Here is a 60,948-nt window from a genome sequence, read left to right on the forward strand (position 1 = left end):
AGAATCATAGGGGTCCCAGAAGATGAAGAGAGAGAAAGGGGGAGAAGGTTTATGTGAGCAAATCATAGTGGAAAACTTTCCTAACCTGGGGAAAGATACAAACATCAAAATCCAGGAAGCACAGAGAACTCCCATTACATTGAACAAAAACCAAACATCAACAAGGCATATCATAGTCAAACTCACAAATACACAGACAAGGAAAGAATCATGAAAGCAGCAAGGGGTAAAAAAAGACCTTAACCTACAAGGGAAGACAGATCAGGTTCACAGTAGACTTATCCACAGAAACTTAACAGGTCAGAAAGGAGTAGCAGGATATATTCAATGTGCTAAATCGGAAAAATATGTGGCCAAAAATTATTTATCCAGCAAGACTGTCATTCAAAATAGAAGGAGAGATAAAGAGTTTCCAGACAAACAAAAACTAAAGGAGTTCATGACCACTAAACCAGCCTTGCAAAAAATTTTAAGGGGGACTCTCTGAGGTGAGAAACAATGAAACAAAAGAAAAAAAGACCAAGAGCAACAAAGATTAGAAAGAAGCAGAGAACATCACCAGAAACTCCAACTCTGCAGGCAACACAATAGCAATAAACTCATATCTTTCAGTACTTGGTCTAAATGTCAATGGACTAAACACACCAGTCAAAAGACATAGGGTAACAGAATGAATAAGAAAACAAGATCCACCAATATCCTGTTTACAAGAGACCCATTTTAGACCTAAAGGAACCTTCAGATGGAAAGAAAGGAGATGGAGAATAAGCTATCATGCTAATGGTCACCAAAAGAAAGCTGGAGTAGCCATACTTACATCAGACAATCTAGACTTTAAAATAAAGTCTGTAACAAGAGATGAAGAAGGGCATTATATCATAAATAAGGGTTCTATCTATAAGGAAGACCCAACAATTTTAAACACTTATGCCCCCGGTGTGAAACACCCAAATATATAAATCAATTAATCACAAACATAAAGAAACTCATTGATTATAATACCATACTAGTAGGGGACTTCAACACCCCACTTACAACAATGGACAGATCACCTAAGCAGAAAATTAACAAGGAAACAATGGCTTTGAATGACACACTGGACCAGATGGACTTAACAGACCTATTCAGAACATCTCATCCTACAGCAGTGGAATACACAATCTTCTTCAGTGCACATGGAACATTCTCCAGAATAGATCACATACTGGTACACAAATCAGCCCTCAACAACTACAAAAAGAATGAGGCCATACCATGTATATTTTTAGACCACAATGCTATGAAACTCGAAATCAACCACAAGAACAAATTTGGAAAGACAACAAATACTTGGAGACTAAAGAACATCTTACTAAAGAATGAATGGGTTAACCAAGAAATTAAAGAGGAAATTAAAAAGTACATGGAAGCCAATGAAAATGATAACACCACAATCCAAAACCTCTGGGACACAGCAAGGGCTGTCATAAGAAGAAGTATATAGCAATCCAGGACTTCCTATAGAAGGAAGAAAGGTCTCAGATACACAACCTAACCTTACACCTTAAAGAGATGGAAAAAGAACAGCAAATAAAACCCAAAAACAGCAGAAGACAGCAAATAATAGACTAGAGCAGAAATCAATGCAATTGAAAAAACAAAACAAAATAAACAAACAAAAAAACAGCAGAACAGATCAATGAAACCAGAAGCTGGTTCTTTGAAAGAATTAACAAAATTGATAAGCCCCTAGCCAGTTTGATCAAAAAGAAAAAGGAAAGGACCCACATAAATAAAATCAAGAATGAAAGGGGAGAGATCACAATCAACACAGCAGAAATACAAACAATAATAAGAGGATATTATGAGCAATTATACACCAATAAAATGGGCAATCTGGAAATGGAGATTCCAGTTCCATGGAATGGAAGAAATGGACAAATTGCTAGAAACATATACACTATCAAAAATGAAACAGAAAGAAATAGAAAATTTGAGCAGACCCATAACCAGTAAAGAAATCGAATTAGTAATCAAAAATCTTCCCAAAAAACAAGAGTCCAGGGCCAAATGGCTTACCAGGGGAATTCTACTAAACACATAAAGAAGAGTTAACACCTATTCTTTTGAAGGTGTTCCAAAAAGTAGAAATGGAAGGAAAACTTCCAAACTCATTCTATGAGGCTAGCATTACCTTGATTCCAAAACCCACTAAAAAGGAGAAATACAAACCAATTCCCCTGATGAACATGGATGCAAAAATTCTCAGCAAGATATGACCAACCGGATCCAACAATACATTAAAAAAATGATTCACCACGACCACATGGGATGCAGGGCTGGTTCAATATCTGTAAAAAAAAACAATGTAATACATCACATCAATAAAAGAAAGGACAAGAACCACATGATCTTCTCAATAGATGCAGAGAAAGCATTAGACAAAGTACAGCCTCCTTTCTTGATAAAAACCCTCAAGAAAGTAAAGATAGATCATAAAAGCCATATATGAAAGACGAACCACTAATATCATCCTCAGTGGGGAAAAACTCAGTTTTCCCCCTAAGGTCAGCAATATGACAGGGATGCTCACTCTCACCACTGTTATTCATCATAGTATTGGAAGTTCTAGCCTCAGCAATCAGACAACACAAAGGAGTAAAAGGCATCCAAGTAGACAAGGAGGAAGTCAAACGTTCACTCTTCACAGACATGATGATCTATATGGAAAACCCAAAAGATTCCACCAAAAAACTGCTACAAGTGATCCATGAATTCAGCGGTCACAGGATATAAAATCAATGCACAGAAATCGGTTGCATTTCTATACCAATAATGAAGTAACAGAAAGAGAAATCAAGGAATCTATCCCATTTACAATTGTGCCAAAACCCATAAAATACCTAAGAATAAAAGTAACCAAAAAGGTGAAAAATCTATACAGTGAAAACTATAGAAGGTTTATGAAAGGAATTGAAGAAGACACAAAAAAAATGGAAAAATATTCCATGCTCATGGGATTGGAAGAACAAGTATTGTTAAAATGTCAATACTACCCAAAGAAATCTACATATTCAATGCAATTCCTATCAAAATAACACCAACATTCTTCAAAGAGCTAGAACAAACAATCCTAAAATTTGTATGGAACCAGAAAAGACCCTGTATAGCCAGAGCAATCCTAAAAGAAAACCAAAGCTGGAGGCATCACAATCCTTCAAGATGTATTACAAAGCTGTAATCATCAAGACAGTATAGTACTGGCACAAAAACAGACACTTAGATCAATGCTACAGAAAAGAGAACCCAGAAATGGACCCACCAACATATGGCCAACTAGTCTTCGACAAGGCAAGAAAGAATATCCAATGGAATAAAGACATTCTATTCAGCAAATGGTGTTGGGTGGACGGTGACATGCAGAAGAATGAACCTGGACCACTTTCTTACACCATACACAAAAATAAACTCAAAATGGATGAGAGACCTAAACACAAGACAGAAAGCCATCAAAATCCTCAAGGAGAAAGCAGTCAAAAACCTCTTTGACCTTGGCCACAATAACTTCTTGCTCAACATGTCTCTGGGGGCAAGGGAAACAAAAGCAAAAATGAACTATTGGGATCTCATCAAGATAAAAAGCTTCTGTACAGTGAAGGAAACAATCAGCAAAACTAAAAGGCAACCAATGGAACGGGAGAAGATATTTGCAAATGACATATCAGATAAAGGATTAATATCCAAAATCTATAAAGAACTTACCAAACTCAACACCCAACAAACAAATAATCCAGTGAAGAAACGGGCAAAAGACATGAATAGACACTTCTCCAAAGAAGGCATCCAGATGGCTAACAGACTCATGAAAATATGCTCAACATCACTCATCATCAGGGAAATACAACTCAAAACCACAATGAGATATCACCTCACACCAGTCAGAATGGCCAAAATTAACAACTCAGGCAACACCAGATATCGGTGAGGATGTGGAGAAAAGATCTCTTTTGCACTGCTTGTGAGAATGCAAACTGGTACAGCCACCCTGGAAAACAGTATGGATGTTCCTCAAAAAATTAAAAATAGAACTACCTTAAACCTAGCAATTGCACTACTAGGATTTATCCAAAGGATACAGGTATGCTGAAGAGGCATGTGCACCCCAATGTTTATAGCAATACTATCAACAATGGCCAAAGTATGGAAAGAGCCCAAATGTCCATTGACAGATGAAGGGATAAAGAAGATATGGTGTATATATATATATATATATATATACCTACCATGGTATATATGGTGTGTGTGTGTGTGTGTGTGTGTGTATATATATATATATATATATATATATAATTGGGGTATTATTCAGCAATAAAAAAGAATGAAATCTTTCCATTTGCAACAACGTGGATGGAACCAGAGGGTATTATGCTAAGGGAAATTAGTCAGAGAAAGACAAATATAGTATGACTTCACTCATATGAGGACTTTAAGAGACAAAACAGATGAACATAAGGGAAGGGAAACAAAAATAATATAAAAACAGGGAGGAGGACAAAACATAAAAGACTCTTAAATATAGAGAACAAACTGAGGGTTGCTGGAGGGGTTGTGTGTGGGGGATGGGCTAAACGGGTAAGGGGCATTAAGAAAGACACTTATTGGGAGGAGCACTGAATGTTATACGTACGGATGAATCACTAGAATCTACTCCTGCTAACTAACTTGGGTATAAATAAATAAATAAATAGTTACCATGTAACCCACAATTCCACTAGGTATATACCCAAGAAAATTGAAAACATATGCGCATATATAAACTTGTACACAAATGTTCATAGCACCATTATTCATAGTAGCCAAAAAGTTGAAACAACCCAAGTGTTCATCAACTGATGAACTGATAATTAAAATGTGATCTATCCACACACTAGAATACTATTTAACAATAAAAAGGAAACAAGTGCTACAACATGGATGAACCTTGAAAACATTATGCTAGGTGAGAAATAACAAAAAGTCACGTATTATATGATTCCAGTTATATTAAAAGTCCAGAACAGGCAAATCCATGGAGACAGAAAGTAAATTAGTGGCTGCCTGGGGGATGTGAAATGAGGAGTGACGGCTGATGGGTACAGGACTCCCCCTAGGGGGTGATGAAATGTTCTAAAATTATTCTTAAAATTTATGATGGCAATGGTTGCACAACTCTGTGAGTACACTGAAAACAATCTGAATGTAAACTTCAAACAGGAGAATTGTACAGTATGTGAATTAACAAGCCATTATAAAAACATATCAATATCAGCAAAACAAAAAGATGCACATACAAGGATATACATTTTTATAAGTTATTTATAAGATTTTAAAAGTCAAAAATACCTAAATGCAAAGCAAAAGGGGTCATAAAATAAATTATGTTTCGTCATAATGAATAAGTATTAAGTAACAACTGTAAATCACCTTTTGAATACTTATTAACACAAGGAAATCTCATGCTCTAATCTTGAGAAAGAGGAATAGAAAATCTGCATTTAGACATATATATGTGCAAGTGCACACACATACACACACACATACACATACAGAAAATTTATTTTAAAAATCCACAATCAGTGAACAATGGTTAATATTGGGTGGTGGGGTAAATGGTGATTTTTGTTTTCTTCTCTTTCTTCTATAGTTTCTGTATTTCCTACACTACAAAAATGTTTATAATCAGGAATTTGTTTTTTAAAGATTGAGAAAGAAAAATTATTTCCAAAACTGACTTAAAATGTATAAACTATAAGAGCTGAATTATGGAACATGTAGCCAAGCCTTCTAATTTTACTGATGATGTAACCAGAGCCCCAAGAGGCTCATTGTCAGCCATTTGTCTGTGTATGAACCTGAAATAGTCCTTTTCTCTTCTCTGGTCCTTTTCTTTCTCTCTTCATGAACTCCCTACTCACCTACACACACACACACACACACACACACACACACACAAACAGCACAAAAAAAATTGAGAGATAAACCTTAAGGGCATTATGTTAAGACAAATAAGTCAAACAGAGAAAGAGAAATACCATATGATCTTACTCATACATAGATCTAAAAAAAAAAAAAAGAAAGAAAGAAAAAAAAAAAAAAAACACCTGTGCTCATAGATACAGAGAACAGGGAGTGGGCAATATGTGTGAAGGTGGTCAAAAGTACAAACTTCCAGTTAGAAAATAAATAAGTCCTGAGGATGTAATATACAGCATGGTAACTGTAGTTAATGATACCATATCGCACATTTGAAAGTTGCTAAGAGAGTAGATCTTACTACAAGAAAAAAAAATTGTAAATATGTGTGATGATGGATGTTAACTAGATTTATTGTGATCATTTTGTAATATATACATATATCCAACCGTTATGCTGTACACCTGAAACCAATACAATGTTACATGTTAATTATATTTCAATTTTTTAAAAAACTAACAACAACAACAAAAAGATTTGAGGGATTTCTTTTCTCAAACTGGATCCTGTTCTAAAATTCCTACAGGATTAGATAGAAAGACCCACCAGTCTCCCTCCCAGCCCATTAGAGGGCAGTAGCAAGTCAGGCCAGGCTAAGACCTCAGCACAGTGGATAAATGACAGAGAGAATAAACATCATTTCTTGGCATCAGAAGCAGACAAACTTGATTAAAATCATGCTGACCCTGGGATGACCGTCTTCAACTTTCTTTGGCAAGCGTTAGCTTAAGGAGTCTTTTGAAGTGGGGCATTCTTGTTCCTATCCCACACGAGCAAGAAATGGATGATGCCCCAGGGAACTGCCCCAGTCACAGCTCCCAAGTTTTTTCAGAGCAGCAGCCCATAATCACCTCATTTTCCTGCTCCAAGTGTTGTCAGAGGGATTCTCCAGGCTTTGGCATCCTGGGAGGTAGCACAGATGGAAGGCTGGAAGAACACAGAGTGAATCCTTCCATCTAAATGACCAGCTGCCGATGCTGTTCTTTGGAGTTCCAAGCCCTCCAAACAAAAAGAAGAGAATCGGGCAAGAGACAAGAGCCTGGTACTGCTCAGCAGAAACAAAAGTTCAGAAAATTTGGCAAGCCTCCCTCTTCCCAAATGATTCCCAGGCAATGGTAAATTTGGAAAGTGGTCAGTGTTGAAATTGAGGCACATGGGCTTGGCTGCAAAGGCTGATGGCTCCTCTCTCTCCACAACGTGTGAAAGTGAAAAACACATTGTTGGAGGGAATAGTGTCCACCCCTTGCTCTTAAGCTCAGTTAAAGAACCTTATCCCAGGCAGGTAGGACTCTACTATAGTCTGGAAGATGACCCACATTCAAATCCCAGCCCTGCCACTCACTGGTCAGGTAAACCTGTGGGCATTTCTCAACTTTTTTTTTCTTCATTTCCCCACATGTAAAAGGAAAGTAATATTGATAGAAGATTATATTAATAGTTCCTACTTCCTAAGAATAAAGAGGATTTACATAGTCCTTGACTCATTATTAGTACTCAACAAATGACAGCTAGTTTCTAGTGTTAGTGGTTACAGGGATAAAATATAGAGCTTTTTCACTCCCATTTCAATCCAACATACTGAGGCCTTTGCTATGAAGAAATCTTCTCTTAAAGGCCCACAAAAAGCTTGTGAGACAATCAGTCATTCAAACCAACTCAGCACTAATACATTGGATAAACCCACATATTATAAAGCTAAAAACTATATCTAAAATCTGCCTCAGGTTGTATATACTGAAGTGCGTTTCTTTTCTCTTCTAAGCTGCCAGTTGTGGAAGTTCCTCCCCAAAGGCAAATTTGCTAGGATTTGATGTGAAGGCTTAGAAACAATGTCTATACTTTTAGAAGTTGCTGCATCAGTAGTTGAAATGCCAAGTAACTCCCCATCATTGATACATGTTAGGACAAACACTTACTGTAAGATTAATTAGTAAGGCTCATTGTATTTTCTAAAATGGTGACAACAATAGTTCCTGTTACACATGGTACTTCTCCCATCAGGAGGTAGGTTTGTGTTCCCTCCCACTGAATCTGGAAAGGGTTGGAATAATGTCATGTGACTTCAAGGCTAAGTCATATAAGACAGTATGGCTTTCTCTTAGTTTTCTTTTGAATGCTCATTCTTGGAACCCAGTCACCATGCTGTGAGTAAAACCAAGCAGAACATAGAGGAGACATGTGTAGGTTTCCATCTAGCAGCCCAGCTGTGGTCCCAGATAATAACTCCCATCAATTGCCAGACAAATAACTAAGCAATCATTCAGATGTTTCCAGCTTCAGAGGCTGACTCATTTCCAGCCTTTGAGTTTTCCCAGCTGAGCTCCTAGATATCATGGAGCAAACCAAACTATCCCATTGTGCCCTTTCTGACCCACGAAATCTGTGGCACAAGAAAATGGTGGTCATCTTATGCCACTAGGTTGGGGGATCACTTGTTATATGGCAATAATACCTAGAATAGCTAACAAGCATGGTTGTCTCACATTTAAGCAAGTGAGACTTTAATGTCTGTAAGATATCACCTACTTTGCTGAAATCTTGAATTCCACAATGAGATATTTATTCTTTGAGCTTAAAGTATTATCCCTTTTGAAACATAGAGAATAGACAGTAGCCCCAATTCAGGAGCCACCAACTATTAATGGTATGACTTTGAGAAAATCACTTAATATGTGGGTCTTATGTTGCATCTCTTTCCTCCAAATCTAATCTCTGTTCTTCCTCCAACCCCTGATCTGGTATCCCAGATTAACCTCACAAAATACATCAGTGAACTAGCTTCCAGTTAGATGTGACCAATAGCAGGCACCAGCAGGAGACCCAGAGAACAGCAGGGAAGTGAAGTTGAGGTATTTATTCTTGCAAAGGAAAAACACTCCTGTTTCTCCTCTCAACACTCTACTCCCAGTAATTCTGGTCACCAAATATGTGGAGAGGTTCCCACCCCAAGCAATTCTCAGACACCCACTCGGTGTCCTGTAATTTAACTCAATTCTGACACTCTTTACCTGAAGGGAGCATCAGATCCCACGGGTTAAAGGCTGTCCTATAACATTGCCCCCATTTTAGATGCCAATTGCAAATCCAGGTTATCACCTAAGCTTCTGACCAATTTAGTGGCTATAAAATGAAAGTGCCCATGACCCCTCCTCAGGTTCACTCATTTGCTGGAATGGCTCACAGAACTGAGGAAAGTAGTTTACTTACTAGATTGCCAGTTTATTATAAAAGAATACAACTCAGGAACAGCTGGATATAAGAGATACAGAGGGCAAGGTATATGGGAAAAAGCATGGAGCTTCCCTGCCCTCTCCAGGCATGCCACCTTCTTAGCACCTCCACATGTTCACCAACCTTAGAAGCTCTCCAAAACCCATAGTTTATAAAGCCTTAATTATGTAGGCACGATTGATTAAATCATTGGTCATTAGTGATTGAACTCAACCTCCACCCTCTCTCCCCTCCCCAAAGATTGTGGAGTAGGAATGAAAGTTCCAACCTTCTAATCACATGGTCAGTTCCTCTGGCAACCAGCTCCATCCTTAGGGGCTTTCCAAAAGTCACCTCATTAATATAAACTCAAGCATGTTTGAAAAGCGGCTTGTTACAAATAAAAATGACACACTTATTGCTCTTATCACCTGGGAAATTCCAAGGAATAGAGATGAAGATAACATATATTTATTATTAGAAATCACAATATCACAATCCTCTCTCCCTCTCTATGGGGTGGCCACAACTTGTCAGCTTCTCTCAGCCAAGGGTCACATCTCCTCTGAGACAGCGATCCTTACACTGTTCTTTCTCCAGCCCTCTCCTTCTTCCTCTCCCTTCCTCTGACCACCAGCCTCCTCTCTCTGTCTCTCTCATTGGGTCTGTAATTGCTCCCTTCCCAGCCCCTTCAGGCTTTGGGGTAATAAAAGCACCACTCTACTAACTCCGATGACTTCTCTATGGCCTCCCCACACATTTGCAAATAATTCCTCAAATTGATCAATCATGCCTTCAGTTTCAGAACTCTGAGTTTCTGATTCTTCATTGTCAAAAAGAGATTCAACCCACTCAGCTTCCTAGATCAGTCAAGATAATCAACTGAAAGTCTCAGCCAGGGCCAATAACAAAAAGAGAAAGCACACTGAGCATTTCAAACAGAAGGGATTGAGTAGAAGGAATTGGTAACACTAAATTCAGAAGGCTGAAAGGGCAAAAAGAGGATACTAGGTAACTCAGCTATTAGTGGCTGCAGGACTGGTAGAACCAGTGGAGGAGGTGGTGTTTCTAGGAACTGAGTGCTCCAAGGGGGAACCGCTGCCTGGTCAATGCCCAAACGGGGCATTGTGAAGGGTGGTAGTACATCCTTGCAGGCTGCTTCCTGGTTGGTGCTGAGTGTGGCTAACACTGTCCCCTCTGCAGAAGGATGGTAATAAGAGTGTGAATAGGAAGGAGTTTCCCTGGCCCTCCTACCTCCTTTTCTCTCCCAAATTGGCCTCCCATGAGCAGAATCTAATGCAAAACCAGCTGGCATAAGTGTCTTAAGACCAGAGTCTGAAACTTCCTAGCCCAGCATCATAGATCAGAGTATGAAAGGTGGGGCTTAGGACGGAAGACAACAAGTAAATAACCAATACATATGGGCACTGTAAAAACATTCTGTACTGTAGTTATTGTTACCCATAATTGAGAAAATTTAAGTAGGTATCTACACCTCAGAATGAATAACTTTTCCCAGTCTTTTCCCCAGAGCAGGCTTAGTAAAAGCTATGATATTACAGCCCATGATTTCCAACCTTACCAAGGTTTTAAATGTTCTATCTACCCTGTGCTTCCCCCAGAATATCAAAATGTCCCATAAATTCCAACCAAATCTCCCAGACTCCTTTTATAAATAGAGCAGCAATACATAAATTCTTTTTTCACACTACTAATGCCAATGATGGTCTCAGAAAAGATGAGTGCCACCAAGTGTCAGCAGCACCTAGAGCACGGTGATGTCATGGGGGTAACACTCTTGACCAAGGCCAGCCAAAACAGGGTTGCCTGCTGCTGTGCTCCTCCTCCAACTCCCTCAAGAGCTGATGGATAATAGTTCCCCAAAACACCATCTCCATGTGTTGACAAGTAAAGCCCTCAGCCCAGCACCCTTAAAGCTGGAGACTTACAAAAATTTCATTTCTGCAGGTATCAACTCCTGCATTAGAGTAATGGTTTTTAAACTATTTTTATCAATATATGCTTTTCTGTTTTATTTTTGTGAGCACAGCCTGACATAGAACCCCAAATATAAATAAAATAGATAAAGCTGGTTATGCATTAGTTGAAATGGGAGGGTCCCAGAAACTGGCCTGATGCAGCTGTTGCCTGCACAACCTTCCCCTAGAGTTTTCTGGGTCTCTAAAGAGCTCAGGTTGAGTGCTCTAGGACTAGAGCAGTCTTGGTAAAGTTTAGTAACTTCAGACATTCTTTTTTTTCCCTAAGTTTATTTAATTTGAGAGAGACAGAGAAAGTATGAGCAGAGGAGGGACAGAGAGAAAGGGAGAGAATCCAAGCAGACTCCACATGGTCAGGGCACAGAAGCTGACTTGGGGCTCAAACTCATAAAACTGAGAGATCATGACCTGAGCAGAAATCAAGAGTGGGACGTTTAACTGCCTGAGCCACCAAGGTGTCCCCTTCAGACTTTCTTTAACATAGCTATAAAGTAGCTTATAGGTATAATTGTTCTGAATATGCCAAGTATCAAAGGCTTTCTTCTCACCACATTTATGTTATAATCCCATGTAGAAATTCCTCTAGTTTCTCCTATAGACACTCCCATCTTCTCACACAGAAAGCCACAAAACCCCACTGCACAACACATTTTTACACTACAGCTTTTGCAAAGATCTCCAGACTCAAGTAAAATGGAAAAAAAAAGTTGTATTTTCAGTACTGTATTCATGACACAGCATCTCCAGCTTCAGAGGAGTGGCAGGTGCTGGTCTGCTCATAAGTTTTCTGCAGCCAACACGGAACTTGGAGAACAATGCTGGATGGAGCATCAGCCCACTTGGACTATATGGTGTTGGTATTGTGCTTGAGGTAGTCCATGTATTTCTTCTGGAATGTGCTGCTGTACAAAACCCAGGATGGGATCAGGTTCAGGAAGCTCCGCTTAAATAGACAAAAACATGAGTGTTTGGGGGGAAAAAAGAAGAGCAAACAAGTTACAACTAAACATCTCAGTTTATAGTCATTATCTTTAAAAATATTTTTCTTTTTTTTAAGTTTATTTATTTTGAGTGACAGACAGAAAGCATGAGCAGGGAAGGGGTAGAGAGAGGGAGAGAGAAGATCCCAAGCAGGATCCAAGCAATCAGCATGGAGCCCAACACAGCACTCAAACTCACAAATCATGAGATCATGATCTGAGCCAAAATCAAGAGTCAGACACTTAACCCATTGGGCCACCCAGGCGCCCCTAAAAATATCTTTCTGACTACTGAACTTAAGTCTCAAAATCTTTTAAGCATTTGCTAAAATTTAAAAATTTTGTAGCACTTTCTCAGCAAGCAAGATTTTCTCAGAAACCAAAACAATCACTTGTACAATCGGCCCAGAAGAAATTCTAAATTAAGAGAACTCTGTTCAGAACTCACCCCATACCCCTTTCTCCTTCTCTTAGTAAGCACTTCCTCTTCCTGGTGCCCAATCTCCCCAGTGTCTTCAGGTTCTTTTTACCAAGGTTCTACTAAAATGAGATTCCAGAAAACAGTCAGAAATGCTCTTATTACCTTACACAATGCCTGAGGCATAATAGGTGCTAAGCAAATACACAAATGCATAGATGAATTCACGAACAAAAGTCTGACACAGCAAGGTATAAATTACTAACACAGAGCATTTTCTTGGAAAAGGAGTAGGGTGTTTCAAGCCAAGGCATGAATGCTTAGTTGGCTGCATGTCAGGCATAGGCACAAGCATTGGAAGGCTTCTTGCCCTCAAATCATACCCATGTCCTATAAAACTGGTCCAGACCCCCATAAAAAATCATTTTGTCTACATTGTAATCTTGGGCATCCAACATTCCTGCTCCCCACTAAACAACAGGCCTTCAACCAGAGGAAGATGTGAGCTTTTCAGGGAGTGTTCATATTCTTCAGACAGCTCAGATTCTCAGACCATTGCATTAATTGAGATATTTCTAAGCAGGGGACCAAAGACAGCTTCTGGGAACCAAAGTAGAACTCTTCTTCCACCAACCAAGTCAATGAGTGAATGCAACTTCTTCCTCAAGGACTTCATCTTTCTCCCCTTTAGAGCTTTTTAATCTTACAGCAAAATCAAGCCCTTTCATTAGCTCTGCCTTAAACTAAATATTTTGGCTTAGTGAAGTCATCCATAAAGAAAATAAATGATTCCAGGTCCCTAGAAAATGTTCTAAAAGGTCCCTTCTTCCATCTCCATTGCTGTCTACCCCATACCAACCTAGAAGGATGGTATAGATGAAACCAGGAAAAGCATGACATTGAGCTAAAGTGGACTTAAACCCTAGCTTCACCATTACCAGTCAAGTGGCCTTAGGCATCTGATCTAGCTCTGAACTTAAGTTTCTTCAACTGTAAAACAAGATCCAAATGACCTACCTTACTAAATGATTAGGAGGATTAAGTGAGGTAACCTCAAGTACCACACAGACTCTACCTTAGAGATTCCATTCTAATGTCAGTTCCTGCCCTAAAACTCCTTGGGAGTAAAGAGCATGTTGTCTTTGCCTTGCCTTTTTGTAATGGAATGGTTTTTTGTTTACCAGTCGATTCTACTTGATTACTCATAACTTTAGATTCAACAATCTTTCTAAGTCCCGGCAAACACTAAATTGGCTTTAATGATTTGTGTGTTCTCCTTTGCTTTCTCTTTTACTTTGACAGGCACAAGGACTCTTTTGCCTAGTCTGTACTTGGCGTCTGTTTGCCAGAAGAGATCTGATCTGTTACATAAGAAATCAAAAGAGAGGAGCTCCTGTGTGGCTTAGTCAGGTAAACATCCAACTCTTGATGTCAGCTCAGGTCATGATCTCAGTTTGTGAGATCAAGCCCTTCATTGAGCTCTATGCTGAGAGTGCAGAGCCTGCTTGAGATTCTCTCTCTACCTCTCTCTCTCTCTCTCTCTATCTCTATCTCAAAACAAACAAACAAACAAGCAAACATTACCAAAAAAAGAAATCAAAAAAGAAAAGCCAAACATTTTTTTCAACTTTTGACATCTAGAATTGCATTATATAGCAAAACAACATCCCTGAAAGCCAGGCTATTGGCTCAAGAAAACATTTTCTAAATGCTGATGGATTCCATTAAAGACATCAACATCCCAGAGGATGTGTGTCCTTTGATATGTGTGTCCTCTGGGCTTAGGCTGGGTAGAGGGCTGGGGAACCAGGGGATTCAGATAAAGAATACGAAACTGTGTTAAATAAGTAAGGGTGGCACTGAAGGCAAAGGGGGAGATATGGAACATTATCTCAGCATGGTGAGGGAGGTGCTGACATTCGTTTATCCAGCATGAGTCAAGTCCATGTTGATGGTGATGTGGAAGTGAGAGCCAGAGCATGTTTATGAACCAAAGCTGCAGAAGGACTGCAGGGCTATGGCTGGATGAGGGAAGTAGCAGAGATTCAGAGGTCTGCAGTTATCAGCTGGCAGTTCACTGGCCAAGCCAAATGGACAGAAAGGGTCACCAAGCACCAGGTAGATGTGGGACATCAGCCACACACACTTAAGGACCAGCAGGAAATAGTGGAGATTTTTCTTCCCAATATCATCTCAGTGAGAGAGTCAGGAGAAAGGGATGCTCCCAGAAAGACTGAAAACTTTAAATAATAGACAAAAGCACATTTTCTAAATATGTAGTTTAGATTACCAGATCAAACTAAATTTAAACTCATTGTACATTTGTTTATCCACCACGCAGCAAGTGGTAATCTGGAGAAAGACCAGATCAGCAATAGGCAAAATAAATATCTAACGGTCTTTCTGCATGTCCACTTTGTAAAAGTGTGTGTTAAATTGGTGATTCTGCACACTGTTGGGGTTCTACAGTAAAAGTAGCAAGTAGTTCTCTAAGTCAATTCAGTATCTCTTGTAGAGTCTCTGTAAGTCCCAAGAGGTAATTGAATGCTTTGGGAAGATTTAGTGTATTCACCCATGAATCCTTCTAGCACCTGAGAGAGAAAGAGACAGTGGGGAGAAACCGAATTCCCATGGTAGAAAAGCACATGAGGCAGAGGAGAAAGTTGAAATATGAAGGGAAAGTATAGATCTGTCTAAAATGTGTTGGTGATACCAGCAACAGAACTGCCCTGACACTGTGTGTGTTTGTTTTCAGTATCAGCATGCAACAGTCAAATCTACCTGTGTTTCATGTTTGTGGTTGCTTCTAAAAGCAGCCTAGGGACAGTAGGAACTCCTCATACCGTATGCCACTGAATTTTATTCCCACATTTGGTGGAGTCCATGCTGTGCAAGAGCCAGCTTGTTCTTGCCCAAAAGAGCCAATCATGCACACTCTTAAATTCAAGTGCCATGACAACACAATGGTAGCTATAAACTCAGCCATGGGGGAGCTCTTAAACCATGGAAATCAGCAAACACTATAAATAAAGGTTTTGGGGTTTTTTTTTTCCTGGAAAGCCAGTTAGCTAAACATTTCCTAACACAGGGGGCCAGAGAAGACATTAGCAACCCCTTTCACCCCCACCCACGGAAGCTCCCTGTGTCTTGGTCTGCCCTTTCCAAGCACTCAGGAAGCCACCTTACTTTTTGAGGAAAGAAGTGAGGCAGCCAAGGGTGATATTTGCCAATTTTGGGATTATCTATGGTCTGAGCACCCAGGCCTCCAGCTTCTCCTCTTTGCCACATATGCTCTTTAACTGGCTATATTACTACTTAGTAGCATACCCTCTGCAGCACTAAAGGAAACGGTTGACTGTTCCAATAGCAAGGAAGAGCTCTGCTGGGGTTGCCTGCACACCTGCCTCTCTTGCTTTGAGAAAGAATTTATCAGTTACCAAGATTTCATGGATGAGGCAGCCACAGGTTTCGTCTCCAATCATGACATAATTCAGTGATTCTTTAACAAACTCATCAGCAGTCTTGGTTACCATGTTGGTGTTTAGATACTTTGTCATTGGGGTTGAAACAGCATAGGGGGTCAGCACCTACAATGGGAAATAAAGGCCATAACACAGGAGCAATCTGTCCACACCTGAGCAATTAACACTTATTTTAACCACCTCTTCATTTTCCAATTCTGTTCTTCCTGTAAAAAGTCTCGGGATCTTAACTGATAATGGAGCACTGAAAAGGCATAAACTGGCACAGAGCTGTGAATCAGAAAGGCTGGTTTCTGGTTTAACTTTATCACTAACTCAAGCTGAGACCTTAGCCACAACCATGTCAGGTGGTTCGAATGTACATGGGGTGACTGAGGACATGAGTTATCTCTTAGACATGGTGGCCAGATTTCAACAATAAAAATGTAGGACACTCAGTAAAATTTGAAATCCAGACAAACAAGGAAAAAGATTAAAGTATAATATGTCCCAAGTATTACATGACCTACACCTATACCAAAAAAGAAATTACTATTATCTGAAATTCACACTAAACTGGATGTCCTATATTTTATCTGGCAACATTGCCTGAGAAGTTTATTTCTAACACATACAGCCAAAGCTGGAGCAATGCAAAGCTCTCTGGATTCACACTTTCACGCTTCAGTTAGGAGCCAGGAGTGGCACATACCTGATGATCTTTCCTATTGTGGTAAGAAAAATAAACAATCACACATTGTGCCTTGCAAACTCAACACCATGTTTCCACCTGGGATCTCACCACACTGTGTCCTAGCATGAGATTTCATAATGGGGTTTCTTACTTTATTCCCAGACAGAGACCTCGGCATCTTTAGAAAGAAAAAAAAGATCCATGCTTGTTTTCTTGGTTTTATTTTTCCTCACATCACATTTTCTTCACATTGATGAGGGAGCATAAAGCATGTTGAGGGCAAGATACAAGCTAGCGCATGCATGCACACACACACACACACACACACACACACACGCACACCCTGTGGGATATGTGTGATATTCCTCAGGGATGCCAGGCTGCCCAAGAACAAAGGAAAGGAAAGAAAACAAATGGTTAACTGTAGAGATCACAGTTGTACAGGGCATGGGTCTCCATCAGTTTATAAATATCTTAGTAAAGTACAAGAAAAAGGCAATCTTATCAATAGCCTAATCTCCAGAAACCTATAGACTCAGTTTCCTGGAGCCCCAACATCATGCCTCCGTAGTGATGTGGGGAACAAAGGCAAGAAGGAAATGGCAAGTAAAATTAAATTTCCTTATAACCTGCAGCCAATTGACAAATACTTGAGACAAATACAGAGTATAACATTTCTCCAGAAACTCCCAACTGTCCTATGCTAATGCCTTACTACAGGAAAACAACCTTAATTTGACAATAGCCAGGCCTCCAGTATCTTTGAGTCCTCTTTAGCATATCAAAGTCCCTCTGGAGGCCTCCTTTTTGACTTTACCTCCCTCAACTCCATAGTATATAACCAGCTACTCTTCACAACCCCAGTGCAGCTCTTCCTGCCCATGGGTCCTGTCCCATGCTTTAATAAAATCACCTTTATGCACCAAAGACGTCTTCAAGAATTTTTTCTTGGCCATCGGCTCCAAACCCCCCCCCAAAAAAACTTAATCAATATCACACTTGAAATTGTGTTGTTTCATAACTGAATCTAATTATAAGTCGATCAATCCAACTGAATTTGTTCTCATGGAAATTAACAGTCATTAATTTGTATAACAGTTTTCTTCTAAAGATCTCAAAGTGTTACTCTTAGAGAAATATAAGAAGCGTGCATTCTTAAACCCAGTTTCCAGATAGAGAAATAACTGGGTTTGAGAACGCATGCTTCTTATATTTTTTGACCCAGAGCCCTTAATTATCAAAGCAAGATCTTCAGGAACTCCTCCCACTTTTTCTCTGGCATTTCAACTGACAATATCCAAGATGGCAGCTGCTCCATCTGCCTGGGTCCCTGCATGGCTACAATGAGTTAATCCTCTCTGCCAGCTTATAGTGAATGAGAAATAAATCTTTGCAGTTTGAGGCCAATGAGATTTTATGAGTTATTTTTTACTGCAGGAAACTTAGCCTATATGGGGTAGCACTGTTGCAAAAAGAATCTATCTTCAGCTGGGAGTTGGAGAATGGATAGGAGGGAGAAGTATCTGATAGGTGACAATTAAGTCCATCAGGGCAGAGAACAGAACTGTGGTCTAGTGACAGGGTTGTTATAATCATTCACCATGAAAGACAGTGCTATTTGCAAAGTTTGTACCATTAACTCATATCTGCCTATTGAATATGGCATATTGATATGCCTTTATCCTATAAGTGATTAATTTATAGGAACAACCATCTGAGATGTTCTCACCTGGGTATTTTAATTGAAAATCAGTATGTACAGCAATGATTTTACAGATTTAACTGTGAGTGTACCTTTTCATTTCTAATAGTATGTCTTAAAGCTTCTTCCCAAACAATAACAAAAAACCTCTGTAAACTGTTTATTCCAAGTTCCAGAAAGCAGTTAACTCTATTTTGCTGAGCCAAGCACGTATATGTCACTGACACCTCAAGAATCATACTGCACAGTCTGCTGATGGCTGTGACAACCCTCCTCTGTTTAAGGTTGGGACAAGGTCATCTCCACGATGGTTCTGCTGTTGTAGGTGAAAGAGGAAGCCAAGCACTTCTACTCTAACCGCTCAAGAACCAGGGTGGGGATCTTTGTGGCCCATCACAGATGAACAGCTCCCAGAGTACCTGCCACCGCTGCTACTCCCTTACCGCCACTGCTCACCCCAACCGTTGCTACCCCCCCCCCCACTGCCACTAGCCACCCTCCGACCGCGGCTACCTCCCACCACTACCCCCCCCCACTGCCACTACCCACTCTCCGACCGCCACTACACCCCTCGATGGCCACTACCCCCCAACAAATACTACCCCCTTCATAAATGCTACTCACCGCCCAACCGCCGCTACCCCCCAACCACCGCCTCTTTTCAATACAGATCTCTTGCCCGGTTTTCTTTTGCTTCTTCTCCACAATTCCTCCTGCCTAAACCTATCTCCTGCACCTGAGTCAGAGAGTAAAGGCTGGTCAGACAAGACCAAGACACTGTCATGATGCAGTGCTCACTCACCCTGCCCCATTTCCTCCTCCAGCACCTAGGGCAACTACGGTGGCAGCTGCCACTGCGAGGGTCACAGGAACTCACGTGGTGTCATCCAGACCCTCCCACCTGGCCATGCATGTGCCACCTGCCCTGCAGGAAGCAGTACCCCAGCTCCATGGGAATCCACACTTCCTAGCCCCAGTCCCACAGACTCAGAGCTGTTGACCTCACCTGGATAATGATTCCTTTCCTTTTATATTCTGCTTGCAGGGCTTTGGAAAACGTACACACAAAAGCCTGGAGCAAAAAGGAGAAAACACTTAAGGGGAGAGCTTGCTTTGTCCTCAGAGCCAACTTATTCAGATCTTAAAGGGACTGCAGGGAGCTGACCTGCTTTACCTTAAAATGCAGCAGTTTGTCTGATGGGAGTTAGGACTTCTTGGCCTGGGAAGAACTCCCTCAGTGAGCAGGAACATACATTTTGGGATTAATACATGCCTAGGGCCACTGCATATAGATGACCTTACCCAGAGAAGGCTCTCCCTTGTCTCAGTGCCAGGGAACACCCCCTCCTCTGAGGGTTTGGTTTTATGACTAGGGCATGGGCCACCTGGCTAGGCCTCCAGGACAGAAGAAAGACACAGTGCTACTTGCTGGCAGCAAAGGAGCAGGGCTATCAAGCAAGAGGCTGAGTGGGGCCTGGAGTCCCATGGGGACTGCGCTTGTCCAGCTGTGCTGCCTCAGGGCTTCATCAACCCATGGGCATCTGCTGACATGGTTCCCAGATGCCTGCTGATGAGCCCTGTACACAGAAGCCCCCTGTACATTTGCTCTCCAGGCAAATCTGTCCATCAGCTTGCCAGATGATCCAAAGTCCAAAGGAAAATGCCAGCTTGGAGAAACAAGAGCAGAAGGAGAAGGAAACTTGGACTGCATGCTGCTGCTCACCTTGGAAGCTGAATACATGGAGTAGAGTGGCCAGGGAAAGAGGGCCACCCCGGAAGAAATGTTCAAGATGAGCCCTTTCCGCCTAAAAATCAAAGAAGTAAAGTTCTGAATGTTTTGCTGCCTGATCACACACAGCTTGAGAAGAAAGAAAACAAAGGGGCTCCTGTGACCACTGGAAAAGTCCACCCTCTCTAGGCTGCTGTGTGCACTAAGTGTTCTCCCCAGAACCGTGAGTGGCCCTTTCCTATGGTGTAGACCCCAACACCATACAGTGATGTTACCCAACAGTCGTGACATCAAGGGCTTGTGACTCAAAACAGCGGCTCTGCTATGACAAACATCCCCCATCAAAATGCAGAGAACCAACTCCACTCAGACAAGACTCAGGAGAAAGGGGTCTTCTTTCTCAAATGTGACCACATAAGTTCAAGGCCCCTTCTGATTCATAGAGATGACCCAGGATAGGACAGATGTCAAATGCAGAATCCTTTCTTGGGTGGAATTTGACAGTCCATCATCTGTTCACACAGGAACCCATGCACAAGTCTCCAGGGTCCTTACTTAATCCTTTTGAAATTCAGTAACTTTAATCCTTCCCAGTTAGATGGATTCAATTCAGAAAAAAAAAGAAACTGCCAATTAGAATACAAGGCTAAGCCCCTTCTTCTAGGGAAGATAAAACTATCAACCATTTGTGTCTAATGAATACCACCTGAGAAAAGCCAGTTCCCAAAGGGGTGTTGTAATAGGGTAATAAAACCATGGACTAAGTAGAGACACCGATAGGTGGTGATTTTTACTACAAAATTTGAGAAATAACAAAAGATGGCTTTGATCTCAGGCCAACTTCTGAAGTTTCTTTTATGTTCAACATGAGTTAATCTTTTTAAAATTTTTTTTCAACATTATTTATTTTTGAGAGACAGAGTGTGAGCAGGGGAGGGGCAGAGAGAAAGGGAGAACACAGAATCCAAAGTAGGCTGTCAGCACAGAGCCCATCGTGGGGCTTGAACTCACAAACCATGAGATCATGACCTGAGCCGAAGTTGGAAGCTCAACCGACTGAGCCACCCAGGCACCCCAAGTTAATCTTTTTAATACAATGTGTGGGTGAAACCACTGTTCTCTTCCTCCCTCCAGTAGATGCCACATTTGACCTTCAAATAGGCTTATCTATTTGCAAAGCTGGCCTGGTGCAGAATGCTACATTTCCTGCTGCAATCACCATGTCTTTTCATCACAGTTTTTCCGTTGGTTAAAGCTGCAGCCAGATGAACCCTGTCCCCCCACCCTCCCTACCCTGTCCCTAGTCCCCAGGTCAGTTAACTGTCAGGCCAGGGAGGCCATGTTGTTCTGCACTTTTTCAAAAAAAGACTTTACCTTGATTCCATGTGTTTCAGAATTAGCTGTGTCATCTGTAAGAGGAAGGGTAGAATTAAGCCCTCTAACAAAGGAAGTTAGTAGCCAGTGGGTGGGGGCTTAGGGAAGCAGGTGCCAGAGGAAGTAGTAAAAAAGAGCTTTATCTCTCAGGTGGCCTTGAAAATCTGCTGACACTCGTTGGAGATGATTCTGGCAACACTAGAGTCTGAATAAAACCCACAAGAGGCAACCTAGACTAACGGCAAACTGTTAGAGGCTTCTGGTTTCTTCCCCATAAAGCTAGTCTTCCTGAAAAATGAGGGCAGTGAAAAATTATGGAAATTGGCTTCCAGCCATGGGATCAACACTGAAGTTCCCCAGATACTTTTCATTCTGGGAGACAGGCATAAGTAGGTGGGCCATCACAAACTTCACCCATGAGTTAGAAGTAGGAAGGACGTCAGGAAATCTAACAAGTATCTGTGAACGTCTCACATAAAAGGAATGAGATAGAGAAGTACATCTCTTCAATCCCACAGCAGCCAAGTAAGCAGCTCACAGGCGGACTGTGAAATAGCTCCATATACAGATCATGTCTATCTGTCCATTGGAATTACAGCAGTGTGAAGGAATCTGTTCCCTGTCCCAACTTGCCTGGCCCTGGAAGGGGTTTTTCCTACCAGTTCTGCAGCTTAAATGCCCCATTAAAAGAGCTTTTCATATCGTAATTATAAGGCACTCATTTTAAGAGTTAAGGAAGAGGCAGAGGCACCTGGGTGGCTCAGTTGAGTAGGTATCTAACTCTTTATTTCAGTTCAGGTCATAATCTCATCATTGTGAGAGCAAGCCAGCTTTCCACTGGTCATGGAGCCTACTTAAGATTCTCTCCCTCTCCCTCTGCTTCTCTCTCTCTCAGGAAAGAAAGAAAGAAAGAAAGAAAGAAAGAAAGAAAGAAAGAGGAAGGGAGAAAGGAAGGAAGGAAGGAAAGGGAGGGAGGGAGGGGCAAACCCACAGACTGAAATGTTCTCAAAAGTACAACTGAGTGGAATCAAGCATGTCTCTAGAAGAGGCTTGAGAAGAGAGGATCCAAACAGAAGGGGAGGGGCAGAGACATAAAGGAGACTGAAGACCAGAAGACAAATTTTGCCTATTTTTCTGTGTTGTCTGGGGCCCTACAGGAGCTTCTCAGTAGGCTCTATGCCTGCCACCATCCCTATATCATAGGTCAGGACTTTAATCCCAACCCTGAGGGCCTCCAGATAATGTTTTCACTGCTCTGGGGCAGCAGTGGGGGTGGAGTGGCAGTAGACTACTTCCTGAAAGTCTGGGTTTTGAGGGAGACAGGAGAAGCATGAGGACTAGATGATACCCTCATCTTCCCCTTGGCTCTCTCTCCCCTCCCCCTAAAGGGCACTATGGGAGCATGTTGGACAGCACCAGCATTTCTTCAAAGCCTCCCTACTGAAATCACTAGCCTTATTGGATGAATGATCCCAACAGAGAGATAACATTAGACTTTCTGCGTCTCTCTGTCTCAAAGCTCCTGATATTTACTCTCTTACCCCACCTTCCCTTCAGACTCATTCCCACATCCCTGCCCTTGACAGAGAACGCTACTATTTCCAGGTGGCTCCTTTGGGATGACTAAGTGATGCTAGTCATGCTTCCAACCAGTGTGACCAACTGAGGCATGGTGTTCTCAGAAAGCTAATCTGCAATTTGTTTTCTTTGCTATTTAAGGAAGTTAGTGTCTACCAATATATAAAAAATGTTTTAGCAAATCAAAGCATTTGTCTGCTAAAGGAGCCAGAAGGTTGTCAGATATATTTGGGAAACCTTGTGACCAAATGGACCAAGACTGCAAGATCAACGTATAAAATAACATGAAAGATTTTAGTGGTAAAGCTGCAGACAACAGTTGGACATTATAAAACTTACAATTACATCAGCTGGGGTTTCAAAACAACTATTGATTGCTCGGCTTACAAAGGATGTATGTACCAATAAAAACTGAGCACAACTACAAAACTTTTTACAGAAGAACCACCAATGGTGAACATAACTTTTTGTCCATTTTACATTGGTTTGCTCAGCCTCCATCTCCCTCCTTATACTGATAGCAACTTATTTTTCTTTGGGAAAGCAACCCTTCTCTGCCAGGCCATGTTATAAAAATGAGACTGGGCCCTCCTGTCCCTAATGCCGCTCCCCATGCCATGAAACCATGGATCGTACTGATTCACTGCTACAGTTCTACTGGACCTTCCAGAGCAGTCAGAAGGACTGTAATGTGCAGTTGTGAATGTTGTGTACTGGGCAAGGTGCCCAGCTGTGGGGGTGACTGTCAGCTGAAAGCCCAGGGTTCACTCACAAGCCATTAGGAGGGCTCTCCCCATTCAGAGTAAAGGGAAACATTGTGTTCACACAAAAGCATCATCTATCCATGCTTAAGCAGCACCTTTTCCCGAATCATCTGCTCTGAGGGGGTGCCTTTTTCTTATTCACACAAAGGCACAATATAGGACAGCTTTGTGATAGTCATGCCTGCAAATGCTTATGCAGTTGACTCTAATCAAAGAAAATGAGTGCTGAATGGCACCTGACACATCCCTTAGTCCAACATTCTTTCAAGAACAGATGAAGAATCTGAAGTTCAAGGGAGTTAAACCACATGGCCAACACTGTCCAACTAACTAGTAGCTGAGATAGGATCAGAATAAAGAAATCTTGAATTTCAATTCAACAAATATTTGTTGAATGTCAAAAGTCCAGAAAAATCCAAGCCAGGCCTGCTGTCATTTTTCAAACCAAGTGAGATTTCCTCCATTAACAAAGATGAAAATTAGAGGAAGGCACCATTTTTTTTCAAGTTACTCTGGAATCCTGAGAAACTTTCAATGTCTAATATGTTGAAGCCTAATATATCCTGACATGTGACAAAACTTGATGAAAAATGAGATTCAGACACTCTGGAGAATAAATTCATTACTGTATTTTCCTGATGAAAAGAGAGACAATTAAAAAAAACACAGCCTGGTCTCTCAATCAAGTGCAGTTCAGCTTCACAGAATTCTGCTTCTGCAGAAGAAAGCAGTTCTCCTGAGTTGCCAGATTCCAACAGCTACTACATTTTAAGCATTTAGCACAGATATTGACTACATACCTTCACTACTGAGGTGATGTTACAGTGGATGAGACTCTGTAATAAATAAAAACAACCATGAATTAGCTGGATGATTTGAGAAAATCTCTTGAGAGGCAGTCAGTGCTAAAGAACCATAAAATGGGCAAAAGGGTGGGTCTGAGCACTGCCCCTCACTCACTCCGCCTGGAAATGAGGTTCTTGATTGATGGTCACCAAGTATGCTCTAGAACTGGGGAGCACCTGACGTCCACTATGATTCTATAAGAATTGACCTTGAGTAAAAGTTAATTAAGAATTTCCTTCAAAATTTAGAGATTTTCCTTCAAAATACAGTTTTTCAAAGGAAGGTGGTTATTTTCCAGCTAAAGGAAGAGAGTTAGCATATGTGGGTTTAGAAGACAACAGCATAGCAAATAGAAAGGTTCTGGGCTACAGATGCCAGGTAAAGAAACTACTAGAATCACACAAGACAGACAGAAAGGAAAGGAGGGACATACAGAAGCAAGCACAAATGCAGACATAAGTAGAGAAACAAAAACAATAATGGATCATGGTTAATAGAGAGACACAGACTTGTGCCAAAAATAGGGATTTAGATGGGGTTAGATATGTGGCTAAGAGGGGAATTTTGCAAGAACATGCAGCAAAGTCCAAGCAATCTGGCATTATTTTTCCATGCAGTAGACTTGGGGATTAAATAGGACCACAGGCACACAATGACAGCTTGTTCAGAACGGGTATAACTACATGATTTTGAAAGTCAGGACCTGGAGAAAAGTCAGCAAATCATGTCTTCAAGGACTATTAAATGCGTAACAAATTCACTGATGACGTGCAATGGCAGCCATGGGTCTGGGTCAAGGTTGCCGGATGTACAACACCCCCAACCACAGAGTTTTGTGTCACAGACTTTCCTCACGCTGAAAGTTGAAAAAAATCTTATTGCCTGGAAAGACAATGAAAGCCAAAGAGCTGGCCTTCTCCCACTTATAACCACAGCTGTAAATGTGTTAGCCAACACAAAGTCCTCAAAGATTATAAAGCAGAACACAGAGCCCCAAGAGAATGGGACAGTGGGCAGGTAAGTTTTGGTGTGCAGAGAAGGAGGAAGATGTCTATATCCTAGAGATGGTCATGGAAAGTGGTGCCCTTGCCTGTGTGGCAAGTACTTAGGTGAAGAGAAAGGGAGAGCTACAGACATCCACCTGGAATACAGAATTTTGGCCAGACAGTCTCCCTTGTACCCTTTCCCAGGCCCTAGTGACTACCCAGCCAGGAGGCCCAGTCCCCAGTGAGAGGAAACCATCCACAGAAAGAGACCAGACCTACCTGGATTTCATCTGGTGTATCAAGGAAGTGGCTCGGGAGAAAGTTTGGAAGCATTCCGACATTGTTGACTGACAAAGGCAAAACAAAATGATGTCAGAGGAGCTGGTAGCAAGTGTTTATTAAAAGCCTTAAAAATGCTTATATTCAACCCCAGAAGTTTCTTCTCTTGGGAAGTTTCCCTGAGGAAACACATACAGAAAAAAAATTATGTTCAAGGCTGTTCTTTACAACATAATTTGATAACAGTGAGGAAATTGAAGGGGAAAACAATTGTCCAATAGTAGGAAGCACATCATATGGATCATGAGGCAGCCGTATGGCAGAATGCAATGCAGCCATTCAAAACTATGACTGCTTAGAAGTTTAAAGACATGGGGAAGCATTTGTGGTATATGGTTTTTAAAATTGTTACAAAAGAGTATGTAAATTTAATCCCAGCTTTGGAAATATGTGTGTATATGTCTGGAAGGACATGTACCAGAACATTATCTCAGGCTGTGGAGATATTAACCAATTTATGTGCTCATAGATTCTTTCTGGTTTTTCTGTAATAATGTGGTTTACATTTTTTATTAGTAAAAAATGTCTTTATTTTTAAAATTCAGCAGGAAGTTTAGAAATCAAATCTTCCTTCTGTGTACAATATAGAGACTGTGCTCTGTATCAGGTCATAAAATATCTTGTCTATAAGTCACCACAGAAAAAAAATAGTATCTTGTTTTCTGAATAAGAAAGTCAACTCTCAAATAAACATGCTCACTTGCTATTTCATGAATCAATCACAGCAATGTTTGTTTGCTAAACTAATTCTTTAGGCCAACGTTTGTTTGTTTGTTTGTTTGCTTGTTTGTTTGTTTGTTTGTTTGTTTTTGAGAGACAGAGAGAGTGAGAGAGAGACAGCATGAAGGGTGGGGGGAGGAGGGGCAGGGAGAAGGAAGAGAGAGAATACCAAGCAGGCTCCGAGCTGTCAGTGCAGAACCTGACACAGGGCTCAATCCCATGAACAGTGAGATCATGACCTGAAGAAATCAAGAGCTAACACTTAACCAACTGAGCCACCCAGGTGCCCCAAGGCCAATGTTTCTGAGATTCTGTCTTTCTGTCTAATATCAGTTATCAGTGGGGGAAAAAATCATTTTCATATTATAAAATATGGTTGGGAAGGTTGAAGTATCTTAGTTTCATACATCCAAAGCCATACATAAATGTGTTAATCCAATATGCCTCTTGAAAAATTGAATTGTAATATTTTGTTTAATGCTACAACTTAAAAGACAGTCATGGGTTAAGTTCAAGTTTACCACAGAATAATCAAGCATCACTAAGATAATTGTTTTACTAATGTATTATAATATGCTTTGCATTTTGCAATTTACTTACCTAAAATTCCAATTTCTAAGCCTTCAAGTTTTTCTCTAATGTGCTCGTAGATGTTGTCTTTGGTAAAATCTGCTTGTATAATCTTCACGCTACTCCCTGTGGTACACTCTGCATTAGAGACAACAGATATTCTTTAATGAACAGGAGTTCGAATCCCTCCCTTGCTCATGGACTTCTCCAATGCTCCTGGCACTACCTGAGCAGACCTTTAAGAGGATAAAACCATTATCCCAATTAGAAACACGAAAAAGTCCCCAATAAATGCTGGGACGTGCTAAAAGATTTGTGAGTGATGGTTTCTGGTGTTTCTGAGAGTTACTCTGATGACAAGTATATGCTCTAAAATAAATTTAATGCAATGGTTCTCAAAGTGGAGTTAGAAATTCTCAGGCTCCACCCTGCATGCCCTCCCAGTGACCCTGTTCATGCTCAAGGATGAGACCCCTGGTCTATAGGCCATAAGAGGATAGTGATATGTTGCCTCTCCTCAGTGTCAGGTCCCCGTGGCATAGACAGAGCAATCCTCTGCATTTGTCCAACATGGTAGTATTCATAAAGCATTTACACATATAATATCTTATTTTAAACCTCTCTACAACCTTGTAAAGTAGATATTACACCCATTGCTAAGAGGAGAAAACTAGGGCTCAGAGAAGCTAACTCGCCCCAAGACACCCACACTCTGCTCCCTCCAAGTCCATGCTCGCTCTGCTATTCCATGTGGACTTGGCTTTGTGCAGAAGCCTTCAGTGGATATAAAAGCAACAGGTAGAGTTCAGCAACTGCTTCCTGCTCAACTTTGGAGTTAAACGCAATATTTCTGGGACAAGTGATCTTGAGGCATAGTTTGGCAGGTGGGGGATGTTTTCAGGCCAAAGACACTTCTTGCTTTTCAAGGACAATAAAAAGCACATCTTAGCATTATGAGAGAAACACTGAAGGATATCCTAGTTTTGGTCAAAGTTACTTTTGATATCCAGACATGGAACAAAAGCAGAATTCATTGGTTGAAGGGCACTGAGCCTCCATAGTGTGATTGCCCAGCCCCACACTTCCCACCATCCCACACTATTCCAAATCTCCCCCAGAGACACAAGGCCATCCCCTGACAGCCTGTCACAGTCTTCACAAGTCTTCATAATTGAAGACTCATTCTTTTGAGGTAAGGATTTTACAAATTACTAAATTAATAATTATTAAAATAAAATACCTAAAAAGGGATATGATTACTATTAACTAACAACACCTTGCAGTGGATCATAATGATCAAATATTATAGTATAAATGCTGCCTCATAGAGTTGTACAGTGTACAGCTTTTACAACCATACATGGCAGCCCTGGATCAAATATTTTTTAAAAATATGATAACCACCAGCAAGGACTATCCCTCAACTCCCTGCAAGGAGCAGGGCACAGATACAGGGAAATGCCCAAACATAGATTCTGCTTTTGAAGGAAGTAGCAGAAGCAATAAAACAGCTGGGACCTCTGGATGAGCAGAACTAATTCGAGAGATGAAGACACTCCACCAAGGAGAGAGTAGACCTATGTGTGCATGTGTCTGTTCCTATTTCACCCAGCCCACAGAATCCCTGCTGAACTAATGCCACTTATGTCCTGCCCTTAACTTTGTAAAGTCAGCTCCCTGCAGAAGGACCAGTGCATCAGGCATCAGGAGCAGCCTTAGGAATGCTGACGGGGCCTCTACAGACAGAACCTACAGACTTGGTTGGTGGGCTCCACAAACATCTCCCTTATTTCTTTGGGTCACTCACCAATCTCCGCAGCAATGGCCTGTAGTTTTTTCAGTGTCCGGCTGATAAGCACAACATTGAGTCCTTGTCTTGCTAGCTGGGAATGGGGGTGGGAAAACTGAAAATGAGCAAGATGATAAGCAGATAGGGAAGTCGTGTTTTAAAGGTGAATTGGAACATCACCCACTTGGTCACAAGGTGATGTGCTTGCTTCTCCTGGGTTTAAATGTGCAGAATGTGACAAAGATTTCTGGATTATGAGCAAAACAGCCACATGGGGCCAAGCTATATGTGACATAATAATAGTTTATTTTTAGGTGTTTATTATGTGCCAAAAACTATTCTAAGAGCTTTTTTATTTAAAAAAATAAAAGACCCACAGACCCTTTTTTATTAAAAAAAAAAAAAAAACCCTCTGAATGCGCTCTCATCAGAAATGCCTGGGGCCAAATGTGTTTTGGAATTCAGAATTTAGAAGATTTTATAGTATAATTTATATAACAAGTATAGGGCAGTACCCCCTGTTTAAAAACTGTATTTCTGCAGCAACTCTTGAGCTGATTCCTATTCATAAGGACATTTTTCTCGTGGTTCACTTCACTCGGGCAATCACTGCACTTGGGCATGGGCATGGCCTGAGCCCTCTCTCTTGGCTCCCAGCAGGACAAAAAATAGAATAAGGAACCAGAGGGTAAATAGACGCTTCTCTGAGATCAGGGAGGAACTCTTCTTCAGAGTGGATAGTGCCTCAACTCCAAGGCTAAGTGGCAGTGCACAGAAGAGGTCCACATTAACGTGGCACAGGGGACAGGCAAACTCAGTATGCTGGGCGGTCCCAGACAGGTCGAGACTCCTCACACCTAAAACTGCTACTGTGAGAAAAGCTAGAGCTTTCCCTGAAGACAAAGGGAAAAACTAACATTTGTTTAAACCGAGACTGATAACATTTGAGTTAGTGACAAAAGGGCCTGTTAGTTGAAATCTTTCTCTATGGTTTTAATTAAGTTATTTATACCTTTATCTTTTATCTTAATTGTGGTAAAATGCATATAACATAAAATTTATCATCTTAACAAATATATGGAATGTTTCATGAATTTATGTGTCACCCTTGTGCGGGGCCATGCTAATCTTCTCTGTGTCGTTCTAGATTTAGTATATGTCTTGCAGAAGTAAGCACTGTGCCTTTATTTTCATAAGGAATTACAGATTATAGAAAATACATAAGCAGCTGAATTAAAGACTATAATATGTGATCTCCAATAGCCAACAACTCAATCTTCAAGCCAATGATCTCAAAATCACCCAGAGAGATGTCAAACACACACACACACACACACACACACACACACCCAATTCCCACCAAAACCATCCAAATAAAAATTTCAGTGTTTACATCTTTTTCTATTTTAATTTATTAAATTATCTATGCAATACACAAATACAATCTTATTGTAAAAGATGTCTCCAAAACCCCTATACACCCCTAGGCTCCTGCTGCTTACCTTTTTCTCTGCATCTACATACATATATAAGCACATACAGAAATAAACATTCATTTCACACTTTATAAATGGCATTATAAAGATTGTGTTTTTAAGCTGATGATGTGTCTTATTTCTAAGTATCCTATCTATCTCCACATCACTCCAGTTTCATAGTGTCCTGTAGTTCACTTTAGGGTGAGCACTGGAGTTATTTTTAAGTTTTCCCATTACCTATATTACCACAATGAATACCCTTCTATATAACTCTTCATATGTACAAGTGAATCAATTCCTAGAGTAGATAGTCAAGAAGTGGAATTGTATCAAAGGGTGCATGCTTCTAAAATTTTAACAGTGTTGCCAAAATACGGTGCCTTAAAACCATACCACCAAAAATACAACTATAGCTATTTCTTCACATTCTGTCCAGTATTTTATATTAGCAACCTTTTCAACTTTTCCCAATCTAATGGTCAAGAAATTATATCCTTATATTGTTTTAATTTGCATTTTTATAGTTATCAGTGGAGCTGAGCATTTTTTTTTTTTTTTTTGGACATTTGTATGAATTACTGGTGTGTACTCTTTTGCCCATTCTTCTACTGGGTTGTCAGTTTTAAATAAATTTTTAGGTGTTTTGTGGTTTTTTTCACATATTCTGAGTATTAATTATTTGCTTACTATATATTTAGTATTTTCTCCTTTATTTATGGCACCTTTACCATACATTATATATTAATTTTCATGTTATCGTTCGTAAATATTTTCTATGGCTTTTTAAAAACTTCCTTTATGAACTTCCATAACTCCAAGGATATATTTTCCTATAACCTTTTACACTATTTTTATATTTCCTGTTCGTTTATTTTTGAGAATAACCTGAGCGTGAAATCACCTAACATTATTTTTTGCAAGATGGGTGGCAATTTTCTTTACAAAAGTTTTGTATTTCTCCATTCTTTATACTTTTTTAGAGAGAGAGAAAATGGGGGAGAGTGCAAAGGGAGAGAGAGATAGGTAGAGAGAGAGAATCTTAACCAGGCTCCACAGTCAACACGGAGCCCGACACAGGGCTCAATCCCATGACCCTAGTATTGTGACTTGAGCCAAAATCAACCGACTGAGCCAGCCCAGGCATCCCTCCATTCTTTCTTGATTTAAAATGCCAACTTAGGGGCGCCTGGGGGGCTCAGTCGGTTGAGCGTCCGACTTCAGCTCGTGATCATGGTCATGGTCTCAGGTCATGATCTCGCAGTCTGTGAGTTCGAGCCCCGCATCGGGCTCTGTGCTGACAGCTCAGAGCCTGGAGGAAGCTTTGGATTCTGTCTCCCTCTCTCTCTGCCCCTCCCCCACTCATGCTCCATCTCTCACTCTCTGTCAAAAATAAATATTAAAAAAAATTTTTTTAAATGCCAAGTTAGTCATATGCCAAATTCTTACATGTCCGTGGGTCTATTCGTGATCTACCTGTTCTGTTTCACCAATTTGTTAGTCAATTTCTGTGCCAGTGCCATTTATGATTTAATCACAATCTTCTAATAGGCTTTGATATTTGATGTGTGAAAAAGCAAGTTCCTACCATTTATTGTTCTCTTTCAAAATGTTTTTATCTTCTTAGTTTAACTTTCCAAATAAATGATAAAATTGTCTAGTCAAGTATTATATTTAAATTAGAGAAATTTAGGGTAAATAATATTTTGAAATATTACGATATTTGCAGTAATCAGTTGTCTCATCCAGACATTTGGTATCCATTTGTCCTAATCCCATGTGTTCTTCTCAAAAATTTTAGAAGTGTCTTCACATAAATCTTGGACATTTTGTATTAGTTAACATAACATTAGCTCACATAACAGAGAACTCCAAAATTTCAGTGGTTTCACACAATGAAGTTTGGTTTTTGTCTTATAAACTCTTTTTCACATAGTCATTCAGGTCCCATGCTGAGAAAGTCTTTGCCATCTTCAACACTAGGTTTCTAAGATTGCCCTGGGTGTTGACACCCAGCCATGCAAGGATTAAGACAGAGAAGATACATCCCCTCCTTTAACCACATTGACCAAGAAGTGACACACATCATTCTGCCTGATTCCATTGGCCAAATTAGTCACATGGCCCCACTTTGGTGGAAAGGAGTCTGGGAAATGCCCTGGCTGGGCAGCCGCTTCTGGCTGTAAGTCTACACCATGGGGGAAAAAAGTAAGGATATGGGAGGACATTTAACTGTACCTGTCACCAATATCTTACATTTATTTGTTGCCATCATGAATTAAGTTATTATGGAAAGCAGAGGAAACTCTAGAATGAAATACCTAGGTTCAGTTCTTGTTTCTACCACTTAAACCTGTGCACACAAGTTACTCAGACCAAAGAGTTTCCGCATTGGCAAATCATGGACACCAATAGATATACTTCATTAAGTTGTTCTGAGAATCAAATAAAAAACCATACCACAAGTGCATGGTGCAGAGCCTGTCACATAGGAAAGCACCCAATAGTATCAGTTATTTTTCTATGTATTCTACTTTGTTACCCTTAGTGATTAGGAACTCTGCCCAGCCACCTCGCTGAATTCTTTTATTCATTGTAATAATTTCTTCATCAATGGTTGGCTTTTCATCATAGACAGTAATATTATCTACAGATTACAGTTTTGTCCCTTCCTCTCCAATGTTTGCATACTTTTGGCCTCGTTATCTTGGATAATATCTCTTGTGCTACGTCAAGCAAATATACTGTCTGTTCTCTCCCATACTGAGAACACTTTTATTTTTTTGTTTATTTGAGAGAGAGAGAGAACGCGCGCGCACTCGTGCACACACAAGTGGGGGAGGAGCAGAGAGAGAGGGAGAGAGAGAATCCCAAGCAGGCTCCATGCTTGGTGTAGAGGCTGATTCAGGGATCAAACTCACAAACCGTGAGATCATGACCTGAGCCAAAATCAAGAGTCGGATGCATAACCGACTGAGCCACCCAGACGCCCCTAATGTTTTTCAGTACAAAGCATGAGGTTTCCTGTTATTTCTGGAAGTTATTTTTTATCAATTTCAGAACACTTTCATCTATTCCTTTTTGCCAAATTATTTTTAAAACAGCTGGATTCAGTTTGCTAATACTTAACTTGGATCCCAATTTTCTTCTTACCTTTGTCCCATTTTGATATCAGAGTCATGCCAATCTGTCTACACAATTCCTGAAACTTGTCCCAGGATTTTCTCAATTTTAAACCCAAAAGTCCCACACCGCAGGATCTGCCCCAGTCCCAAGCAAATCAAGTTGGTTGGTCATCCTAGAAATATTTTGGTTTTTTGGTATTTCTTTCTTATTCCTTGAAGATTTAGTAATATTTACTCACAAGTAACATCTGGGTGTTTTGTAGATATTCATAAATGCCTTTTCCATCTCATGCATGGGTTGAGCCAACTTTGATTATGTTTCCATAGGAAATGTCTTTCATCTAAGTTTTCACTTTATACAAAGATAGTCTTTTCTTGATACACTTGATACACTTCACTTGATACAAAGATAGTCTTTTCTTCCTTTCTTTTTCTTCTTCCTCTACTTTTTTTTAAATCTCCTTGTCTGTAGCTAGGTTCCCAACATTGTTCCTTCTCTTTCTTTTTCTTTTTTTTTTTTTTTTTTGAGGTTTTCAAAAATTTGTTCCCTTTTCTGTTTTTTTTTTTAAAGAATCAATCTTGAATGATCAGTTCAGTTTATTCCTATTGTCTCTGTCACCCATTTTTGTTCTTCTCTTTATTAATTTCCTCCTTCTATTTCTTTTGGATTTATTTTGTTCCCTTTCTAGAATTTCTTGAAAGCTAAGACTATCTACAATCTTCCTTATTTTCTAATAGATGCCTTTAAAGCCAAAAATCTTCACTTTGAAACGCATAGCATTTCGACCATAATTCACAGGAATGTCCATTTTTATTTTTTGGAGTTACACTGAGGTATAATTTTTCAATATAGATGACAGGGTGGATATAATTTTCTTTTTTCTTTTTTTTTCTTCTTTCTTTTTTATGTTTATTTGTTTATTTTCAGAGAGAGAGGGCACAAACTGGGGATGGGCAGAGAGAAGGAGAAATAGAATTCCAAGCAGGCTTTGCACCATCAGCACAGAGCCCGATGCAGGGCTCAAACACATGAACCGCAAGATCATGACCTGAGCCAAGATCAAGAGTCTGACCCTCTAACAACTGAGCCACCCAGGTGTTCTGGATGTCATTTTCTAAGATTTGTTTTAATTTTATTGCATAGTAGTCAGTGAACATAATGGTATGTTTTTTGCCATTGGTAACTTATCACAATTATCTTTCCAATAAGTGCACTCTTATGAATGTTCCATGTGTATCCTTAAGGAATGTGTATTAGCTCTTCATTGGCTAGGTTTTATAAATTTTTGTCTCTTAAATTAAAAGTGAGGTTTACCAAATGGCTTACCAAGTATTGGTTAAACCTGTATGAGAGGGTATTCAAATTCCTTATAAACTTAATTATTTGTATTTATGTAGTAAGATGTTAAATTAGAAGTTTCAACAGAAGTGCAAAGACCCAATAGAAATTGGATCACAAAATCATTTCAGAGAGCAAACCAAGAAAAAAAATTTACAAAATAATATCTAAGTAACCTGACAATGTGATTCTTGAGCCCATCCACAGGGCACCCTTCACTCATATAAAAAATATGTCAAGATAAGGAGCATAGCAAATCAGAGGGCTTTGTGAAGAGGATTTCTTTGGTTTTGTCTGCTACCAAGCTACGATTCCCATCCCCAAGGGCAGGGTGAGGGAGGAGCCTCAAGTCAAAAGGGGTGGGGGTACCATCCCATCTTATTTCATGTTTTCTATGCATCATGCTATCCAGCTTATCGCCCCCTACCCTCCCTGGTTTCTGCTGATTCAGTTAGTGGAGCATAGGCGATGCTGTGGTCACAAGTTACAGCAATTTAACATGACAAAGGATTATCTCTTACTCATTATGCTCAAACTGTAGACCCATCTGACCAACACTCCCCAAAATCTAAAGAGCAAGAATCATGGCTTATTGATGCTCTGACATTGGAGCTTTCTGCTGCCATGAGCTAGGCCACCATTCAGACTTGCTTGACTGTTTCTCCTGGACCAGATGTGGGAAAGAATAGGTATGGGGTTAGAGTCTAGACAAAACATCCACCCCAAGGCAAAGAGACCTCAGCAGAAGCGGAGCTGGAGGAAGATTTCAAGGGCTAAGGAGGTCAGGATGCAAGATGAGAGCACATTCACCAAAGCCATGTGAGGTGTGGAGAACCCAGGAAAGTGCCCCATAAGTCACATGAATGTCAGTCACCAGGCCCAGACAGCCAGTCTCCTTCTTAGGACGGTACCAGGCCTATCCTATCCTTCCTTCTCTTCTCTGCCGACCATCTCCAAACTCCTGCTCCTCACCCCTGGCAGATTCAGACATCTCAGTTGGCAACTGGGAAAGAGAAGCAGACCACAGCACTATGTCATGTCCCCAGAGCATGGTCTCCAAAGCACATCCCAGCTGCAGTAGGGGAGATTTAATTTTATTTCATGTTCAATATTTTCATTATTGCAGGTGACTGGACACTGGGACTGTGGAGTTGAAACCTGTTTGCATCTGGAAGTGACCAGAGGGAATCAGTGAAGTAACGGGACCAGAGGTAGAGAAAGAACCAGAGCTATGGAACAGGTTAAAAAAGACAAAGAGAAACAGTCACAAGTGTGCCCAGTGAGTCCTGCAAAGCCCGTTTATCAGTTCTGTTTCTGAAAGAGTCATGGAAATCTCCTACACTGGTTGCAAATTCATCAAACACTTCTTCTCTGGATCGGTTTCTACTTTCAATATTTCAAAGTTATATTGTCAGAAATAGAATTGGCTCAATATTAATCATATGAATCTTATAAATATGAACATTTCTATTATGCTTTTTTAATGTTTTATTTATTTTTGAGAGAGAGAGAGAGAGACAGCATGAGCAGGGGAGGGGCAGAGCGAGAGAGGGACACAGAATCTGAAGCAGGCTCCAGGCTCTGAGCTGTCTGCGCAGAGCCCGATGTAGGCTTGAACTCACAAACTATGAGAACATGACCTGAGCCGAAGTTGGACACTTAACCGACTGAGTGACCCAGGTGCCCCTTTTATAATCTTGAATTACATTTTGTCTAATACTGATATTGGGAGCAATATCCTTTCCTGTCTTTTTGCATTTTCCTAGGATATGCAAACTAGGATACTTTCAACTTTACTTTCCTGTATTTAACATTGGATTTTTTTTTTAGTTCTTTCTAGGTTATCTCATATCTATCAGGAAATATAACCAAGTCATATTTACTGCGATTGCAAATATACTGCACCAACTGTCTATCTTGTTTTAGTTTTCTATTCACTGTGTTTCCTTTGTTACTGTACTCAGTCTGTAGTAGGCAAGACAGGACAGACAAAGTTACAGTAACAAAATAGCCCCAAATCTCAGTGGCATAATACAAGAGAAATTTGTTTTTCCTTACACAATGTCCTCTGCAGATAACCCAACAGTCCAGGCCATGCCTCCCTACCCATGCAACCACTCAGGGTCTAGGTTTTTTTCCCAGGGCTCAAATTGACATGAGGCAAGCAAATGACCTACGGTGCTCCATGGTCATTACACAGGGCCTCCATGGCTTTGCCTGGTATTGAGCAATGAGAACTGAACTTAATGATTCTATAGCAAAGACAAATTCATATCTTTTTGAAAAATAAGTTACAAAAACAAGAACACTCCTTTTTTTCCCCCAAACTAAATACAGAAAGACCAGTTCTGTACCTGGATTAGTAAAATATTTTCATAGACGAAAAGATGTTCACAAAACAGTAAACATTTTATAAAAATACATATGAACAAAAGAATACAAATCAAACATATTAGCAAGGTTGCATGTGAGAGGAAGATAAATGGGGGATGGGAATGAAAGAAAAGAAATTGAGAGAGGGAAATGCAAATACATGTCCACACAGAGACTTGAACAAGAATTAGTAACAACTTCATCTGTAATAGCTCCAAACTGAAAACAACCCAAATGTCCATCAACAGGTGAACAGATAAATTATTGTACAGCCGATCCATGGAATACTACTCAGTGTAAAAAGGAATGATTTATATACACAGCAACATGAATGAATTTCAAAATAATTATGCTGAGTGGAAGAACCAAACCAAAAAAGAGTACATACTATATGATTCCATTTATGTAAATTTGGGGGTGCCTGGCTGTCTCAGTCAGTAGAGCATGTGACTCTTGATCTTGCGGCTGCGAGTTCAAGCCCCACGTTGGGCATAGAGATTACTTTAAAAAAAAAAAAAGTCTTCCAGGGGCGCCTTATGGCTCAGTAGGTTAAGTGTCTGACTTTGGCTCAGGTCATGATCTCACAATTGTGAGTTCAAGCCCGCATCGGGCTCTGCACTGACACCTCAGAGCCTGGAGCCTGCTTCAGATTCTGTGTCTCCCTCTCTCTCTGTCCCTCCCCCACTCACACTCTGTCTGTGTCTCAAAAATAAAAAAACATTCAAAAAAAAAAAAAACCCACTTCATCCCAAACTTAAATACAGGCACAATGATGATTGTTTGATTTTTTTTTTTTAAATACCATCCCAGAATGTTTTCTAAGAAGCCTGCTTGACCTCATTGGAAATTTTGGGGCATGTAACTTTGCTGGGCTTTTGGGTTGTTTTTTTAAAATCTTTTTTAACATTTTATTTTATTTTTGAGACAGGGAGAGACAGAGCATGAACAGGGGAGGGTCAGAGAGAGGGAGACACAGAGTCTGAAACAGGCTCCAGGCTCTGAGCTGGCAGCACAGAGCCCGACGTGGGGCTCGAACTCACGGACCGTGAGATCATGACCTGAGCCGAAGTCGGATGCTTAACCGACTGAGCCACCCAGGTGCCCCAGCTGGGTTTTTTTTTAAGTTTAAGTTATTTATTTATTTTGAGAGAGAGAGAGAGAACACTAGCAGAGAAGGGACAGAGAGAGAGGGAGAGAGAGAGAATCCCAAGCAGGTTCTTCACTGTCAACCCACGTGGGGCTCAAACTCAAAAACAGTGACATCATGACCTAAGCCGCAATCAAGAGTCAGACACTTAACCAACTGAGCCTCCCAGGCGCCCCTGCTGCTACAGAATTTTTAACAGTCCTCAGCCCTTGGAGGTATGGACAGCTCACAGCCAGCCAGGTGAGGGACGGAGGGTTGTCAGGACTTTATTGTCTAGCAGAGAAGCTAACCCAGAGGCGACACGGTTATACCCCATAGAAAGTTGGCCCATCTGGTACGTAACTTGGCAATTATTATTGCACATTCCTTTCCAACTGACTATATAAATCCTTATTCCTCAGACACTCTCACACAATCAGCAATTTGGCTTCCTTCTGGATCCTTCCTTACTACATTGAATAAAATTTTAACAAATGCTAGCATGTATCTTCGTTTGAGAATTGTGTTTTTACAACCCTGAAGATAAAATATTGGTTAATCCTTTGAATTATTTGCCTAAATGGACACAACAGTTATACTGTAACCCTAATGTCTACAAGATTTTAGAAATGACTGTACTAGCATGTTCTAGTGAAGACAAAGAATATCAGAGAGGGATTTTTAATCTCCCTTTATGTTAGTTTCAAGAAGTACACACAGGAAGGTTGAAACTAAAAAGAGAAAAAAATTATACACAAGATGAATAACAACCAAAAGGAAAAAAATGCATGACTTTCTTAATATCAATCAAAACAGGCTCTAAAGCATGTAAGTATTCCTAGAACTACAGACCAGTAAAAAGTTCAGTTCCTCAAAGTTCAGGATTACCTAATAAAGTAGCTTTACATAAAACTGCAAGAAGAACTGAAAAATACATCACCAGAATAGAAGATTTTAATTTCCCACTTTGGTAATTGTTAGATGACACACACAAACATTTGGTTAGAATACTGACTACAGAATCCACAGATATAATACATTTGATCCAATGGGCACATACAAACACTACACAATTGCAGGTAACATTCTTTTGAAAGTCAAGTCTTTGCCCCAAATAGTCAAAGTAATATTGAAGAAGAAAACCAAGGCAGGAGGTATCACAATCCGAGACTTTAGCCTCTACTACAAAGCTGTAATCATCAAGACAGTATGGTATCAGCACAAAAACAGACACATAGACCAATGGAATAGAATAGAGAACCCAGAATTGGACCCACAAATGTATAGCCAACTAATCTTTGACAAAGCAGGAAAGAGTATCCAATGGAAAAAAGACATTCTGTTTAGCAAACGGTGCTGGGAGAATGGGACAGCAACATGCAGAAGAATGAAACTAGACCACTTCCTTACACCATACACAAAAATAAACTCAAAATGGATGAAAGACCTAAATGTGAGACAGGAAACCATCAAAACCCTAAAGGCGAAAGCAGGCAACAACCTTTTTGACCTCAGCTGCAGCAATTTTTTACTCAACACATCTCCAAAGGCAAAGGAATTAAAAGTAAAAGTGAACCTCACCAAGATAAAAAGCTTCTGCACTGCAAAGAAAACAATCAACAAAACTAAAAGGCAACTGACAGAATGGGAAAAGATATTTGCAAATGACATATAGGATAAAGGGTTAGTATCCAAACTCTATAAAGAACTTACCAAACTCAACACCTGAAAAACAAATAATCCAGTGAAGAAATGGGCAGAAGACATGAATAGACACTTTTCCAAAGAAGACCTCCATGTTGGGATGAGCACTGGCTATTGTATGGAAACTAATTTGACAATAAATTATATTTAATACAAAAAATAAAATAAAATAAAATTTTTAAAAGACCTCCAGATGGCCAACAGATACATGAAAAGATGCTCAATGTCACTCATCATCATAGAAGTACAATTCAGACCCCACTGAGATACCACCTCACACCAGTCAGAGTGGCTAAAATTAACAACTCAAGATACTATAGATGCTGGCAAGGATGTGGAGAAACAGGAACCCTCTTGCACTGTTGGTGGGAATGCAAACTTGTGCAGCCGCTCTGGAAAACAGTGTGGAGTTTCCTCAAAAAAACAGAACTACCCTATGACCCAGCAATAGCACTACTAGGAATTTATCCAACAGATACAGGAGTGCTGGGTCATAGGGGCACATGTACCCCAATGTTTATAGAAGCACTTTCAACAATAGCCAAATTATGGAAAGAGCCTAAATGTCCATCAACTGATGAATGGATAAAGAAGATGTGGTTTATATATACGATGGAATACTACTTGGCAATGAGAAAGAATGAAATCATGCCATTTGCAGCAATGTGGATGGAACTGGAAGATATTATGCTGAGTGAAATAAGTCAGTCAGAGAAAGACATATATCATATGTTTCCACTCATATGTGGATCTTGAGACACTTAACAGAAGACCATGGGGGAAGGGAAGGGGGGAAAAATAGTTACAAACAGAGAGGGAGGAAGGCAAACCCTAAGAGACTTTTAAATACAGGGAACAAACTGTAGGTGGAGGGGGGGTGGGGGAGAGGGTAAAATGAGTGATGGGCATTAAGGAGGGCGCTTGTTGGCATGAGCACTGGGTGTTGTACATAAACGATGAACCATGGGAATCTACCCCAAAAACCAAGAGCACACTCTACACACTGTATGTTAGCCAATTTGACAATAAATTGTGTTAAAAAAAAAAAGAAAAGAAAAGAAAGTTGAGTCTTTGAAAAAAACTGATAAAACTGACAAATCTCCAGCAAAATTAATCAAGAAAAAAGAGAGAATGCACAAATAAACCATAAGTAATATTAGGAATGAAAATGTGGGCATAATTAGAGATCCAGCTTGGATTTAAAATATAGAAAAGGGTATGGCCACCTGGATGGCTCAATCAGTTGAGCATTGGACTCCTGATTTCAGCTCAGATCATGATCAAGCCGCGAGTTGAGCTCCACGCTAAGCGGCTAAGCGGTGAGCCTGCTTGAGACAATCTCTCTCTCTCTCTCTCCCTCTCTCGTTCTCTCTCCCTCTGCCTTTCCCCCACTCATGCAGCGAACATGCACTCTCTCTCTCTAAAATAAAAAAAAATTTAAATACAGAAAAGGGGTTAAGAGGGGAAACTAAACACATGTAGTTAATTATGCTCCTCCTGAAATCCCATTAAATGGGAAGCATTTTTTTTTAAAAAAACCGTAAATCCACAGAGATAGTACCAAAAGACAAGAGCAACCCCAAATTTTGGGTTCCTAGGAAGTAGATGGGCAGGATCCCAAGTCTTATACCAGCCATGGGATAAACTGAGAACTGACCAAATTTGTACCACTAAAATCCTCAAAATTCTCAGGCACTGCCAGCACCAAACCCGGAGTAAAGGGGGTGCCAAATGAGGGGGGATTGGGTAAGAGCTGTTGGAGAAGACGTAGTGCCCAAATGCCCACCTCCATTCCATGTTCCACACGTTGAAGACAGGAGTCCTCTCTGGGAGCAAGGAGTTGCACAAATTATGTCCATACCAGGTCTGACTCCAGAAAGATGGCAGTCAGGCCTTTGCTATATGGGCAGTAGGCTACCTCTTCTCTGGGGAGTCTCACCCACATCAAGACACTGGCCTGTGGGCTCCCCAAGCAGGAGCCAATCACCCTCAGCTCCAAGCTCCATCTGGCTCAGACACTCCAGGCAGAGTCCTCATTCCCCTAATCCAGCTCTCAGACATGGACAGACCAATGATTATCTGTGGAAAGCTGTTAACATGAAAGACAGAGAGCCAAACAGGAAAAAAAGCAACTTGGAAGGGGAACGCAATTTTTTTGAAAGAAGAAAAAAAAATCGATATATCCCCAAAGGGTAAGAGAGGCTGCTGCTCTATGCAAAGAACAGGCAAACAAAACACAAAAGATCTCTCAGAAATGCGAATGATTCTCAATTTATTTTAAAAGTTTTCATTCTTAATTTTTTAGAAACTTGAAATTAAAGAATTTTTTAATATTTATTTTTGAGAAAGAGGAAGAGAGAGAAACAGACAGAGCGCTAGCAGGGGAGGGGCAGAGAGAGAGGGAGACACAGACTCTGAGGCAGGCTCCAGGCTCCCAGCTGTCAACACAGAGTCTGACGCGGGGCCCAAACCCACAAAGGAAGAGATCATGACCTGAGCCAAAGCCGGACGCTTAACCAACTGAGCCACCCAGGTGCCCCCTAGAAATTTGAAATTTTTTAAAAAACAGCAAATAATGAAAAATTCAATAAAACAGAGGATAAAATTGATGAAATCTTTTTGCAGAGAAGAGAGCAGAGATAAAATGAAAATTATGAGAAAAAAGAGACAAATAGAGAGTGATTTCAAGATCTGAATAATAGGAGTTCCGGAAATAATACAAACAACATCTGAGTAACTGGAATTCCAGAAAGAAGAGAGAAAGTGGGAAGAGAGTAAACACCCTGGCCCAACTTATTTTATGGAGTGACCTGGCTGTGTCCCCCCACTGCCTAACCTCTCAATTTTTCTGCTCATTTTCTGAACATTCAGTTGTTTGGTTAACTAGATGACAGTCTTAGACTAAATTCATTTCCTGCTTTTGTTTTTTAAACTTAGTAAGAGAATGCTACCCAAAAAAAATGCCAATAAATTTTATTTATTTTTTTTGACAGAGAGAGGGGGCACAAGTGAGCAAGGGGCAGAGAGAGAGAATCCCACAAGGGGCAGAGAGAGAGAGAGAGAGAGAGAGAGAGAGAGAGACAGAGAGAGAGAAGCAGGGCTCACCCAGTGCTCGTATTTTACCTGAAGTGGGGCCAATAAAGTTTAAAACTTAAGTGAAATTGGGGCACCTGGGTGGCTCAGTCAGTTAAGTGTCAACTTCAGCCTAGGTCAGATCTTGCCAGTGTCATGATCATGCCATTGTCATGATCTTGACAGCTCAGAGCCTGGAGCCTGTTTCAGATTCTGTGCCTCCATCTCTCTCTCTGTGCCTCCCCATTCACTCTCTCTCTCTCTCAAAAATAAATGAACATTAAAAAATTTTTATTTTAAAAACTTAGGTGAAATGGATATATATTTCTAGAAAAATTCAAATTTCCAAAACTTATTCAAGAAAAAATTAAAATCCAAATAGCTCTATAATCACTAAACATAATAATAATAAGGTGATGATGATATAAATGAATAGCTTAAATTGTCCCATGAAGAAAACTCCAGTGGCAGATGGTTTTACAGATAAGTTCTATCAAACATTCAAACAAAAAAGATCATGGCTAAATTGCACAATCGTTGTCAAATATTAAAAAGAGGTAAAATTCCCCTATTCGGTTTATAAGGTCAGTGTAACTTTGACACCAAAACTTTGGAAACTAGTTGGCATTACCTAGTAGTGTTGACAATGTATAACCTGTGAGCCAGCAATTCTGCTCCTGGGAGTGTTCTCAACTCTTGCATAAGACCTTCAGGAGGCCTGGACAAAGTGTTCATACCAGCAAAAGCAGAAACTACTGAAATGTCTCTCAACAAAGAAAAGGATAACTAAACTGGGATGTATTTATATCACAGAGTGAGATATATACATATATATATATATATATATATATATATATACTGATATATATACTGAAAATGTTGTACATGTTGTACATGGGTGAACTTCAAAAGCATAATATTGATCAATAAGAAGCAGGTTGCTGAAGACCTGAATCAATCCATGTTAGGTTCAAAACTAACAATGCAACCAATATATTGTTTAGGGATACATGCACATGTAATAGAACTTTTATTTTTTAGTGTTTTTTTTTAATGTTTATTCATTTTTGAGAGACAGAGTGCGAGTGGGGGAGGGGCAGAGAGAGAGGGAGACAGAATCTGAAGCAGGCTCCAGGCTCTGAGCTGTCAGCACAGCCCCGACACGGGGCTAGAACTCATGACAAGAGATCATGACCTGAGCCGAAGTCGGATGCTTAACCGACTGAGCCACCTAAGCACCCCTAGAACTTTTTTTAAGTAAGGAAATTGTTTACACAATGTTCATGATCATGTTTATACATATGGGAGTGAGAGAGGGGAAAACACAAAGGCAGGATGTATGTGACTATGGTAAGTTTCAAGGACACTGGTGATGTTCTAATTCTTAAGCTGGGTGATAAGGGACACATTACTCATTTTATTACTTTTTGTAATCACATCTATGGATTATATACACTCTTGTTTGATGCATCTCTGTCTCTCTGTCTCTGTCTCTCTCTCAACACACACACATACACACACACACACACACACACACACGCACATACAACCATGACATACTACAATGGACCTAGGATATTCAAAGCCTGCATCAGAAATTACAGGGTTGAAGTCAAGCCACACAGTAACAAGGCAATGAGTCCAGGGGAACATAAAAATAATTCAAAGCTGCTATTTTCACTTAAGGCAAGATGAAAGAGAACAAGCTGGGAGTGCCACTGAGGTACTTTAGATGAGAGTAATTTAGACATTGGGAAGAAATTTCCTTGCTGAAATGACAAAACATCACCATAAATTGCCAAGTAAATGTGTAATGATATTCAAAACAGGGCCAAGCAGTTATTTTTCTTGGGTTGGTCTGAGGCAGAGCTAGTCAAGCAATTTTAATCCAAGGGCCAACTCTGTGCCACTACCTGGAGCTGCCAGGAATACTGACGTGAGAAGAATTCCAACTGACCTGATCTGTCACGCTGGATCCAGGAACTGTGCCTGCACCCGTGTGGTCCCAGATGTTGGGGGGTGCCCAGAGGTGAAGGAATGAAACCACACAATCTTGAGTCTTACATTTTGCTTCTAGTATTCTCTGGGCATTAACGGTCAAGAATATGTGCATCAGAGAAACAAAAAGTAAAATTCATAATATTTAAATGTGTATTATATATTATATTAAATCTATACTTTGTATAAATATTAAACCTTATAATCAGGCACCTGGGTGGCTCAGTCCATTAAGCATCCAACTTTGGCTCAGGTCATGATCTCACAATTGTGAGTTCATGCCCGGCATCAGGCTCTGTGCTGACAGCTCAGAGCCTGGAGCCTGCTTCAGATACTGTGTCTCCCTCTCTCTCTGCCCCTCCCCTACTCACGCTCTCTCTCTGTCTCTCAAAAAATGAATAAACATTAAAAAAAATTTTAAACCTTATAATAATATGAGATGGGTTATAATTGGTTCAGTCATTTGGATAACTATTTAGCAAGGGTATCCAACATTTTTTTATAATTTTAAGTTTTTTATTTTAATTCCAGTCTAGTTAACATACAGTGTTCTATTAGTTTCAGGTGTGAAGGGTATCCAACATTTAAATGCAAATCCCCATTGAGCCAGTAATCTCACTGATAGGGTTGTATACTTGCATGTGTGTAAGTACATATTCAAAAGTATGCCTTGAAACATTATTTGTGAAAACAAAAATAAAAACCAGCCTGAGTGTCTATCCCTCAGAAGCTGACATAAGACATGGTACACCACTGGGATAGGCTAACCCTGAAATCATTTACAAGAGCGCACGCCATCTATATGCCCTTGCTGCAGGAAGATCCCCATGCTGCTATCAAATGAACAAAGAAAAGTTCAGAACAGGATTTGTGCTTGTCCCATTTGTGCCTACATGGGCAAAAACTAAATATACAGGTGTAAATTCTGATGGAGACTGCTAGTGGGCCACTAAAACCTGTTACTCCTTCTTCCTGGGCATGTGACTAGACCACACTCCCAACCTCCCTTGCAGAGAGGTGGCTTGCAGGACACAAACATGCTGGTGACTCAGCTCCAACCTTGAAGATAGAAGGAACCTGGCAGAACCACCTGCCAATCAGGAAAACTCCCATTTTCTCTGCAGTCTCTAGATTACAGTTAGGTCTCTGTTCTGCAGCCAATCTTTACCATAGTATTGGCATGTAAGTATGAATACAGCTATGATTTGTCTGTATTTTCTGGAAGGAATCTCAAGACATTTTAATTTTCTTTTAAATATTTATTTTTGAAAAACAGACACAGAGCACTACTTGGGGAGGGGCAGAGAGAGAGGGAGATACAGAATCTGAAGCAGGTTCCAAGCTCTGAGCTGTCAGCACAGATCTCAATGCAGGGCTCGAATTTGTGAACTGTGAGATCATGACCTGAGCCGAAGTCGGACACTTAACTGACTGAGCCACCCAGGTGCCCCTCAAGACATTTTTAATACTGGTGACCTTCACAGAGCAGCATAAAGTAAGGGCAGGGCTGGGAAGAGGACATTATTTTGTGTGTGTGCCTTTCTGTACTGCTTGAGTTTTCTAATTTTATGCCTGCATTACTTTTATCTTTAACAGGAATTATCTGGACAAAGAAATGATGGACTTTTGCTGTTTTCTTCTTTATATCTCTTTAAATTGAAAAAATACACTTAAACAACATTAGCCATCAAAGAAATGCAAATTAAAACCAGAATGAGACATCGCCAACCAGCTATTAGAATAGCTATAATAAAAAATAGTGACTCCACCAAATGCTGGAGAGCATATGAAGAAAATGAATTTACTTCTCTATTGCTGGTGGGCAAGGTACAGTCACTGGGAAATAGTTCAGCAGTTTCTTAAAAACAAAACAAAACAAAACAGAACAGAACAAAACCAGAGGCTCCTGGGTGGCTCAGTTGGTTAAGTATCTGACTTTGGCTCAGATCATGATCTTGCTATTCATGAGTTCAAGCCCCATGTCAGGCTTTGTGTTGACAGCTCAGACCCTGCAGCCTGCTTCAGATTCTGTGTCTCCCTCTCTCTCTCTCTGCCCCTCCCCTGCACTCTCTCTGTCTCTCTCAAAAATAAATAAAAACATTTTTAAAACACTAAAAAAACTAATCATGCAACTGCCATACCACCCAGCAACTGTACCCTGGAGCATTTATCGCAGAAAAATAGAAACTTCTATTCACACAAAAACTTATATACAAATATTTATAGCAACTTTATTCGTATTGCCAAAAACCGGAAACAACCTAACTTAGATGCCCCTTCAGTAGATGAACAGTTAGACAAACTGGTACATTCATACCATGGAATACTTCTCAGCCATAAAAAGGAACAAACTATTGATACCAGAACCCAGATGGATTTCTAGAGAACTGTGCTGAGTGGAGGGGGGAAAAGCAAAGCCAATCCAAAAAGGTTTCATAGCACATGATTCCATTTATATGAGATTTTTGAAATAACAAAATTATAGAAACAAGGGCAGATTAGTGATTGCCAGGGGTTAAGGATGAAGTGGGGCATTTGTGTGGAGTGGGTGGGTGCTGCGTGGCGCTTAGCTGGGTCCAAGGTCAACTGGGAAGTGATAGGGACTGGCCATGTTTGGGGCCAGGTGGGCAGCTTTTGGTCTGGCACAGCAGTCACACATGCTCCTTTAGGGAGCCCCGCCTGTGACTGGGCAGTGCTTCCAGGAACCCTGAATGGCTGGAGCCCTGGGAGGCAGTAAATATGTTGCCTTTGATGTAAGCATATTTGGTTGTTTGTAATTATTGGGATTTTCTTGTAGCCTCCAGTAACTGGAGGTAGATGAAGACTACAGCTCTCCTCCCCCACAACCCAGCCAGCAGATGATGAGTTACAAAATGCAAGCAAGCCTCCAACCAAATTCCACCACACAGAAACATTTACTAGGAAGCCAGCATCAAAACAGTCATGAACCTGTTCTTATAGATCAGTGGATCCCAGCTCTCTGTTCCTTAGGCATTCTGTGAATGCCTTGCATGAAGTTCTTCCCAGGGAAACATGACAATGTGCTGGGACAGAATACAGTCAGCCTTCTAGTGGAGTCAGGAATCCTCCACTAAGTGGTAGGACAAGGGACCAAATCAGTTCAAGGCCTAGGGCCTACTCTGCCTCACTCACGGATACAACATCTCTGTTCCTACAAAAGTGGAAGTGCCTGTACAATATTTCTAGCCAATTCACCTATCTTCAACTGTATTTCTTCAGGAAGCTCTTTGTAACATCTGTTAGGCTAAGGGGAAAACCATCTAATGAAAGTCCTGTTAACTTAAGCATAGATGTAGATGAACTTTGATTTAGCATCTTTAAAAATTAACTAAAGACTGGATTTAGCTACAGTCCTGGCCAGAAACAGCACTGTCAAATTGGATAACTTTAAGAGAGTTTAATTAAAGAATGTTTTACAAAGTATAGGTATGGCATAGAGAAACCACAATACTCTGGGGCTAATAACAGCAGAGCCTCTTTCCCCTGTGTGCCCCAAAGAGTTAGGGAATGAAGAGTCACCAGAATGGGAGAAGACAGCTGTGTGGAACAGATCACCTGACAGAGCTACACCTGCAGCAGAGGGATATAGCTAGCCCTCTAGACCCACAGGGAGACAGCTGGAAAAGAACTCCACCTGACTCTCCTCTCCCTGTCTTATCTGTTGCCAGTGTCTCCCACTGGCCAAACCCACCTGAAACCAGAGGCCAACTGAGCCCGTTGGTGCTGGTCAGCCTCCTGGGGCACAGAACAGGGTAAGAAAAGGCAGAGGGTAGGTCTGGAGGGGCAGAAAGTAACCCAACACACACCACCTTTAGTTTTAACTGATAACCAACCACTGCAGAAATATGGACTAAAACTCACCTAACTTAAACATGAATTTACCATATGACCCAGCAATTCCACTCCTAGGTAATCTACCCAAGAAAAAGGGAAACGTGTATTCACACAAAAACTTGCATATGAATACTCACAGCAGCATTATTATACAGACTGTCCCTGACTGTTCAACTTAGGATTTAACAACTTTATAATGGTGCAAGAGCAATACATACTTTGAATTTTGAATTTTGATCCTTTCCCAGGTGAGTGATATGTCATCCAATCCTCTCCCATGATGCTGGGCAGAGGCAGCTCCCAGTCAGCCAGAGATCATGAGGGTGAATGACCCCTACACTAACAACCACTCTGTATCCACACAACCATTCTGTTTTTCACTTTCAGTCCAGCACTCCATAAATTACATAAGATGGTCAATACTTTATCATAAAATATGCTTTGCTTTAGATGATTTTGCCCAACCACAGGCTAACGTAAATGTTCTGAGCTCATTTAAGGTAGCCTAGGCTAAGCTATGATGTTTAGTAGGTTAGGGTTATTAAATGCATTTACTACTTATTGTATTTTCAATTTACAATGGGTTTGTAGGGATTTAATCCCATTGTAAGTTAAGAAAGATCAATATAACCAAACAATGGGAATCCAAGCATTCATCAACTGGTAAGTGAGTAAACAAATGGTGGTATATCCATACAATAGAATATTATCCTGCAGTAAAAATGAAAACACCACCAACACATAACAACACTGATAAATCTCAAAAACATAACGCTAAGTGAAAGAAGCCAGTCATATTGTGTGGTAGCATTTATACAAAATGTTCAAAAAGCTCAGTAGCAGCCCACAGCTGGGATGGAAATAGGGGATTAAGTGTAACAAGGCAGGAGGGATCTTATTAGAATCTTACTAGGGTGATGGAAATGTTCTACAACTGGATGGTGATGATGGTGAACAACTTGGTTAATTCACTAAAAATCATTCAATTGTACACTTAAAACAGGTGGGTTTTATGGTGTGTGAATTAAATCTTAAGAAGCTGTTTAAAATAAAAAACTGACCCACATGCCTATCATATTATCAATTCTAAAGTATTTTATTTTTTAAATGTTTATTTATTAGTTTTGAGAGAGAGAGAGAATGAGAGGGGTAGGGGAGGAAAGGGCAGTGAGAGAGAGAGAGAGTGAGAGAATCCCAAGGCTCCACACTATCAGTGCAGAGCCCAACACAGGGCTCAAACCCATGAACTGTGACATCATGACTTGAGCCAAAACCAAGAGAGTCAGATGTTTAACTAACTGGGCCACCCAGGCACCCCTATGCTAAAGTACTTCAAGGTAAATTTACATTCACTTTAACCTATGATCTCAAGCCATAAAGTATCATCACAAGTCCTACCCCTGGCCTGGAATCTGTACAATGAGGAGTCACTTTATAAAAAGATAATCAAGATCCAGACATATAAAAAAAGATAATGAAGGGTGATCCTCTACGTCTAGTGTTCACTTTAAATAGTCAATTTCTTTATACATTTACACATGACGTACAAAAAAAGTATATTTACTGATGGTTTGTCTGGAACACAGCTATTATTTAAAAGGAAAAGACACAGAAAATCTCTCAAAGACATTGATGTCAATTTTGGCTGACTCTAGATAAAGCTCCATTCTGGCCAGACTGAGCAAAGGAGGGGAAAGTGGAAATGAGGTTCTCTAAAACAAAACATCTTCAGCTGTGCATGTCTCATGCTTTCCCCAAAAAATAAGAAACAACCACCACAGAAAAAACAAGTTAAGAAGGTGACCCCTGGGGCGCCTGGGTGGCTCAGTTGGTTGAGCGTCCGACTTCAGCTCAGGTCATGATCTCGCGGTCCGTGAGTTTGAGCCCCGCGTCAGGCTCTGGGCTGATGGCTCAGAGCCTGGAGCCTGCTTCCGATTCTGTGTCTCCCTCTCTCTCTGCCCCTCCCCCATTCATGCTCTGTCTCTCTCTGTCTCAAAAATAAATAAACATTTAAAAAAAAAAAAAAAAAGAAGGTGACCCCTAAGGTAAACTATGGGCTCTGGGTGGTAATGAAGTCATCAGGGTGGGTTCGTCCATTGTAACAATGTCCCACTCTGGTGAAGTGTATGTCAACAGTGTGGTGGCTGCACATGTTTGGGGTTAGGAGATATATAGGAACTCTCTGTGCCTTCCACTCAATTTTGTGGTCAGCCTTAAACTGTCCTTAAAAAGTAAGTCTTTAAAATTTTTAAAATAAATGGAAAATAAAAAGATTGAAAAATAAAAACCAAGGACTGTCCCATTTCAAGACTGACTCTGCTAGAAAACAATAGATGTTGACAAGGAAGTAGAGACAGGGGAAGCCTCTTACCCTGTTGGTGAGAATACAAACTGGTGCAGCCACTCTGGAAAACAGTATGCAAGTTCCTCAAAAAAGTTAAAAATAGAACTACCTTATGATCCAGCAATTGCACTACTACTATTTACCCAAAGGATACAAAATGCATATTCAAAGGGATACATGCACCCCAATGTTTATAGCAGCACTATCAACAATAGCCAAACTATAGAAAGATCCCAAATCTCCATTGTCTGATGAATGGATAAAGAAGATGTATATATATATATATATATATATATATATATGTATATATATATATACAATGAACTCTTACCATTTGCAACAACGTAGATGGAACTAGAATGTATTATGCTAAGTGAAATAGGTCAGTCAGAGAAAGACAAATATCATATGACTTCACTCATATATGGATTAGGAAACAAAACAGGTGATTATATGGGAAGAGGGGAAGGAAAGAGAGAGGAAAGTAAACCATAAGAGACTCTTAAATATAGAGAACAAACTGAGGATGATGGAGGGAGGTGGGTGGGGGATGGGCCAAATGGGTGATGGGAATTAAGGAGGGCACTTGCTGCAATGAGCACTGGGTGTTATATGTAAGTGATGAACCACTGGGTTCTACTCCTGAAACCAATATTACATTGTATGTTAACTGACTGGAATTTGAATAAAAAATAGGGAGAAAAAAGAGAGAGAGAGAGAGAGAGAGAGGAGGGAGATTTCAAAGTGCTCAGGAAGAAAGAAAGAAAGAAAGAAAGGCCGGCTTTGTCAGTGATATCCCAGAGTTTTCTCTCTTCCTGTGGAAAACAACCCCCTCCCTCCCCACCTCCAACCCTCATTTTGAGCCTTGGAATCCATCAGAATGGTGGCCAAAGAATTAAGCACCTTTGTCTCACAATTCATTTCATCAGCCTCCTGAAGAGAAGATTGTCCATTAAATGGAAAACAATTTGCATTTTTTAGCACAAAGGATGCTTGCTTCCTGGTGGGCTTCCAGCCTCTCCAGAATTGTGCCATTTCTCTCAAGAGCCACAGACATTTTAAAGGTTCTATGTGAAGTGGTGTGGGCCAGGAGAGGGAGGGAGAGGGCAGAAAACACATATTTGTCTGGGACAGCATTGTTCCCTTTGTCCACTCGAGCAGGGCTCAATTTTATTTCCAGAATGTCCAGGCTGACAGGCTCCATATGTGGGTTTTGCCTCTTTCCCTTCAGGGAGGTAAGCCACAGAAGCCCTCCCTTTCCCAGAATGCACTGTGGCACCGTGCTAAAGAAGAAGGGCTGCTGCTGAGAAGAATGTGCCCCTTTCCTTCTTTATGTTAGGGCCTGCCTCAGGGAAGGTACTTGTTGCTGCTAATCTCTAACAGGTGGTGGGAACACAGAGAAAACAAGGCTTCCTCTGTATGGCAATGAATAAAAGAAATTCAGGTGCTTAAAGAGCAAAAATGGTGTGAAGACAGGGTGAAGCAGTGGCCTCAGAAGGGTGGAAGAGTAGACCCCTCTCCTGCTTCCTCCCCCTGCCCATCCTCACCACAATTGTTTTCCACCTTGTTCCAGTACTGCTCAAGATTCCTTTAGCAGGAGGCAAAGCTTCTCTTGCCACACTAAATATAAATACAGATTAGGTTAAAATGTAATATAGAATAGGCTTCCAGGAAAATGGAGAAGTACTTTTCCCCACTCCTACCATGATATGCAATTAAATTATGCAACCTGGACATAATACATAAAATAAACATAAAAAGATTCCAAAAGATAGGGAGATCAGCTAGGGGCCTCAAGACCCAAGAAATAAAATAGTGGTGATTTCCTGGGTTTTCTTTTTGCCTCACATATTCCAAACTTATTGGTGGAAAAATTGGCAATTCAGAAACACCACAGGTGCAGACCTAAAAAGTCCCAACAAAAGCCTGCTCTCTCTAACCAAAGGACCAGAAAAGACACAACTTAGTAAGGCAGAAAACTTTAAAAAGAACAGCTTTACTCAAGGCAAACAGCTCAAAAAAAAAAAAAAATCTGTGGTCCCACCCCCACCCCCAAAGGCTGAGTCAGGAACTGAGACTTCCACCCTGTGAGACTGCTGGAACAAGTGTCCCTACCCCCTACCAGGCTGGCATCAGAGAAGGCTGAGTAGAGAGACAGGACATTCATCCCAGCCACCCCTTCCCATGTCAGCAGACCTGAACTCTACTTCCACCTGGCAGTGCCAAGGCCCTCCATCCCTTCTCTCCTCTCCCTTCCTGGGATAGTAAGAGAGGAAGCCTAGCGGAGGGCCAGGGCTTTCATTACCACCCCAATGGTATTGAAGTCATCTCCTCCAATTACCATTGGCAGCCTCTTGGGGAGCAGGAAGGAGGCATTCTTGCCTCTCCCACGCAGAGTGCCTAGCGGGGAGCCAGTACCCCCACCCCCACCCAGCAGTAACAAGGAGGCAGCACCCTCTAATGGAGGCCAAGTGCAAAGCCTGTGGGGCTTCTACCTTACCTGGTAGGAACATGTTGGCACCTCTCCTCCCCCTGCTGAAGCAGTGTTGGTATAGACCCCAAACAGATTTAAACAAGATTCAGAGTCTCATAACAAAATACCAAAAATGTCCACAATTCAAAAGTCAGTCATCATACCAAGAACCAGGAAGATCTCAACTTGATGAAATAAAAACAATCAACAGATACTCACATCATGATGACACAAACATTAGAATTCTGACTAGGATTTTAAAGCAGCTATCATAAGAATGCTTTAACAAGCAATTACAAATACTTTTAAAACAAATGAGAAAAGAGAAAGTTTTCATAAAGATATAGAGGATATAAAGAAAAGCCAAATGGAAATTTTAAGGCTGAAAAATAAAATAAATGAAATTAAGAACTTGATAGATGGGCTCAGTAGCTGAATGGAAGGAACCAAGGAAAGAATCATGAACTTAAAGATAAAATAATAGAAATTACCCACTCTAAGCAACAGAGAAAAAAGTACAGTGAAGAAAAATGAACAGCATCTCAGAAACCCATTGGACTATAAGAATCTAACATCCATGTGATTGAAGTCCCAGAAAAAGAGAAGAAACCTGGGCAGAAAAAAAATATTCAAAGAAATAGTGAGTGAATTCAAGAGTCTGAGAGAACCTCAAGCAAAATAAATGCAAAGAAATCCACTCCAAGAAACATCATAACTAAACTTCTGAAAACTAAAGACAAGGGAAAAAATCTTGAGAACAGTGAGTGAGCAAACCTTACTTATGGGGAAAAAACAATTCAAATTACATTCATTCACCAGAAACCAGATAGGCAAGAAGGAAGTGGCACAATATTTTTCGAGTGCTGAAAGCAAAGGACTATCAATCCTAAATCCTATACCCAGCAAAATTATCCTTCAGGAATGAAGGGGAAATCAAGACATTCTCTGATAAAGGAAAACAAAGAGACCTACCCTAAAAGAATAGCTAAACGTAGTTCTCTAAACAGAAAGGAAATGACTAAAGAAAGAATCTTGGAACACCAAGGGGAATGAAAGAACAATGGAAAGAGTAAAGCTATGGATAAGTACAAAAGAAAAAGTAATACATGGGAAAGGAGTAACAGTTTAAACATCTAATAATATAATGGCTAACATTAGAGAGCTTACTCTAGGCAAAGCATTTTGTTCACCTTATCCCATTAAACCTTTCCAAAAGCCCCAGTGGAATTACCACCACCTCCAGTTTATTAATGTGGAAATTCTGCAGTAAGCATATGGAGTAGCATTTGAACACACAAATGTCTTGGGCTCTTAACCCTTGTGGTCAGTCTGCAGCATCCTGGACTCTGAACTGCTTTCCTTGGAGAATTTTAGCAGGAAGACATGAACAGCCTCTCTGGAAGGCAAAAAGCCTGAATGAAGGAGAAGTAGGGATCCCAGAAAATTGTTTAACACAGACTTAGGAAAAGAACAAAAGGAAACAAAGAAAAAGACTCTACAAGAAAGAGAAAAGCAAGAATTAGTATGTAACAGAAACAATTTAGAACTTCAGAGGTATCTTTTGTGCTAGTAAAGACACAAAAGCCCAGAAAGGATGGGCAACTTGTCCAAAATCTCCAGACAGTTAGTGCCACATTGAAGACAGGAACCCACAGCTCCTGACCTCCAGGCCATTGTTTTTGGAAACAGTAAAGAAACAAATGGCTAAGGAGGACATGGTCTCCTCTAAGTCGAAAGAAAGGTATCTGAGTCTTAAGACATCAAGGAGACCATTAGGTCAGCATGAATTTCAGGAAAGAATCTGGAAAATCATGAAGAAAGCACCTGGATTTCAAAGCAATCCAGAAAACTGAGAGGTAAGGCCATGGATCTTTTGGATGAGGGATTAGGCCCTTTCCAGAAACCTGGTCGAAGGTAGGCAGTAGTTATATAACAGGTGATATAGTTCTAATGCAAATAGCTAGAAAAGCTTTCCTTCTGATTTTTGGGTAAGGAAGACACAAGGCTTTGGAAAGTGGTGGCTGATCAGTCTCCCCAAACTCCACACTCAAATATGACCACCCACCTACTGAGTGTTGGGCACTACCGATCATCAGAAAGTTGCTATGTACAAATTAGGATAAGAGCAAAGAACCCTTTAGCTCAAAAAAACAGAGTTGAAGCAGAATGTCAGTACCAAAGAGATGATCATTGGAGGATAGGGGACAGACCTGAAAGAGTGCTAGAAGCTTTTTCAACTGGCATGATTTAGGTTTGTTGACATTTTAAAAGTTTCTATCAAGTGCCTCCGATACACGTTGTGCTGTCCATTTCACACAAGATGGTTAGGCGTCTATCAGTACACAGGCCTTTGGGGACCAGAAGACACATGCGTACTGCACTGTTGTTGAATGTGGTTTTTGTAACTGAGTGCTTTTGTTATATTTTTAAGATGTTATTGGTTTTTTTCATCCTCATAATTTCCAGGATTCTTTCTGTTTCTTCCGTTGTATTTTACATGGTTCTAGGGGTCGGTGTAATAGTCATGACGAAGAAATAAAATAATAGGAATTCCAGAAAACAATATTTCATTAATAAAAATGTGGAATTTGTAAGAATAATAATCATAACAACAATGACAACATATGCTGTAAGTACATTTTTTAAAAGTATAACTACCCCTATATCTGTCTATCTGCAGATAAACAAGAAGCCTGAAAGGAAATACTCAGAGACACTAATCATATTCCAGTGACTCTCAGCCCTAACAGATCCTCTCTTTGTATAATATTTTATAATGCCCATTAATCTTCTGGAAATGAAAGTTATAGATAATATGTCCTTCCTACACAAATAATTTTTTAAAAATCAATATATGCCCCAGCTACAACATAAGGATAAGTAATAGGAAAGTAGTTCATAGTTTTAATTGTATTTGGGTATATAAATTCTTATGGTACAATTACACTAGAGAACAACAATGCCCCCATGAATTCCTAAAACAACTCCTAAGGGGTGATACTGGTACCACTGAGTATCATAGTGTTTTTAAAAAAGGTATCCAGAGGGTGAGATTATGATTTTTAAATTTTCTTTTTTATCAAAAATATTTTCCTTCATAAATGAATGTCTATTGCTTTTGTAAGCAGAAAACTAGAGTTTGGGGTGAGGGGGTCATGTGATCATGATATGTTCAACTCAAGGGAAGGGGAAATTCTCCAGGAACACAACTTACCTCAAATGAATAAGCTTTCCCAATCCCATCTCCCGCTCCAGTGATCACTGCAAAAAGAAGAAATGGTCTTAAAGGGCAGAATTAATCTTTAAAATGCTCTCTCTCACTGGCTACTTTTTTTTGCAGGCTTACTGCCTAAGGCACAGTATTTCAAAGCAGCGCCCTTTCACTCTACAGCACTACTCCACTCAACTCTGGAGCTTCCAGCCCCGACTCCCCTCACTAAACATTCAAAATGAAGCTTTTTTTTCTTGGAGGTGTTGGTGAGGCTGTGGAAGACACCCTCCAAAACGAAACAAAGAACCTCAGCCAGGGAACATTTCGCTCAGACCCCGAACAGTGTGCCCTATTATCTCTCTACCCACACACCCAACTATCACTGTAAGACATTTCAAGGTTCTTCCTAAAAGTGGAGTTCTTCCCTCTTCCCATCCCACCCCCCACAGGAGAACAGTACTCAAAGCCCATGGGAGATAAGAAACTGAACAAAGAGGAAAACACAGAATTGCAAAAAGAGGATGCGATGACATAAAGAGACCTGAAGACTCTGCATTCCCTGTATCTATTGATTAACATATAACAATCAGATGGACCTTCTAGTCCTTTTATGTCCAACATTACACACTTATTTCATGACTAAGCTCTAGGGTAAACCTCAGTCGAGTGCATGTCATGATTTCAAACTGTTCAGTATATGCATATCTGCAATTCACCTTTGCACAACAATCGAAGGGTATGCTTTCCAAAAGTATGAAGAGAAGATACATTTAGTTTATTGAAAAGTAAGGACCAGCCAAGCTGTACAAGCTTCCAGAAACACATTGGCAGTGCATGCTCCTTTTCATAACTGCTAATGGTTTAATCTGCTCACTTGGGTACTTTAAGGTGAATCCATGCATATTACCTGCTCCTCTTGGTACAGGTGCTATGCTCAGGGTGAACTTCTGCTTCCCCTTCCTCACCGTTTTGGGAATCTTCAAAATCACCCAATACAAGGTCTGTACTATAGTTAAGATAATAACATCAATAAATGGCTGGTCTCTGGTGAGGGCTTACTTTCTGCCATGCACTGTTGCAAGTGTTGCAAGTGTTTGCAAGTGTTTAGCTAAAACACTAAAACAGTAAAACACTAAAACACTTAAATCATCTCATTTAATATTCAAAACAAACTCATAATGCAGGGACCATTATTTTCCTCAGTTGATAGAGGAGAAAGCTGAGAGAAAGTAACTCAGTCAAGGTCACGTTGCTAAAAATGATGACAACAGGGTGTGAAACCTGCCTATCTGAATTTGGGGCCACAAGTCTATAAAGATACACCAGTGACATAATTTTCTAATCAGTCACAGAGTTCTGAAGAGTTGAAATTTTTGGTCTTTAGTCATTGGATTTTCTTCTCATTCCCCTTCTTGCTCTTGTTCTGTCTTCTCTCCCAGATATCTGCCTATGCCCAAGGACATTTTACTCTTGCTAGTGATAACTCTATTCAATATTGACTCAAAGGACAGATTAAGATTATGAGTTTTTTAAGTTTATTTATTTTGAGAGAGACAGAGAGAGTGCAAGTGGCAGAGAGGCAGAGAGAGAGAGAGGGTCAGTGAGCAGAGGGTCACTGACAGGGTCAGTGAGCAGAGCCCGATGTGGGGCTCGAACTCACGAAATCGTAAGACCGTGACCTGAGGGACGCATAACTGACTGAGCCATCCAGGCACCCCAAGATTATGGTTTTTTTCAATGTGAACCAACAACTACTCTGGTCTCTGACCCCATGTGAACTTTTTTTGGAGTGTGTATTCTCAGAAGGGCTTGGCCCTGCATTGACGGGCAGCCATTGTGCAGAGTTCTAAGCACCACCCTACCCCCATCCACCTGCCAAGCGCGTGGGCATTGGGAATCTGTGTGAAGTAGGACGTTTGGATCCAGAACACTCAAGTTCAAGCTATTTAGCAAGTTCTCTGGAGATAGCATACTGCCCCAAGAGCGAAGGAGTGTTCACCAACACACACACAAACACACATTTCAAATATAACATGCAACAGTTAAAAACCCATTTTTCATTCCAAACAATTTTCATATGGTAATGTTTTTATCTGTGTTGCTTAGGTTGTATGGTTGTCAGCTTTAGCAAATAAAGATACAGCATGCCCAACTAAATTTAAATTTCAGGTAAACAAAAAGTAATTTTTTAGTATACTATGTCCCACATAATATTTGCGATGTCATATACTAAAAAATTATTCCTTGTTTATCTGAAATTCAAATTTAACTCAGTATCCTATATTTTATCTGGCAGCCCTATAAGGTTGTTTGTAATCTCTCCTATTTAGCCTAGCATGGTACTTTTAAAGCTGCTTAAATTCTTTTTTTTTTTTAAGTCACTAGATTTCTTGGATTTCTTCATGTAACCTTAGCACTTCATTCAAGGAGATGCTGAAACCATGCCTCCTGCTTTTCACCTTAAGCCCAGTCATGGGGCTGAAAGTCTGCGTGGTAGTTCCAGAAGGCAAATCCCATTAGTAGGCAGTGATTAATCTATTTGGGACACAAACCAGACCCAGATTCCATATCTAACCATCTCAAAAATGTGTCCCTATAGGGATCTTTGTTACTTTGATTTTGTAATACCTTCACTTCATGAAAAGGTTCAGAGAAATGTTTTTAAATAAAGTGAATTAAAATTATTTGTATTTCCGATTTTGAAACACCCTTCCACAAAGTGGCAGTACCCAAGGCCTTCAAAAATCTGTAGAAAAGGATGCAGAAAGTTCTGTCAAATTTGTTATTTATATCACCAGAAACTCCAAAAAAGGAACCAACCAACTAGTAAGGTTGAGAGGGCAAGCACAGAGGCAAGAATTGAGTGGCATTCTTCCAGCTAATTCTCCTCATGCCCCACATCTGGTTTTTTAAGGAATTCCAATTTCACTCCTGCTTTCCAGGCACCCAAATAAAAGTCACTCAAAGGCAGTATATCTTTGCTCTCAAAAGCAAAAGATGCAGTTTATGTTTTGAGACGTAGATAATAATAAGCAGGAACAACAAGAAACAAGAGATGGAAAGCTGTTTTTACCTGCCCATTGTCCCATTGACTTCAAGAAAGACCTTGGCAAAACTTTCCAGAAGTGCAGAAAAATACATTTGGAGAATCTCACACACTTCACCAGGTACACCAGGCACGCCAGCAGCCCTACAAAAATGAAGAACTGCTCCAGAGCTACCTCCATGACTGCACTGGACCAGCTTCAGACCTGGCCTGGCCCCTCCACAGCCCTCCGAGGGCGTGGCTGCTCCGGAGGCGTGTCAGTCACCCTTTGGAGTTACCAGCTGCATTCCACTGTGTGGAGACATTTAGATTAGAGTAACTTCTTTACACAATCCTCTGATTCACAGGCTTTGGAATAAAGTATTCTTTCTAATATTTTTGACAGCATTGTTGGGCTTTTGTGACCATGGGGGAGCTGGTGAAAAAGCAAAAGGACATGAAGAAAGATAAAGCCCAAAGAAAAATGGCCGCCCAGGTTCTCTCCCAGAATTTGGAAGCTAAAAATGCATGCTAAGAAGGATACAGAATCCTGGAAGTCATGCATTTATTTATTCAACAAATATTTACTGACTGCCTACCAGGTAGCATTGCTGTTCAAGGTATTGGGAATACATAATAATAAACAAGACCATGTCACTGTCGTGGGGGAGCTGAGATTC

The 60,948-nt window shown here is 40.4% G+C and overlaps 1 protein-coding gene and 1 non-coding gene across 3 annotated transcripts; both read right to left on the reverse strand.

Moving 5' to 3' along the window:
- Positions 1 to 9,189: 9,189 nt before the first annotated feature.
- HSD17B3 (hydroxysteroid 17-beta dehydrogenase 3) lies at positions 9,190 to 60,702 on the reverse strand. 2 transcript variants are annotated; one of them, XM_060609869.2, is made up of 11 exons: positions 60,317 to 60,702; positions 57,247 to 57,293; positions 29,167 to 29,242; positions 27,390 to 27,497; positions 26,010 to 26,077; positions 24,699 to 24,734; positions 21,557 to 21,591; positions 20,177 to 20,258; positions 19,460 to 19,525; positions 16,034 to 16,183; positions 9,190 to 12,141 (listed from the first exon to the last, which is right to left on the reverse strand). In XM_060609869.2, the coding sequence occupies exons 1-11, from the start codon at positions 60,468 to 60,470 to the stop codon at positions 12,043 to 12,045; spliced, it is 921 nt and encodes a 306-aa protein (XP_060465852.1). In that variant the 5' UTR covers positions 60,471 to 60,702; the 3' UTR covers positions 9,190 to 12,042. The 2 variants fall into 2 exon arrangements, with proteins under 2 accessions (XP_060465852.1, XP_060465853.1); XM_060609870.2 differs by lacking the exons at positions 19,460 to 19,525; positions 20,177 to 20,258; positions 21,557 to 21,591.
- LOC132664007 (U6 spliceosomal RNA) lies at positions 30,220 to 30,323 on the reverse strand. The gene has a single exon (XR_009603379.1). It is a non-coding gene; the product is annotated as a U6 spliceosomal RNA (small nuclear RNA).
- Positions 60,703 to 60,948: the final 246 nt, after the last annotated feature.

This window comes from Panthera onca, chromosome D4, assembly GCF_046562875.1.
Source record: "Panthera onca isolate mPanOnc1 chromosome D4, mPanOnc1 haplotype 2, whole genome shotgun sequence".
In the NCBI taxonomy this organism is placed as follows: Eukaryota; Metazoa; Chordata; class Mammalia; order Carnivora; family Felidae; genus Panthera; species Panthera onca.

Coding starts and splice junctions, on each gene's coding strand:
- HSD17B3 (XM_060609869.2), bottom strand. CDS start 60,470: ATGGAGGTAGCTCTGGAGCAGTTCTTCATTTTTGTAGGGCTGCTGGCG. Junction 29,243..57,246: donor GGAAAGCTTATTCATTTGAG/GTAAGTTGTGTT, acceptor CCCCATTCCCAG/CTAGCAAGACAAGGACTCAA. Junction 12,142..16,033: donor GCCTCATCCATGAAATCTTG/GTAACTGATAAA, acceptor TGTCTATTTAAG/CGGAGCTTCCTGAACCTGAT.